This window comes from Phalacrocorax aristotelis, chromosome 2 (genome assembly GCF_949628215.1).
Source record: "Phalacrocorax aristotelis chromosome 2, bGulAri2.1, whole genome shotgun sequence".
In the NCBI taxonomy this organism is placed as follows: domain Eukaryota; kingdom Metazoa; phylum Chordata; class Aves; order Suliformes; family Phalacrocoracidae; genus Phalacrocorax; species Phalacrocorax aristotelis.
This window is the reverse complement of record NC_134277.1, coordinates 49,046,099-49,109,143: the sequence shown is the minus strand read 5'-3', so window position 1 is coordinate 49,109,143 and position 63,045 is coordinate 49,046,099. Positions and strand designations below refer to the sequence as shown.

Here is a 63,045-nt window from a genome sequence, read left to right as displayed (position 1 = left end):
TTAGTATGAACAAAACTCTGCTTAGCAGCTTAAACTAAGGCAGTCGTTTTTACCTCATTACAAATCATTATTTAGCTTCATAGTCCGTTGTATGTCACAAAACAACATCTATGCATTTTTGGTTTTGAGTTACTTTTTCCAGAACCCAGCAATTAAAGTATCGCTTTGAGAGGAGAAACACACCATTAATTTGCTTCTCTTAATTTAAAAAACCCTTCTAAATAAAAAGCATTTGCAATGATAAATTTGAAGCAGATGCTAAAGCAATTAGGCTTAGGAGCCTGCAGATCATACTCCTGAGACCAAGTGGAGAATCTCACTTAAGGCCAGGTTCTTCTGTGCGGAAAACTAGATTTATACACATGTACTTAATAAATGCCTGGCCATGACTAATCTCATATAGGGAAGAAGCTGTCTGTATGGGCTCTGTCTGTCATTTTCCACCCCTTAAAATAAAGATCAAAGGCAGGGATATTTTTAATGCAGTGGCAAGTGGCAAAGGTTCAGGATATCCTAATAACACCTTCAGGAAAAACGATGCCCAGGGCTCCTGAGAAAAAGGAGCACCCAAACCTGCCCCTGTTCCATCTGAGGAGGTACCCCCTGAAATGGGAACATCCCCTCACCTCTCCCAGGATTTAGCCAAACCGCTCCACTGGAGGACGCAGCCTTTCTGACCTCAGCAGGCACCAGTGGTGGCCTCAAGTCATGTTCAGAAATGAGCACCTATCACTCCAAAGGCCTTTGATAAATATTGGGGAAAAGGTCAGGTTGAGTGGTAAAAGCCCATGGAAGAGCTCCAACACCCCCTGCTACCAGGAGGCCTAAGGCCACTTCAAACTTCTGCATTTCTGGAAGAAAAAGTCACATACAACAGCAGATGCGATGCCCTGGCTGACTGATGGAGACACGTCAGGCCCAGCACGCCTCAGGAAGAAATAGGTTTCAGAGTCAATTGGTTTCATGAAGGGGCTGTGGCTGTGGAAGTACTGCAGTAAAAACAAATATTTAACCCTTGCTGGGAAAAACAGCAGGTAGGTTGAAGTTGTTGCAGGGTCCCTGATGCACCCTGAAGCACCCTGAAGCTCTTTTTGCACCTCTCACACACTTGCCCTCTATTCCTACGTTTGGGGGGAAAAAAAAATAAAAGGCCTCAGAACAAAAAGCCTCCAGAAGAAATTAAATACATCTAAGGAGGCCTGTAAATGCCTTTTGCTCACTAGGGCTCAGCTCGCCTGAAATCAGTCGCATTTAGCAAACTTTGTCCCTCTCACACTCCCTTTCATTCTTTCTCTCCCTTGATGGGAGGGGAGGCATGCAGCACTCTCCTCCACCACTCCAGCAGCCACCGTTCCCTCCAGCACAGATTTGCACGTGCCTGTGTAGGACAGACATTCTCCTTGGTGAGCAATACCAAAGTTCAGCTTTATGCTGACAATGACATCTAACAAAAGGAATACAGACATTACATGGAACATTTTGTTTCTTCTAAATAATACTTTCTGAAATCAAATCATTTCTGGTTAGAAAAAAATCTGAAGTTTTGCTGCAAAGATGACAGAACATCACCAGAACTTTTCCCCTCATTGTCTCCTGAGAAAAGTCCTTTCAGAAAGTGAGGCCACTTTCCTAGCCTTGTGTCTAAAAAGGTGCTGTGTGCTGATGGAGCATTGCTCTGTAGGAACATCTTTGACAGGATGCATCGTGGCACTCTTTCTACAGCTATGAGTGGCTTTAGCAGTTGTACCAGGATAAAAACACATATCTATATAAAAAACACACACAAATGTAGCAAGAAACAAAGCAGTTCCTTCAGTTTTTGAAGATTCATTTGCCACATAGTGTAAAGCCTGGCTTGTGTGCAGCAGTGTAGCAATTCTTTAATACAAGAGATAGATGCAGCTCAAATCACAAAAAACCCCCACCCTTTCATATTTTAGGAGTGTTACTAATTGAAGCAGTTTGCCATGTTTCATTTATGTTGCTGAAACAATGTGCCAGAAGTTTCTAATTCCCTGTAAAAGAAATGTCCCTTCCTCCAGGCTGGATCCATTTTCGACACCAGAATTCCTCAGTTTCAAAAAGAATTAGGTAACCCATGCTTATGTAATTACTGGGAAGCTATACATTAGCAAATAAATCAATCACTAAGGTGGATGCAGAGAGCCATTTATACTAAAGGAATGCCTTTTTATTTTTCTAGCTTCCGAGTTTTTGGGGAGACAGATCTGCTTCCATCTTTGTGTACACTGCAGCTCACACTTAAACGCTGGCTGGTGAAGATGTGCACATAGATAAGGGTTATTCAGCATTTTGCTTCCTCCCTACCCCCAACAACATTCACATACTTTAAATTTATTCTTTATCTCACTCACAGGTATCCCAGGTAGTTTCTTCAGAGTAACAAGATTTCCACCCCCTCCCCTCCCCGGTCAAGGAATTGAAGTCTCAACATTAATCTAGTGTCAACAACAACAAAAACAATTTTTTTTCATTTCTTACTCATGCTCTACAAATTTTGCTCTAATCCAAAGAGTAGTAATTTGGCTCTTGGGTTATCTGGAAAATGCACTAGGCTATTTACATATATGCTTAAAAATAAAGCAATTACTGAGGGTTTCGATAGATTAAGATTGTCCAAATCTCACAGACTGAAGTCCAAGCAGCAAGAAGTAGTATCTTCTCAGCTTTGCTGCTTTGGGCAACAAAACCCTCCACTTCTCTCTGCTCTTCAAAAGCAAATAACATTCTGGCAAGGAGTTTCTGAACTGCTGTCCTCCTACAGAACCCCACCTTTCAATTAATGGTTAACCAGACTTCGAAATTTTCATTTTCAGATAAAGACCACTGCACAGTAACTACTCCAGGATGGCACAATCTCAGTGAAGATCCAAATAAGTACTTCCATTTACATTCATATACAGTGGCAATCTTGGAGAGGGCCCAGGAACTAGACAATCTTTGCTCAGTTTCCTGGGCCTTCCAAGAATAGATTGACTAATTCAGCCTAGGATCTATTCCCAGCAATTACTGGGGCATCCTCAGTAGTGAGGATTTCAAACATCATTTTCTAAGAGTGTTCAACTTGCCTCAAAATAAATAAAAAAAATAAAGTGAGAATGCAGTCAGTATGTACAGATTCCATGCACTTCAATTTAGAACAAAAAAGGGCTTCACACATTTTTGTAAGGGTCTCTTCTGGGCCAAAGGACTAGCCATAAAGTGTACTTTTGTGCTATTATCCCTGAAAATAAATTGATTTGGAATTTAATTGTATGTGTCAGTTGGGTGTAAGTTAACCATCACAATCCTACCGAGAAGCCGTTGAACCATTTATTTTTAAATTGAAAGCTTCAAATTTTATAACCCTTCTCCCCAACAATCTAAATACATGCCTTTAAAAACAGCAATTAATAGCATATCACTGGCTATGTGAGAAGGACATGCACAGTCAGCTATATATTATCCCAGCAAACTAGGTTGTCTAAAACCCCATTTCTATTATCTACGCTGATGGCATAGCTACCAAGTCAGACATCAAAATACTAAAGGCAGTGTTTACACACACACACTAATTACCCCATATGGTAGTATCGTTATATTTTATTTTTTTAAAAAAATTATCACAACTTTCTCATAATGAAAAGCAAACTGGAATTTGTGCTTGAACTCTTACGCTAAATATACCACAGTAAGCACAGTGGAAGTCAACCTTAGACTGGAAACAACTGTAAACTAAGGTTTATATTGCCATACCAAAAGCTGAGTTAAAATAGAATAAAACCAGCAGTCAACAAGCATCACATTCTTCCTTCAAAGATCAGGAGGTTGTGAACAAAAGACTGACCTCCATTACATTTTCTTCAGTTGGTTAGAAAGAACATGAACTAAACAATTTCATCTAAGCAACTGCAGAAACAGAGCTAGAGGGATGAGAGAGCCTTGAATTTCTCTTACAGACTTCTCATTCCCTTTCAATAAAGGAGAAGTAGGAAACATAGACCAGATGAATGCACAACTGGACTACTGATAAAAATGTATTGTGGCAATTAAGTTACCTGAGAAAAACAGATACCAGTATTGCAGAAATCTTTTTAAGTTCTCAAATGACATTAAAATGACCCAGTACCTTTTGAAATATGTGATCCCAATGACTAGCCAGAGATCTAGGAATACACATTTCTATATTAAAAGTGATAAACAAGCAGAAAGATACCTGAAACAATTAAAAGGCACATGTTTTGCTATATGTTACAGAAAACTGAGTCAGATATGATATCGTACTGGATCTTATAGTGGTCCAAGCAGTATAAGGGTATACACTGTTAAATACACACACTTTACCGTATATAAATAGTCAATTTGCAATGCCAGCATAGTTAACACAGGAAAAATCCACATTCTTTTTTGATGTAAACAGTAAGGTTTCTAGTAAAGCCATTTTCATTTTAGGCATTATTATATGTTTAAGATTATTGCATGCAACACCATCTAAGTTTTATGGCACCTTTGTGTACTCTGGGGCAAGGAACAGTCATAAGACAAGACACTTGGAGAGAAATTCTCAAGTTGTTGGGTCTAGTGCTGCATGCAATATTGCAAACATCCTCCGTAATGCACACCTGGACAAGCCAGATGTGTGTATATTTATTCATATACCCGTAGTCCTCTGCATGAAGATCTGACCCTCAAGTTCTAAAAAGCACAGAAACTGAGGGGCACGCTAGCTACAGCAGTTAAAACTGAGACCTATTATTTACCTGATTTTGAGAGGTGGCTGTCAAAGGCAGCTAGATGACTGAAGTGTAAGTCCTGCTAGAAATCAAGAGCTGTTGCCATGAGCATTTCAACATGGTTGTCAACTTCAGATTGATTAAAAAAAGATTCAGGCTTTCCTTATGGATTCACTTTCATACTTTGCATTTCAAAGAAACCACCTGCTAGAAGTAATGTATTTTCTCTACTCCTTTCTTCTGATTCTTATTAAATAACCAAGCATCTCTAACAGGTTAAGTGAAATGCATCACTAAACAGCTGGATGACCACATTATTATTTCTTCACTGAATCCTTACTCTTACTTGAACCAAAAGTGCAAGGTATTATTAGTAAAATGTGAATGCTACAGGCACCTGAACGGAAGCACAAATTGGTTTAGATTTTTGAAACTGGTTTTGTAAAAAAGCAAAAGAAAATACAGTCTTTGGTGTAGGGTCACACAGTGCTATTCAAGTATTATAGCATCAGTTGGAAATTACAGAAAACTTCCAAACTAGAAGAGCCCAAGCTCAAGCATTCATGCTGATTTACACACTTGGAGCTCTTCCAGGTGGCATACATGGTCTTTAACTACACTTACATAGCCACCACATATAGCCACTTATATAGCTAAATACGATGAACTTTCAAGCAGCAAGTGGTAGAAAGGGCAGTATCCCCTCCCTTACTCAGACATTAGCAGATTGCTTAGACATCTGTGCAACCTGGAGCTGCCTTGAGACAGTGAGGTAGCCTACACCTTCAAGGAGTCACCAACAAATAATCAGGAACAAATGACTTGTGAGAGAGGAGGGCATTCTGGATAACACACTCTCCCCACTCTAAACTGGCAGTTAGGAATCTGTTTCCTTGATGTCTTCATTATAAAAGCAGGAGTGTACCTTTGCCGCCTGTTTCACAACCAGAAGCGCACGCAGTCCTGGAGTGTCTCGACTGGTTTTGCGTTTGTTAGATGTTCACTCTAAAATAGAAAGCTATCAACAGCTGAAGTTTAAAAAAAAAACCACACACAAACCAAAACAACATCAAAACACATTTAAAAATAACACACCTCTGCAATTTTTTTCCCTAGACCCTTGTCCTTACAGGTCACCTGTATCTCCACAGGAAACTGCTATACCTGGCGTAAAATCACTCCACTGAAACATCCTGTTCCTTATTTTCCAGCGAGGGTGTATCTCCATTATTCTTTTCATTTGTATCATTATTATCCTCCAACTGCTCTGATTTCTGATGAGCAAATGTGTAAGTGTCATGGTCCGTGTCTGTCAGAGGTGAAGGTTCCTCGGTGTTAGGAGAGTGTTTAATGTCTTTTCTGAAGGAGAATGGAGGTGGAGAAGGTGGCAAGCTACCAATGGGTCCATCGAAAGGCCTGTACACATCAACTTCTGGAGAAATTGAGCCATTGGATTCCTTCAGCAAGTGCCCATAGACCATAGCATCATCAATAACCGCATAGACATGAGACTCATTTTTCTTCCTCCCTTTTGTGAATAAGCCTTCTTTTCCAGGCATCTGGGTGTTCACATTAGCATTGTACACTCCCACCATGGGATTCTGGTTTTTCTTCTTCCTGTTACAGAGTTGACATTGTTAACAGGTCAGAAACAACATATGGCTGGTGCATTTGAACTCAGTAACAGCAGCTTCTGTTTACTCACCCCGGCTACCCAGGGTCAGGAAGCCTACCTGGATTGAAGGCTTTACTTGCAGTCTTATGAAAAATAACTCTTGCGTCTAGACATGCTTTTTTGGCAGAGCCGAAAATAACTTCACACTATTTTGTTACCTACTGCTGTTCTGCTGACCCTAAAGTTTGCAAGATTAACTCCAGTGGCCTCCCAAGTACAGGGGTCCCAGCCACGCAGTGTACCGAGTCTCCCAACATCCACAGACATTAATAGTACCTAGAGGCCATCAGATCCTCACAAAACAAGGGTAAGTGCTGCTGAAGACCAGTAAGATAGTGGGTCTCCATGAAAGCTGAATGAACTTTTCTTGATTGCACTTTCTGAAATAACTGTCCCTAAGGTAAGAAGACCAAAGGCTGAACTGAAGATTTTTAAGCCTGTATTTGTAAAGCCTTTCCTGGCTGGCAGAGAAGCGTGCTCACAACTGCTCTAGTCATCATATTGAACAAATCCATTCCAGCTCTACAGCTTCAGGACCCAATCACCCTGCCAGTGCTGAGCATACATGTATCAGAAACCCCAAGCTACCGAAGACTTCAGACTCTCTTTGCATGAGTAAGGCTATGCACGTTTGCTTTGCACAACCTAGCTCTCTTCCCAAGAGCTCATCTCATAGAAAAAATGCTCCCACTTGATGTGCAAACTCCAGAAGTTGCTGGAGGTTGTATAGATGAAAGGCAGTTCTTAGTATATCTGAGTTCACAGCCTGTCTGAACAAAGCCTTGTCTAGAGCCATGGGTACAGCAGCCAGATTCATTGCAATTTCTTTTCACAGGAATTGCTGATGAAGTTCAACCAATACCTTATTTCTAGTACAGCCAGAGGCCTGTGCCAAGTAAGGCCAAGGTAGGCAATGCACTGGTGGTGGAAGCAATGCTACTCAAGGACTGGTGCTCAACTCAAAGTCAATCAATTTAGAGTAAAGCAGCATGCTTGGAGGAACACTGCTTCAACTGCCAGCACGTTGCCTACCTCATGCTTCAGACCCTTGTTCAAGGGATCTGTATCAACACATGAAACAGAGGCCCCAGCAGCTCTCCCAAAATGCCTTCTTGAGCTGCGAAGTTATACATGCCAAATCATGAACTTACTTCTTCTTAACACAGCACACAGTGAGTCCAATAGCCACGAGAATTCCAGTTCCAGCCACCACAGCAATTATCACTCCTAGGTCTGCAAACAGGCAAGGTACAAGGACACTGAGTGACAGAGAGAAAACATTCAGCTTTCTCCTAAAAGCTAGCTAGGTTTGAACCTCCTCAAGGGTTTCTAAGCATAACAGCTGCTTGCAGAGGAGTTTCCAAGCCATGCTCACCACGGGGTAACACAAGCCATGTACAAGAGGTTGGAGGCCAAGCAACGACAAAATCCTGCTGCTAGCCAAAAATCCCAACCAACCCCCCCCCCCCCCCCCCCCCCGCCCCAGCAATTCAATACAGCTCATGGGCTGCTAAAAATTACCTGCAACATCTTATGTGCCTCTGGCTGAATAGACAGGGAAGAGAAGAAAGTGCAGAGAGACAGAGAGGGATTCAACAAAGGGAACAGTGACATTTCACCAAGTTCCCCTCAGTACAATCCTTTTCTCTGAAATATACAAATTGTGTTGACCTGGGGTTTTCTAAGAGTCATAAAATATCAAGAAAGTCCACGTGTGAGCAAAGAAAAATGCTGCGTGTTTTAAAATAAATATACATCACAAAAAAAGGGCAAAAAATCTTGAAATTAATTCGATACAGGTTTAGTTCTAGCCTGTGTAGCCAATAATTCTACAGACAGCAGTCTCCCACAGAAGTGCAAATGCAAAGCCAATTTACACAAGCAAAGCCAACCCTAAATACACCATTTTTTAATGATTTCTGTTTTGGGGAAATGAAAGACACTAAGAATAGAGGTTTTGTACTTAATAGTCAGTGCACTCTCCACTAAATGGTCAGACCTGCCCCAAGGATGGTTTCTTGCTCATGTGAACACTGAGCCTAATTGAACTGCTAACACAAAGTAAAGACTACTTGGATTAATACATTTACATAATCAAATCCCAAGTCGTTCACCAGGTCTGTGACCTTTGGAAGGAAAAACCATCATTTGATGATCTTATACCTTCTGGTCGTGATCCCCAATTTAAAAAGATAAATTAAATACAAAAAATAAAATCCAGTCTTACTCCTTGAGCCCTGCAATGCCCTGTCTTATTAAAAAAACCAAACAAACCCCACACACAAAAAATAAACCCCACCACATAAAAAACCCTCCTTCCTCCCCAGCCTCTAAAGTACCCAGCTGTAACTCTCAGAGGTTTTTGAGGGACAGATATTTCTGAAGGCAGGGATCTCACAAAACCCACACCCAAGGTGGACTAGTATCCATTACTGTTCCCCCAAGGGAAAGCAAGGAAACAAGTGGCAAGCAAACCTCCACAACCTCACACGACTTACCTATCTGCCTGTCAGCAAGAGCCACCCAGAACTGCAAGGTCAGCTCTGTCTTATCCACAGGTTTACAGTTGGAAATGTTTACCCAGAAGTTGTGATACATATTTCGGGGCTTGGGCAGAAGCTCATCCTCACGGCGCACAGTTTCCTCTGCCCCCGATGCCTCTTCCTTTATGTTGACATAGGCACGGCCTGTCTCGCAAGAGATGCCCATGCGGTCCTTGGAGAACCCTAGGCGGGCAACTTGCTTGCTGGGCATGATGACATGCCAGGATATGGAGACATAAGGAGTTAGACCGTATGGTGAGCTGGGAGTCTGCAAGTAAACCTTAGCTTTTGGATTTGGACTCACGGTGAAAGTGCACTCATCTGTAGTAAAGGAAAGGAATAAATGAAAACTTAGTTTTGATACTTCCCTTTTTTTAAGGCTTCCTCTTGCAGCATGTAAGATTATCTGGGTTTTCTTCTCCATAACAAAAAAAGCATCACTTATACCCGTGACCAGCAAATTTACAGAGTCACCTGCATCTCAGTACCAGCAATACAACCCACCTATCATCCCTTCCACATTAGTAATTAGCACAATTAGCACAGATATAGCTACAGAATTTCCCACAACCAACTATCCACCACCTGGAGTATAAAGTACCTTCCTTCTTCCAGGAATAAACCGCCTCACTGATTCAGATAAAGACTGATCAAAGCAATGGCTGTAAAGAAGTGAACTCTTATTTCTGTTTATTCATATGTGCTGTAACAAGCATATTGAGAGATCCAACACTGTACAGCAAAGCAGTACAAACCACTACCTTACCTTTAATATGTGGCACAAAAGACATTTTCAGATCCTGATGGTTAGACTCATTGAGGAATCCTTTACCAAATGTTTTTAAGGATATGGTGATATTATTCCGCATCTGAATCTTTTCAATGGATCCACCAGGACAGAATATACCGATATTCAACTCTGTCTCTGGGGAGGCACTAACAATACTATAACTGTAGCTTGTGTTGCACCTCTGCTCTGGGACATGTTGCTGAAGTTTCAAGGACGGAGATGTAATTTCTGTGTTGATCAGATCGGAAGCCAAGAGCCTCCAAATGAACTTATGCAGTTGAATTGGCAATTGGGTAATAGCCTTGGGCACTGAAAGGGAATAGATCTTCTTCTGACACCACCGAAAATCGACACAGCCTGCAATTGCAAAAACAAGTCTCAAGGGTTGTATTTTTCTTGCAGAAGAAATAGCTAGGAAAAGCAAGTTTTCCCGTGTACCAGAGTACAGATACCCAGAGTACTGTCAGCTTTGTGTTACAGACCCAGATATGCATTTACCTGAGAAAATATCCTCTCAGTAACTTTAACTTAAACATGTATAATTTGCAGTTAAAGAGCTTTCCTTAAAAGGGTGCAGGACACCTAAGAAACCAACAGATACAAACATATTCAAAATTCCTCACTCAAGATACTGTTTTGCTATATCACTAGCTGACTGGGCCACAGCTGCAGACTAGACAAGGTCTAGATATATGCTTTAAAACTCTTTCTCTACTGGTAGTTGAAAGTATTTGGGAAAATCCTACACCAAGTGGACATGCAAGTGGCACCAGATGCATGTGGCAAGGTGACCACCTTGGTCCCACATTTTCATGGGCAGATTTATGGTTCTCCTGTTCAGTTTCATTTTTTTACTGTTTTCAGCAAGAAGATTCTTAGGTGCCTTCTGTCCTTTCCTTCCTAGGAATAGCTACAGAGTTTCTATTTTTAAAGGCAGAATGATGTAGTGAACAACAAAGTCAAGTCCAGATTCATTGTACCCATCTCCCAAATGGCCAATGCCTGATTTCCTACCTCACTCTATTTAAAGCCCAAGCGAGAGAGGAGGTTTGGCTGACTGCTGAGGAAAAGCATGCAAAAACATTCCCTAGGAAACAACGTTAAGCCATTTTCGTCATACTTATGCTTTTTTCAGCTGTGATCCTCAGACGGGACAAGTCCTTGCACAGAAAGGAGATCTTGTAGACGGTGCCAGACACTAAAGTCAAGACACGATCACAGGTGCGACGATCCTTACAGATCAGGCACACAGGTTCAGACATAAGCAGGAGATGGCTGGGCCACCCTTCAAAGTGTATCGTTACAGTCATATTCCTTTCCTTGCTCAGGTCGACCAAATGGGTGACATCTGCAACAGAAAACACCCAGAGTAATTACTGGCAAGAAGCATAGTGTGAAGCAGAACTTCCTCCATCTCTTTCCACCCCATTAGATGAGCAGCTGTTATAGCTATTTTTATATTAGCTAAGAAAACATTATTTACTTCTTTCCATCAGTGTCATACTCAGGCGGTATCTGAGGCGGTATCATATCACTCTTCTAAGTTTGAGCCTTTCCATACACAAAACCCATTTCCCCATCACTTTCCAGCCATAACGCATATGCCAGTTTCTTTTGAACAGGTTAGGCTATAATGTAAGGAGCTGAGCCAACTGTTAGATTTGTTTTCCCTAAGAGGTTTCTTGTATTTCTTTTAAAGTCAGTTCTACCAATCACACAGAAGTTAATTGGAAAAAGGTTCTCTGTTCTCAGATTTTGTCCCAAGTCAGTAATTAAGCACATCTGGTTGTCTGGAGTCAGTTACAGATTAAGCTAATTTAAATACAAGTACCAATATGGTTCAAAAGGGAAAAAACTGCCAAGTACTGTACTTCAGCAGAAGTGTTGGCAATCATCACGAAGGTCACCGGAGCCTTCAAAGACACTTCCTAAAAGCCTCTTCTGTTTGGCAGTTAAAAACATACAGAGATGCCACGAATTATCGAAGTCTGTCACCATGCCAGTGGGAAGACTAAGGACCAAGCCTTGCTAGGCTGCTTGATTTCCTTCAATGGCATGACTGCATTACCACACTGCCCTTCCATTTAACTGCTCAAAATCATTCTTCCAGAAATATTTTCTGACTAGATATAAAAAGCAAACCTGAGAGCTGGCAGAGTTAACCCTGAAAAGTAAAGAGCACCTTCTTCTTCCTCAACACTAGCCACCACTTCTCTTGCAGCCCACCCCTTTCCCCGTACCCCACCGCACACAAACTGCTGCAGGAAGCCTTGTAGCAGCCTCCAAGCTCGCTGGACTTGAGGTGCCTGGGCACACACAGCAGCTATCATCCCTGGCAGCCTCTCTCTAACAGCAAGATTCAGCTCAAAGATTTGCTTAAGGAGGCACGTATTGAGGCCAAAACTGCTTAACATTTTCACTAGTGGGATGGAGTGCATCCTCACATGTTTGCAAAAGTGGGGCTGGAAAGCAGCTTTGCAGAAAGACCTGGGGGTCCTGGTGGACACCAAGTGGAATATGAGCCAGCAATGTGCTGCTGAGGCACAGGTGGCCAACAGCTTCCTAGGCTGTGCTAGAAAGCATCAACAGCAGGTTGAGCAAGGCAAGTCTCCCCTTCTGCTTAAGTACTGGTGAGACATTTGCAGTGCTGGATCAAGTTCTGGCCTTCCCAGTACGAAAGAGATATGGATATACTGGAGTAAGGCCAAAGAGCCACAAAGATGCTGAAGGGACTGGAGCATCTCTCAGGAGAAGAGACAGAAAGAGCTGGGACTGTTGAGCTGAAGAAGGTGGCTCAGGGGTGTGGGTGTGTGTAAATGGTATGGTGCCAGACTCTTCTCAATAGTGCCCAGTGACAGAGGCACAAGTTGAAATACAGGAAATTCTGCTTAAACATAAAAAAATTAATGCAAGGGTGGTGAAACACTGGAACAGGTTACCTAGAAAACCTGAAGTCTTTGGAGATGCTCAAACCCAGCTGGACATGGTCCTGGGCAATGTGTTCTGTCTCGCCCTGCTTGAGCAGAAGGTTAGAACTAGGCGATCTCCAGAGATCCCTGCCAACCTCAGCCATTCTGCAAGTCTGATATCCTAGATGACTTGCTACAGCAAGCTGGAACAACAGGGGTAAGCAGGGATGACAAACACCAGCTCCCATGTAAGCTACTGGCAGTTGCAAATACTCAGAACATCTGGAAGGCAGAGAGGAAAGGAAAGAGGAGGAAAAAATAGATTATGGCTGTAGCCTAGTTCACAAAGATTAACCATCACATGCAAAGATAGATATCAGATGCATCCTTTCACTCTTAAAGCACACGTTTCTGATGTCAGAGCAAGCAGCCTGATCTAGTATAAGGTATCCCCATCCATGGCAGCGGGGTTGGAACTAGATGATATCTAAGGTCCCTTCCAAGCCAAACCATTCTGTGATTCTATGATTCTATGGAGAACATAAAAAAAGAAAAACCACACTATTATTACTCTTAATTTTCTGGTTTAACTATGGATCTCAAAGGCATAAATAAAAGGTAAATAAAATAGCTTTTCCTGTGCAGGAAATCAGACACAAAAAGGCAAGAGGTCAGGCAGAAATCTCCAAGTCATTGCCACAACCAAGCACGGAATCTACGATTTCTACTGGAATGTTACTCATTCTTCAGATGTTCAGGTTCTTTTGTGGCAGCTAAACACACAGAGAGGGTTAGGTCAAGAAATTATTTTGATTGGAAAGAGCTATATTTTCCTCTTATTTAATGACAAGCACCACAGACAGCTATGGAATTCCCAAATGTTTTGGAAGCTTTGAGAATATGCAGATACCAATGCATTTTTAATAAGAGCCATGTTTAACTTGTACACTGCAGATGGCTTTTTTTGGTGGTTTTTTTAATGGGTTTTTTGTTGTTTTTTAATAAAAGTTTCAATACTGTCTTGAAGACTAAATTTGAATCTTTGGTGGAACTTATATAACTGCAAAATCACTCATGAAATCCTTTAAAATCCCTAGAGAAACCACTGTTGTCTCTTAAATCCAAGTGGTTTATTACTTGCTTTTCATTCAATAGATGACAGCTCGTTTTTTAGGTGATTATTGCCTTGTCTACTGGCCATAAACATATTAAAATTCCTCTTTGCTTTCCAAAGTAGAAGGAAGATAAAGCTCATTAACTCTATACAATGTTTTCACTCTGTCTGGCTTCCAAGCTGCAACATGCAATAAATGTAAGCAAACATGATTTGGTTAACAACAATTTTGGGAGGATTTGCTGTTCATGAATGGGGCCAGACTAGACAAAGAACTGAGGATTGCAGTGGCGAGAAGCTACAGACCCTCTCTGAATATGTGACTTGAAGGTAAAGGCCATTCAAACTTAATTCCCTCTAAAATGATTTAGAAAGCCTCTAAAAAGATCCTGCTGCAGTGTTAGTCTGGAGCGTGGACTTCCCTCCACCTGCTCCTCTTCACTGAGGGCACCTTCACCTTCACTATTAACCTCCACCATGAACTGAGATCAGAGCTAAGCCGCCAGAGGCCAAATCACTTATTTCACAGCTCATTACCTAGCCAGGCCTTTTATTTCTGCTTTTAGATAGATGCTGTGGTATTACACATCATCATGTTAAGCCTGTCTGAAGTTGGGGCAAGAAAACAGAAATAAAATATTTCTTAGCGTAGCAACAAGCAGCAAGAAACCTAAAGAACGTCCAAATGTGTAGGCAATATTATCATTGGAGTATGTTATTGACACTTTCACGTCTAGTTGACTTCTTCACACTAGAGGACATTCAGGCTTCCATAGGAAGCAAAATTAAACTCAGAGGAAGGAAGAAAGGAAGGAAAGAAATGCATATTGATGCTATTAGTGGTATGAAGACAATTCTACATCTCCAGTATCACCAGTTCATTTCACCAGATCCTGACCAGCTGTGACAGCAGGTTTCACCTGGCTAAGCAAAACTGCTTATGTAGAAAGCGGAAACCTGGGCTCACGTTTTAAGAATTATCTTTAAAATGTTGAATCTTACAGCTGAAAATAAAACCATCCGAATAAGCTTGAACTTGATTTCTGTACTGGAGAACAGGTAGCAACATGTGAGCCCAGACAATTCTGATCAAGCAGTTACAATCCTTGCCTGATAGCTGGATTGGCCCCCAGTGGGAACACAGTCACAAGGAAAAGTTAACTTTGGTTATACAACATGCAAGATCTGATACCACAGGTGTTAAAGGCATTTTTCAATTACATGATGCAGGTGCTGGAAAAGGAATCTCTGTTTACAAGCTAGAGTGTAAAATCTACAATGGAGCTTTATACTCTATCACAAACTGCAAATTTTAGCATCCCAGTCTGCCTTGCTGTGACGACGGCCGGTGGTACCCAAGGCCTTAGCATCGCTTGGCAACACACCTCCTTGAACCCAAGGAAGGTCCAAAGTTCAAGAAAAATCACAAGGAGCCCCAGTATTTCTCTTCCTTGTGGTACTAAGCCCAGGGGCCTGTAAGCAAAAGCAATGGAAGGGCCAGGCAGGTACTTACTCTCATCAACTTGCGGGTGTTGAACAATTACTTGGAAGAGCAAGTGGAGGATGCCTGGGTTCTGGGCATCCTGATCGCAGCCCTGAAGGGACAGGTTGAAACTGCCAGCAATATTGGCAGGCTGGCTGTCGCTCAGCTTGAACACCTCTGGGTTGCTGAGGGAACCGGGGAGGTAGTACTCTACCCTCTCCTCTTTCCTTTCACAGTTGGAGAGGCTGTAGTTGTGGAATAACACACTTGCTCTCATGTTGGAGGGAATCACAAACTTCCATGTCATAAGCTCATCTTCTGGAAAGCCCAGCGGATAATTTGGGGACATCAGGGTGATTGAAGACTCCTCATTCAAAATGGATTCAATAATGCATAACCCTAAAACATGGGGGGAAAAAAGAACACACAAAACAAGTTGTAATTAAAGACAATGCACTGGAATATGTTTCACCCCAGCAGCAGAGTATTTTTATTCTGGCAGTGATCATCCACTGCAGCTACACGTTAAGTTATTACAAAACCCTCAGAATAAAGCATATGTTTGAGTGGATGCTTTTGTCTTCAATTACAGAAAAGGTAAGATATATTAATGCTGAATTCTTAGTTTAGTGGATTTACCTTTCAAACACATGGACAGAGAGGCCTTTATCTTTTGGAAAGGAAAGATCTTAGTTCCTACTTCTGGTCCTAACTTTACAAGAGCAAACATGCAACATGACAAGTGCTTCTGCTTCATTGGGTTTTGGAAATCAAAAGATGTGAGCGTTTATACCAGGACAGAGTTCTTCGTCCAAAAATCTCCCAGACCTAAGAAAAACATGCCAGCAAAGAGCCTCAAATATGCATGATAAAAACACGAATGCCAACCATAGAGACTGTGTAAGACACTTCATGCTTGGATGACTCTTGGCAACATAAAGTTGGGTACACAGAAGTTAACAGTCCCGCTGTAGGACTCTAGTGACAATGTACAATTGCAAAGTTACAAAACTCTTGTTCCAGAAGCTCTAACCTGGACCAAGTCCCTTCTATAACTGATGGGAAAAACTGCACAGTTCAAGTAAAAAGGAAGAACATCTCCCAAAGAGAGTTTGTCATGAGATCACAAAGTAACCCACTGATTGCTATATAACATTCCAAGTATTTTAAGATTATTACACAATGTTTTATGTTACTGTGCAGGCTGAAACAGGTAGCTGTATTTAAAGAGCCTCATGTGCCTTCCAGGCACTGATTCTCCTTTCCCACCTTCCTCTTCCTCTCCTGAAGAGAGGCATTACTTTGAGAGTCCAACAAGTTAAGGGAAAGGCTGTGGTTGTTATCTGCCTTTGTAAAGCCTTTGAAACCATTCTTCTAGAGAAGCTGGCATCTCATGGCTTAGACAGGTGCACTCTTAGCTGGGTAAAAAACTGTCTGGATGGCTGAGCCCAGAGAGTTGTGGTGAACCGAATTAAATCCAGTTGGTGACTGGTCACAAGCGGTGTTCCCCAGGGCTCAGTTTTGGGGCCAGTCTTGTTTAATATCTTTATCAATGATCTGGATGAGGAGATTGAGTGTGCCCTCAGTAAGTTTGCAGACAACACCAAGTTGTGCAGGAGTGTCAATCTGCCCGAGGATAGGAAGGCTCTGCAGAGGGATCTGGACAGGCTAGATTAATGGGCCGAGGTCAACTGTATGAGACTTGACAAGGCCAAGTGCCAGGTCTTGCACTTGGGTCACAACAACTCCAGGCAATGCTACAGGCTTGAGGAAGAGTGGCTGGAAAGCTGCCTGGCAGAGAAGGACCTGGGCGTGCTGGTTGACAGCTGGGTGAACATGAGCCAGCAGTGTGCCCACGTGGCCAGGAAGGCCAACAGCATCTTGGATTGTAAGAGGAACACTGTGGCCAGCAGGAGTAGGGGAGTGATCGTGCCCCTGTACTCGGCACTGGTGAGGCCGCACCTCAAATGCTATGTTCAGTTTTGGGCCCTTTGGTACAAGTAAGACATTGAGGTGCTGGAGCGTGTCCAGAGAAGGGCAACAAAGCTGGTGAAGGGTCTGGAGAACAAGTCTTGTGAGTAGTGGCTGAGGGAACGGGGGTTGTTTAGCCTGGAGAAGAGAAGGCTGAGGGGGGACCTCATTGTTCTCTATAACGACCTGAAAGGAGGTTGTATTGAGGTGAGTGTTGGTCTCTTCTCCCAAGTTACTAGCAATAGAATGAGAGGAAATGGCTTCAAGTTGCATCAGGGGAGGTTTAGATTGGATATTAGGAAAAACTTCTTTACTGCAAGAGTGGCCAGGCACTAGAAGAGGCTGCCCAGAGAGGTGGTAGAGTCACCATCCCTAGAGGTGTTCAAAAAAGTGTGTAGATGTGGCACTTCAGGACATGGTTTAGGAGGCATGGTGGTGTTGGGTTGACGGTTGGACTTGATGATCCTAGAGGTCTCTTCCAACCTTAATGATTCTAAAGAAGCTTTATTTAAAAATAAACAAACCCAATAACACACTGCAACCAGTAAATAACTCTCTTGGCTCATTTTAATTACACTATCTAGTCTCACCTACCTGAAAAAAGTCAAAAACAGAGTAGGAAAGTTAAAGCAATTGAAAAAGAGTAACATGCACCAAAAGCAGCTTCACAGTTATTAAGCTAACCAATTATTAAGTTAACCAATCAAACTAAGATATTTTGACACTGGAAGAGCAACAGCTACCAAACTAAAAACTACACAACAGCAGCTTTTAGGAAAGACAATGTGGAAAGGAATTAGGGGTATCAGCACCAAAACTAGAAGGTTACCTAAGAAGAAATGTTCAAAGAATTGTGCTGCAATCTGCATGAGGCAATTACAGATGAGGAAACACTACTCCATACTTACGTTTTATGGAAGCCCTGTTAGTTATGTTGAAGCCTGCGGTGGTGAGAGGCGAGTCCCACGGAAGGTACAGAGACATGATGCCTCCTCCCAGTAGCTTGATGCGAGACACTGAGCCATTCCTACAGAAGGTGCCAATGTTGACTGTGGCCATATCAATACAGCTGTTGATGTTGTAGCTAATGGAATCTGGGCACATCTCTCCTGGTTTGATCTGTCTTAGCCATGGTGTAGAAAATTTCAGTTCAAGTCCAGCCTTTGTACTCGCCTTCACATCCCAGATGAAAGTCCTGTTAAGGCGAGGCAGCCCCGGTGGGTAAAGATGGACATCTCCAAAAGGACACGGACCCGACATACAGTCTAAATGCAGAGAGAGAACAGCTGTGATACACTATGGAAAGCACTCAAGTATACAAGGAATTTGACACTCTCTGCTTCATTGCTTTTTTAACAATTTTTAGGTTGCACTGTACTTTTGTATGTATTAAAAGACAGTCCTATAACATGGTCACGTACTATCTCTAAACAGAACTCCTAGCCCATACAGGAGACAGGATAAACCTGCTTTAGTCAGGCTGACTAATGGAGGGGATTCATTGTAGTATTCCCGCCTTGTTTGCTGAAGAATTTAGAAAGTATTTACTGAACAGGGTAGAAAGCTGAATAAGCAGAAGGGTGAAATTCAACATCAGGAGAGCTGGAAATCATGGATCTAGAGAGCAGATTACATCTCACTCTGAAGATTCCTGGCAAAACTTTAATCTTTATTTCCCACTCCTTGCTATGAACTGTATCTTCTGTTCCTTGGTATCCTGATGAATAACCTGGGGCCCAGATTTTGCAGAATTGATTAGTAACTACTGCCACTGCAGGATTCTGGGGAGAACATAGAAAACTTATCTGAAAAATCTAGATTGCTGGTATTTCAAGCAGGACACTAAAAATAAGCATACTGTAATCTATGTCTAGGCTCCAACTTAAAAGAAGAAATATCACAAGTGCATCTTACAAATATATAATGAAATATTGTGAACATCACTATTTGCATGAACCATATGAACAAAACTCTAAAACATGAAGAGAACTATCCTTGAACACCACCCCAAAAATAGCAAGGATGTTACCAAAGACTGAATGCCCAATGAAGTTTGGGATCTTGTTGAGAAGTAGCACGTGTTCATGCCGTTAAAGAGTACATTAACATACATACACCAGGGATAACATTCAAAGCAAATGAAGGTTTAGTTCCAACACTTCCAAACTTTCAGTTTCTTGACTTTAATAATGTTCATTAAATATAATGAAACACTTGTATGTCTTCAATTTTTCTGTTGCCCTAATAGATGCAGTCAAGCTGTTCAACGAATAATGCAGGTGATATATCATTACCAGTGCTCAGAGGCTTTCGAAAGGAAAAAAGTATCTTTGGTGGATTTACAAACTGTGGGAGAAGGGAAGGCAGCAAGGAACTGATGCAACAAACTATCATTTAACTGTTTCTGAAACAGCCAAGTTAACATTAATTCTGCCAGCCATAATACAAACTTCTTTAACTTCCATAGTTTCATATTTCTTCTTACCCAAGATTATAGGGGATACCTTAATACAGTAACAGGAAGAAGACATATGTGGTTTTACTGGAAGAAAGTTACTGTTGGGGGAGAAGTTAAAAAACGGTATCTTACCAATATTTTTCTGAATTTCCATGATGAAATACTTCTCTGGATTACTACAAGTGAAGCTAAAAGTAATGTTCTCCCCAGGCTTTATCTTGAGTTCAGACCTGATGACATTTTTAACACGAATTTCACAGCTTCGTGAAACACCGGGTCTCAGCGTAATCATAACCGTGATGTTGTCCACCGTACGAAGAGAGATCGTAAAGGAAGCTAAGAAAGAAAATCAAGTAAACGTGTTTTGATACTAGCATGTACGAGTTCTACCAAATGCAGGAGCAGTCCTTGCAGGAAATACTAGAGCCACAGAATAAACTGGTTGTTGAATAATAATCTCATATTTAATTGGTAGCAATTTATCAATAAATGGATGAAATTTGACTGTCTTCTAAAAACATACCTGCAATATAAGACACCAAGAGCACCAACTGGACAATCAGGAAGACTACAAGAGTTATTAGCATCAGTTTGATGCTTAGCAAAGATTGAGCCCAGCCCTAGCTGAAGTGAGTAAAGTTTGCATTGAAGTCAACTGTAACCCAGCACCAGGCAAAAATAACAGAATCATTAAGGCTGGAAAACTTCTAAGATCATCAAGTCTAACGATCAACCCAACACCACTATGCCTCCTAAATAATGTCCCAAAGTGCTGCGTCTACACGATTTTGAACACCTCCAGGGATGGTGACTCCACCACCCTCTGGGCAGCCTGTTCCAGTGCCTGGCCACTCTTGCAGTAAATAAATTTTTCCTAATATCCAATCTAAACCTCCCCTGATGCAACTTGAGGCAATTTCCTCTCATTCTATCAGAAACATGCCAATGCAATGTGGTGTTCCTGGACAGATTTTTGTAGCTACAATCCTGTTTTGGTTCTCTTCTTCAGAGAAGTGGAGTAATTCAAGCCTTCCCTACAGCTCCTCTCTCATGCCTGAGCCAACTTTTCTGAAAGCTACACCTATGCAGCCGTTCTTCAGCTTAGGTAATTTAAGAAAGAGGTCCTTTTCATAATCCTCCTCACAAGGGAAAGCCCACGCCACTTTTCCAGCAGAAATCTGAGGACAAGTCAGTTAGCAAGTTTTCTGCCACTTGTTTTCACTACCCTCCCTTCATTATTTCACCGTACAGAAGATATAATCAGTATCTACAGCACTTGTGCTTTTAGTGTTTATGGGAAAAAAAGCCCATGTATATATTTTTTAAAAATATCTAGAAATAAAGGTACCCCAAGTTCTGTTCAAAATGTCTGTTCCTTGACTGGGACATCACACAGGGCTGCACAACAAAGCTCTGCCCATATGCCAGGCTGGGAATCCTCTTGCTCATTAGCCCCAATAAAGAGAGATTTGCCCTAGCAAACTGGGCAGTGCAGCACCCCAGGAGAGCCCTTGCAGTCATTCCCACTGCCAGGCAGTGGGCCAGGAAGGCGTGAGAGAACAGCTGGCCAAGAAATGCACATCTGCAGGGCACCCCAGGCTCTATTCAACTGCTTACCATCTTTTGAGCACCTAAACATCCAACCTGGCCCATGACAGCTGCCATCACCATGGTGGTTGTGAAGAGGCTGGCTGAAGCCTAGAGACCCAGGGGGTCACCTGCCAAGGGTTGTGGGGAACAGGGCCAAGCACATCTTGGGAACCCTTGATCAGCAGAGCCCTCTCCTAGCAGATGGGCACACCAGACACCCTCAACCAACCTACCCATCCAACCCAAAACTTCAGCCGTTGCAGCTGCAGAGAAGTGTACAGCACACAAACCCCACCTGTCCTATTTTTAAACCTTCCTTTTAAAATCTTCTGGTTTTTACAGCATGGTTTTGCAGGGCCTGACTTCCACTGCAATGTTTTGCAAAAGCCCTGGGGATTGATCAGTCGGCACAGGCTGTTGTACTTCCCTGATGCTGGGAACATTGCAGCTCCAGGTTTGCAAAATCTCACTGCTAGGGGTAGAAGGGCAGCAGAGGGTAGTCAAAGAGATACCCCATCATACTTTTATCTTAGTTTGCTGGCCCTGAGCCTTTTTCCAGGCTTTCAAGGTTTTCTACAGTCTTGAAGTCAAAAGACTTAACAAGCCCTTGAAACTGCCTTACCTATTTGCCACCAGGATCAAAGGCTTTAAATGAAAACCTCAAACACCACGAGGCTTGCCAAATTTCTGCACATACTTGTAATGATGATTTTACCAATCCTCGATACCATTGGTAAGAACCTCATCACCTAGTAACTTTCCTACAGCTTTTAAGTGATGGAACAGCCCTCTGCCCTGAGCATCTATACTGAATTCCCTCCCCTCTTCCAATGGCTGGCACTACTTATCTGCACTTCGGCTTCAGAAATGCTTTTGCAGAGGTTTCCAATCTGGGTCTTCCTGGTGGGGGGGAAGATGACCATAGAGGCTAGGAATTGCCTTGTGCAATGACCTTTCACACACATGGGACAATTGCAGGGGCAACATCCGTGGGGTGGGGAAAGTCAAGAGTGAAACAAAGCCAGCAGCCAGAGCAGCTGCTCCTCATGCTTCAGGAAGAAGTAGTTTTCAGAAGAGAAAGTGGAACAACTACTTCCAGCCTAGCCCAGAGTTTCGTTTTGCATACCACTGGACACTTTTGTGTTTCATAAGGGTTTATTATTATTATTTAATCATGCTTAGTGCACAAAATATCCTTTGACCCTAGTGTTCATTTTTCTGATGTTTATGTCATCCAGGTATGAAGTATAATAGCATAAATACCAATAATTAATAGCTACAGACGAAAGAGACTTATTTCTTGCATATGGTAATTGTCACACTTGTCTACAGTTTATAAGAAATGACTGAAAAGTGTGTCCCTCACTTTCTTGTCAAACTGTTATCACTGTTCCTTTCCCCATCCCTAGGACAGCACAACTACACAGCCATCCTGGCAGGACAGAGAAACACACCAGGGCCACTAACAGCCAGCACTTCTGCACCAAATGCTTGGGCATGGCTCCAAGATGATTTTTAGTCATGAAGATTAAGTTTAAGCATAACCTTAAGCATGTGACTGGCTTTAAAACAAAGCCAGTACACACCCTGAGCTGAAACCAAGAAACAGACATTTTGAATGACATTTTGAAATAACAGAGTAAATGTTTCCTACGAAGGTCAAAAGAAAGCATCGTCTTCCCCAGCCCTTGAAAGACCTGAGTTCTGCTGACTGGGTTTTTTGCCCCCCAGTCCCTTTCCAGACTTTATGACCACATTGTAATTCATTTGATCTCCCTGCAAGAAAGACGACACTAGGCAACAGCAGGTGAGACAAGGCTCCTGCCTGGAGTGGTACATGCACACAGCAGCACAGCACACAGGAGAGACTGACCTTGCTCTCAACTGCAGGAAAAAGGCATGCAGATATGGACATAATAAAGCAATGTTGTCTCTAGTTTTCATCAAGCCTCATGAAACTCCACATATAATCATTTTGGTCAAAGAAATAAGAGCACAGTGCTGTAGTGACAACAGCGGCCAGCTGCTAGTGATGTCCTATCAAATCTCATTTTCGTAGGAAAAATGAAAAAAAGAATAATGCAGTAAGTATATCCAGAGATCTCAAAGTCCCTAAAAATTACTAAATGGCTAAAAGCCCCAAACTGTAGCCACACACACACAAAGCACAATAGAGAGACTACTTAAAATCACCTTTATTGCAGAGCCTTTTAGACATGAGTGAATCTCTCTGTGACTCACATGGATCTGTCACTGTCTATGATTCCCACTGCAGGCCTCTATTAGGATTACCAGAAACTGTACACATTTCTTGTAAAGGAATTTCTATGTCTCATTAATGCTGCACAGGGATGACACACAGGATATCCAAACCAAGAAGAAGCACTGCCAAGCTGGATCTAGTCTCTGCCTACACAACAATGAAATCGTTGGGCTGGACGATGTCAGAGGTGAAGCCTCCAGTCCTGAGCTAGTTCACAGGCTGACATAAACATCTGATGTCACCCTAAATTTTGTTCCTCTAGGCGATTTCAGTTTTGCAGCCTCTCTTGGCTACTTCAAATGCCCCAATCTCAATTTGCATCTTCCCTGCCATGACTGGATTTCGCTACTGCTCATCCTTGTTTAAGACTGCTCCTTCACGACAGTTATCTTGTCACAGCATCCCTTTATCACTCAGTAATGCTCCTCTCTGCACAAATGCACCTTGGCTAGCTTTTTCTCAACAGTATGATTTTTTCCAAACCTTTCATCAATTTTATTGCTCAGAGCTCTCTAACTTGAGTTAGAAACAAACTGCAGAGTGTAAAACAAGTTGGATTACTCCTCAGAGTTTAGACTAAATTTATCTACTGTGGTAGCACCTGATGCTAATCCCCTAGTATTTTTTAATATGTATATATAAATGTGAAAAGGATATTTTTCCTGTACAAGAGAGGGGTGGAATGTAGAAGACAGAGGGACAGAGAACAAACATATGTACAAGGGAAGGACTTGGCAGGACAGAAATTTTTATGGCTATGTCCAGTGCCTTGCTAAACAAAGCAGGAGCGAGAACAAAGTCCAACTAGCTTTGGCTAGAGGGCTGTGTTTTATTGCAGCAGTTTATCCATAAGGATCTATAGATTGTTTTATGACTTCACTGGATGGATTAAAACAATCAAAAAACCCCAGACAGACCAAGAAACCAAAGCCCACAAGAGTCCCCAACAAAAAAAAAAATCCCAGATATATATGTATCTCAAAATAACGTACAAAAACTGTTTGTTTGCTTATTCTGGGCAAATGGTGGGCTTGTTCCACTTAAGCCATTTTTAATAAAAACCAGTTGGATGGGGCTGACTCAGACACCATTCACAAGCCAGCCGCAGAAGACGAGTAGAAGCAATGCTCACTCCGGATATGAAGTACCTGGATCCAAAATCCTGTTCTGCCCGAGGGGGTTCTAAACCCACACAACCAACACACCTCTCCAGAGAACGGGCTCATCAACCACAATGCTTCATGCCACCGCCCTGGGACACAGATAGCACTGCAGTGCTGTTTGCCTCTACAGCTTAGTAGGCTCTCCTGGAAAGCTTGCTGCCTCTTCTGAGCCCGTGCAGGGATGCTGGCCCACAGGCACGCTTGTAGCCTGCTGAGATTGTTCCACAACACAATCTACTGCAAAGGTCATGGCAAGATGGTGGGAAGCAAGAAGTATGATTCAATAACACAGTGACCTCACCATAAGCTGAACGATTTCAGTTTCAAGCTGTATGAACTCCTGCTGCTGATCTAATGGACAACCTTGGTGCAGGAGACAGAAGCATTGGTAGGACACATTCAGAGAAATCCATCCGAAACACCCTTTGCCTAGCGAGAGGACCTCAAGGCTGTCTCCTGTGCGATTGGGACTGCAGGCTCCAGCTCCCACATACCAAGCAAATACCCAAAGGGCTCAGCTGAAAGAGATGCACTAATGCTACACGTGACCATCCATTTCCCCATCACCTCTAACACAATTTGTTGCACAGTTGACTCAAATTTGCCGACAACAGGTCAAAGAATATTTCAAAGAGTAAAAGTCTCACTGCTTTGCCGACTCTAACATTTTGTACCTGCCTTATGGAATCTTTCTTTGTCAAATTGAGTCCAACTCTCCAGTTTAACCACAGCAGTGCCCACACATCACCATCTCCTCCAGTTCCACCTGCAATGTCCATCCAGGTAATTGCCTTCACATTCTTTAAGCAAAGTTAATCAGGGACCCAGACACCATTTATACCCTTCTCACCTACTAAATGGTGCTGTGAGCAGCAAATGAAGATCACAAGCACAAATGACAGCCAATCCTGCTTGCTGCAAGCTGCTGAAATCCTGTTGGACTTTATAAAGCAAACAGGTTTCCTGTTTACATTTTAAATGTAAACTAACTACTGTCTACATTGCTCAATGATCTCCTTATATTTGGACTTGTCTTCCAATACAGTGAGACCACATTTGGAGTACTGTGTCCAGTTTGGGGCCCCCCAGTTTAAGAAGGAGGTAGAACTGCTTGAGCAAGTCAGTGGAGATCTACGAAGATGATCAGGGAACCGGAGCATCTCCCTTATGAGGAAAGGCTGAGAGACCTGGGTTTGTTCAGCCTGGAGAAGAGAAGACTGAGGGGGGATTTCATCAATACCGATAAATATCAAAAGGGTGGGTTGTCAGGACAGTGGGACTGGACTCTTTTCATTAGTGCCCAACGACAGGACAAGGGGCAATGGGCACAAGTTGGAACACAGGAAGTTCCAGCTAAACATGAGAAAAAACTTCTTTACTGTGAGGGTGACAGAGCAGTGGAACAGGCTGCCCAGAGAGGTTGTGGAGTCTCCTTCCCTGGAGACATTCAAAACCCACCTGGATGCGCTCCTGTGCCCCCTGCTCTAGGTGTGCCTGCTCAAGCAGGGGGGTTGGACAAGATGATCTCCAGAGGTCCCTTCCAACCCCTGCCATTTCGTGATACCATGCTTGCTTGGGATATGAGGTCCATATTTCATGAAAGGATTACTTTCAGGAAATTGCCCATAAAATTAAAGCTTAAAATCTGCAAAGCTTGTAAACACTTACAGATAGATGCTGTCAATGGCTATTATGCTAGGGTAACCACCCACATCTCAGGAGAGGGCACCTGGAGGAGAATATCCATTCCTCAGCCACCACAGTACAGGCTCCTAATCTTCACTGATGGTTTAAACTGATGGCCCGGATGGGGATACAAAGCAGGCGAGATGTCACACATGCAGTTCCCCTCCTCATGAGGGAGGAAGGGTGGACACTTTTGTAGTAGTGATGTTACAAGCAATCCCAGAACAATTCTCCAGAGAAGGTCTGTCAGTACCCCAGGCCAAGAAGGTTGTTTACTCAAAAGTCATGAACTCATTAACTTAATTTGTAATGCCTCAAAGGAATAAAGTACCTTCAGTTTATCAATAACTTAAAAAAAAACCCTAATTATAAATTTCAGTACTTCTACCACTTTATTTGGAACCTTTTTAGAAGGATAATTAAGGCACTTATATGTAAGCAACACTTAAAAGAAGCTTTTTTCACCAAAAGTAGGGGGGAAAAAAACACTTTGGGAGTTGGCAAGTGTAGCCGTAATTAGAGAAGGAAGAACATTGACTCTGGGCTGCCATCTTTATTTTATTATTATTTTACAGATACAAAGTTTTGTTGCACCTGTAGAAGTGAGACGCAGAGTTCGGTGAATGCCGTCTGCAAGCTGACCGCCAACTTGCTTACAACATACAAAATGCACGATACGTAAGCCTGTGCAACTTGACAAGAAAATGTTGCACTGGCATAAGGAACACCAAGACAACATGCAAGTCATTGCAGGAGCCTGTCCTGATCAAAGGGGTGTTTTCTTGCACAGTTTATCCCCACCTTCATGTAAGCCAGCAAGAGGACAGTATCTTGGAGCATGTCTGAGCAGCTCTTCGGTCTTGGCTCTGGTTAATGAAGGTAGAAAAGCGTGTTTCACAATCAGTGGTCCCTCCCATGCCAAATATCCTGCCAACAGTTCTTCGCCTCTCACTTCTGAGGAACTCCCGATCATCCCTGTTCACCCCCTCACAGTTCGCTGTCTCCATCCACTAATCTCCCAGCTCCACCCACAGACCCAGAAAAGCCAGGGCCAACTCTGAAATGCCAGTGTCATTGTACCTCTCAAAGTAAGCGTTTGCTCTGACAGCAAGTAGCCATGCTCACTTTCTTCCACAAGAAATCAAAAGGCACAACTGAAAGCAGGCTGTCCCACAGCACCCTTGACAATGGTTGTGAAAAGCTGTCCAATGGAACAGGCACAGGGGAGACTTTTACCCCCCACTATATGAAATAGGTAGAAAAAAAGAATAATCTATTTTCGCACAGTACTGGCTGCCCAGGCACTCAGAAGCACACAAGACCTTACTAAAATAGGTGAGATGCACATCTACCAGATGTTATGGCATGATTCTTCAGCTGGCTCTTCCTGAAGGTCTCCTAGGAGGTCCCATCAATACTATTGACATTGGGCAGGTTCTGCTACAGGCCGCAAACCCTCACCTCTGTCACCAGCTAATACAGAAACAGAAGATTTTGCTCTGACATAACAGCCAGCAGTCAAAGTGCAACACAACCCACGTCCTTTCCTTTATGCCCTGCTGGCGCAAGTATACACTGAGCAAGAGGAATCTGCATGGTCACACCTCCATCAGATTAGACAAGCCTTTGAGTTGAGGGATGGTGACCAGACTCCATCAGCTGAATCCTACTAAGAGACCACCAGAAGTCACCAGGTGCTCTAAGGAACTGGTTAATGGTTTGGCTCCAACCAATCAACCCACACAGCAGTGGGTGTGGTGCCTGCTCTAGAGCTGGTCCTGGCCAGTCATCAGTGTTTAGCCATCAGCAATTACAAAAAGCAAATTAAAATCAAATCAATACAGTGGAACTGGTGAAGAAGTAAAAAAAAAGAGTTAGCCACCTATGATCTAGACTCATTTATAAACACATTGTATCCCTGTTACCCATAGCTGTAGCAGTCAACACAGGTATGGCCAAAAGCATCTTGACTTTGTTCTCAGCGAAGGATGTCTCCTCATGATATTTCTAGTATGAAATAGTTCTGGAATGAACTAAGTGCAAAGTTATTCAGCCTCTACCTAAGACTGAGGTTTTGGCAGATGTGGATTCCAAAGCTTTTTGTTTAATTTAACCTATATACATGTGTAAGTATCAATTAAGCTCGGCACTAAGGTCTATACCAATAAACCAAGTCCCAGCAATATTTATTTGTGAAAGCACTGCTGCTACGTATTTAACAAAGCCAGAACTACTTTTTTCCAGTAGCTTTCCTCCTTTCTTTTCTATCCAAAATTATTTATAGATTATATTAATTCATTTAAGTAATTAACAAGCCTGAACACAACTGACCCAAAGGATACTTGATATCAGGTAGGGTTCTTCCCTTATTTCATAAACCAAGCCCTGATTTCTGTGTAGAAGCTCCTATTACAGTGTAGCGAGACAATGCATACAAGTCAGTAAAATTGAGAGAAGGACAATCTTCTAGCTAATGAGTAATTTCCTCCATGCTGCAGGTTCACAGTTGTCCTCTGGACATGAGCTTCAGCAGCCTCCAACCCTTCCATCCCCTCCTTCTCCCCTGGCCAGTCCTTTGAGCCCATGCCAAAAAAAATAATTCTTTCCAGCCTACTCCCCTTTATTTTTTTGGCTGATGAACCACCGCAGCTCATCTAATGACAACCCCAGGCACAAAAGACTCACCAGCCACCTAAAGAGCCAGCCTCAGGAGCTGGCCCACCACATTACATTTCTTTTCTCCTGGGCCACTTCTTAGACAAATGACTGCTATTTGTTGGTGTTTTCAGTTTTGTGTATGAGTAACCCCATGACCAAGAGTATGGCCGTTGGAGAAACTTCATTCACACGTGACTTCAGAGACCATGACCTAACTGAGGATCTCTGCTGGGGGCACTCGAACTGGTGGTTGTTAGTGCTTCTGTGGACAAGAACTTCTCTTCAGTATATTAACACTCAAATTTTCAAGCTCCCAGCACCTCGGTTCCCCACACGGGCCTTCACATTACCTCTGCATTCTTTCAGATTTTAAAAAGACAAACAAATGAAAAAAAAATTCACAAACACCTGTTAAAAACAAACATCTCTATCCCCCAAAAATCTGGAACTGAGAAAAAATTTTAACTCTATGTCCTGGTGGAAAATTTAAGGTAGTAGCACCAGAACTGGGACACAAATAAATTCACTCCACGTGTTATTTTCTAGAGAGTAAAAACTAAGCATTCCAGACTGATAATGGCATGAGGCAAGCAGAGAAAAAAAAAATGTACAACCGAATACTCATACACATTAGTTGTAGACTTAAAAGGAGAGGTCTCACTCTAGTGAGTGAATCAGAATGGAAATAATCCAGCTTCTCCTGACTTTAAGAAGAACACAAACAGGCCAGTTATTTATATTCTGTCAGAACACCAGAAAGACCCTGCTAACAGCTTGGGGGGGGGGTTGTTTTAGGGTTTTTTTGGATTCTTTTTTGCTTTAGTTTTTGTGCAGTTTTTTGGGTTGGTTGTTTTATTATTATTATTATTTTATTTAAACTACATAGGGGTGTAAGGGAAAAACTTAACCTGAACTATCTTGGATTTTCAGGACAAACCTTTGCACAAGAAAATGTTCTAACTATAGTTTTGGCTGCACAACAACAAGAGCAACTCTCACTGGGATGAAGGACACACCAGGCACATGACATCTACCAACAAAGCTGGGAAGGCACCATTCCCCTCTCTGGCCCTGATCACACCATCACAACCTTCAGCCTGCCAACCCACACCACTAATGCAGCTGACACCGAGTCACTTCTTTTTTGGAGGGGTCTGCACAGAGGAGGAAGGCACAGAGTTAGAGATTGACAGGGTGACAGAGGACTTGGCACATAGGAGTGGTGGTGCTTGTACAGGAGAGGGACAATCAGGCAGAAGCATGCAGCTGGTAAGGGAGGGACTAACGGAGGTAGAAGGGGGACCACCAAGAGTGGCAGGAAACCCTTGGGTCTACCGGGTGTTTTGAGCCACTTCACTGTTACTTTGTTTTACAAAGCAATTTCATGGCTTGCCTGAGGGCAAGGTCATTGGCTGGTGAGGACTCTCTCCCCAGTTCCTCTAGATGAAGCTAAGAAAGCCCCAGACCATACAGACATCCTGTCTGTAGATAAGGTTTGCACAATAAGGGTGGACTAGACATTCTTCAAGAGACTCACTATTTCCTGCACCTTCTCCCCTGATTTGGTTTTGCCACCTTCCTGACAAGAGCTATTATAGTGACATGCAAAGCAGACTTGCTTGGCTCCCCACAGAGACAGCCTGCACCCACAGCCACCACAGAGCCGATATGCTGCTCACTACTACACCCAAACAAACTAACAGTGCGGGCTCAACCTTGCCTAAAGCCGGTATAAACTTTTTTTTTTAATGCCAACTCAAATGCATAATTTGTTTGGATGTTTTAAACATGAGAGAGGGGGAGATGCTGGAGCAGGTTATGACAATAGCAAAAGTTAAAGACTTTGGCTCAAAAAGAGCTGTACCATGCCTCAAAAGCAAGCCCATGAAGTTTAATATGAGGCATCGAGATGATTGGGGGGGGGGGGGGGGGGTGTTGTGTGTGCAGGGGATAAAAAGAACAAAGGATTTTGATAACACAGTTTGACCAGAGGGTGAGTAATGACATGTGAACGTACAGTTACTAGGTTGCTGCATCTCTGAGTGAAGGTCTAGACCTATCTATGAAAAAAAGATGCAACAGAATATTTTCATTTGCTACTTCAGCAATACAAGATCTTTGGAAAGTCTAGCTCCTCCCCTTCTAGCACTGGCCTAAGGTTTTAAAAGTTTGTTTTCTTTGAAAACAACACATAGGTAACCACAGTATAATATTCTCTTTCCTCTAAAGAAGCTTAGAGAGGCAAATAACTGTCATTCAATTGACTGGGAGGCAATACATTAAATGCAAATATTTTACTTAAAAGACTACATAGACTGAAACTTAAACCTTGGTGCTGTCCAATTTCACAGTAAATGTTTAGACCACATTGTTTATAACAACAACGGTTGTGAGCCACACTTCGGCATAACCAGCACAGTTAAAGGTAACAGAAACGTTAGAGGCACAAATTTCACATCAGACTCTTTAGGTTACTCACAAGCACCACAAGTAACTCAGCAGTTCTTTTTTATAGAAGGACTTATACTTCAAGAGCCTTTAACAAGACTAATATATATATATATAAACCAGACTGTTCAGATTTGAGGACAGACATTTTTTGCAATCAAGCAGCTTTTGAAAATGAGGAAAACCCCAAATGCTATCTTTGTGTTCACAACCGGAATCTTGGGGTCACAGACAGATTTTAAGAAAATTTTTCATGGGTTACATACACGGGATTACATCAAGCATCCACAAATTTCAAGAGGCGCAGAGTTCGTAGCGAGCAGCAGTCTCCTATTAAACTACCCAACCCAACTGGACACACAAGCCATTCTGTTTCCCTGCACGTACAGTTCATCCTTTCCTCTATATAAATAAAGCCATTCTCTCCGCTTAAAACCTTACGGTCCAACACAGAGCATAATCCTGAGAGCTTCACAGGTAATTCAGCTGCCTCTCTGGCATCCAGGGAAAAGGACTTTACGAAGTTAGTCACATCCTCTCTAGCAAGCGAGGACGTAGAGATCAAATCATGTACCTTGTTAGCATTTATTTCATCCAGGAAGACAGAGGAACGTTCAAACGACAGGTGCTGGCACTGGACGCCCCTATTTCCACACCATTTTTAAGCCGCGTCCGAGCCCCCCGGCCCAGCGCACCTTCGCAGGCCGCTCCCCGGGACGGGGCAGAGCCGGGGTGAACTTTCACTCCGGGAAGGAGACCGGTGACTCGCACATGCAAACCCCGGGGCTCACCGCCGCCTGCCCACGCAGGAGGAAGGCGACCCGCACACGCTCCTCCCGAGGGGGCCAGCACCGCCGTAAAGCACTGTATGAACATTACAGATGCCCTTCCACCTTATCCCCCCACCCCGCTTTTAATAACTAAGGAGTAGCGCACACGGGGGTAACAGGGTCACCGGCCCTCGCCGCCGGTGCAGCCGAGCAAAGCAAGGCAGGGCTCAGCCGCCGCATACCGTGGGGGGTCCGCGTGTCCCCCCGCCCCCGCCCGGGCAGCCCCACCCGGCGAGCCGGGGTGAGGGGGAGCCGCCCCGGCGCTGTCCCCGCGTCCCCCCGTCCCCGTCCTTACCTCCCGGCTGGAGGCGCTGCCCCGAGGCGAGGAGGAGCACGGCCAGGAGCGCGGCCAGCGCCCGGCCCGCCGCCATCTCCCGTCCCGGTGCCGTCCCGTCCCCGCACGGGCCGTGCGCGGGTCCCCGCCGCCGCCGCTTCCTGCTCCACCTCGCACCTGGCGGGGCGGGGCGCGGCAGGTGAAGGCCCTCCTCTTCCTCCCGGGATGAGGGGATGGGAGGGGATGGGAGGGGATGGGAGGGGATGGGAGGGGCTCGGGGCGGCCCCGGGAGCTGCCACCGCCCCGGCGCGGCGGGTCGGGTCGGGTCGGGTCGGGTCGCGGTCAGGTCGCGGTCATTGGGAGAGATGCTGCCGCTGCTGCAGAGCGTTATTTCTTCTGTTACACCTTATTCTTAACGCTTCCCCTGCCCGCTTCCGACATAATTCACTCCTACCACAAAAGTTTTCGGTGTGCAAAGTAAGCTTGCTTCCTGAAAATTCGGTACCAATTTTCTGTCAGCGAGGTCCCCTCACACGCCTGCTGAGTGCCCAGTCTGTTCCTGATGGCAGGTAAAGCGCACCTGGCCTGCCGAAGCACCTCTGAACAGATGCGCTCTCTCATCTAGCCATGCATGGGTGGTGGGGAGGGCTTACTGCAGCCTTTCAATACTTAAAGGGGGCTTATAAGAAAGATGGGGACAAGCTTTTTAGCAGGGCTTGTTGCATGGGACAAGGGGTAATGGTTTTAAACTAAAAGAGGATAGATTCAGACTAGATTTAGGGAAGAAGTTTTTTACAATGAGGGTGGTGAAACACTGGAACATGTTGCTCAGAGAGGTGACAGATGCCCCATCCCTGAAAACATTCAAGGTCAGGTGGGACCTCAGGCAACCTGGTCGAGTTGAAGGTGTCCCTGCTCACTGCAGGAGGGTTGGATTAGATGGCCTCTAAAGGTCCCTTCCAACGCAAACCATTCTGTGATTCTATGATTCTGCGTCTGGAAGTGCCACATTTCACACAGAAGCAGGTTCTTACCAGTGAACAGCGTTTTGTATTCTGCTTGTTAAATGTTTGGGGACTTTGCAGTGAAAAACTTTGAGCAGAAACCATTGTGACATAGTCAGGAGTAGATGTTTGCCCAGTGAGTAAATACCTTACTAATATCAGACAGCTCATCTTCTAGCAATTCCATGCCATTGATTTCTCTGCATGCCTTTATTTCTTTGGCAATATCATTGCAAAAACCAGTACGTTTATACTAGCCCACATCAGCACCTCTCTATTACAGAAATGTGCACAGGAATATTCATGTTCGAAGAATGATGTCAGAAGTTCAAGATCTTTTACAGATTTAAGACCAAGCTTTAGAGAAGACTTAAGACCCTTTGCCCTTGCTGATTTCAGCCAGCAACGAGGATACTCAGCTCTCCTGGGAGATCTTTACACCTCTTTTACAAATCAAATTATTGTTCAGGTGTCTTCTCCATAGTATGGCTTTTTACTCATCTTAATGAAGGGTATGGAATTAAAAGAAAATGTGCATGGCAAACATAAAGTCAGTATTTATAAATGGACACTGTTAATAAGAAAGTAATTCACTGCTTATATGACTGCAAAGAAATGAACAGATAGGAGATTTACAGCCATATGAGGAGGAACAGAATGATTTCTTAGGGGCTCAAATCAGTTCCAATGCTGCTTCATTCGCATAAGGAAATAAAAGAAGGGCTAGGGTTTTTTTTTTTTCCTCCTACTGGAGAAACAGGAAGGCTCTTGGCCAGCTCACAGGTTATAATTTATGTTAGTTGTGTCTTATCAAATTTCATATCTTCATAAAGTTCAGTATTTTCACACTGAAGGTAATTCTTATGTCAGCTTTGCATTGCCTTACAGCTATTTTTTGCTTTTTTCCAGATCAAAACATGGATAAAGTGTGGTAGACTTCCTAAAATAGATGTGGGTTTATGTTCATTACAGTTCTTAACACTATTCTGTCGTTTGTAATTCTGATGTAGGAACACAGAACCAGAAATCACCCGTGGTCTGGCTGCTCTTATATTCTCAGTCACCCCTCTGCTCACCAGCATTTCCAAACAAGCCCTGTAAACATTAGGTAGCCAGTCTAACACCACCTCTGTGAGACAGATAAGTTCAGTTCCCTCTGATTTGGAGAGGGACCATGGGACAGACAGTCCTTATGACTCCCCCAGTGTGACAGGAGAGAGCGTGCTTCTCCTCAGGGCTGAGAGGGCTGTGTAGTGATGGACTGGCTATTTATGAGAGTCACTTCCTAGGGGATTTGGACATCTACTGTTGCATAAACAGTGTAGACAGCTGGACTAAGAGGCTTAAAATATTTGGCATAGGAAAACATGCAGAAATGACCAACTCAGAAAACACTAACGGTCAGTACACATAACTCTACAGGAAAATACCCACCAACACAAAGTGAACGCATTTTCCATTAAGTTCATTAAAGCTTGCACAGCTCATGCACGCTTCCCTACAGTGGTAGCAATCCTGGTTGCTGCAGTATGAGCTACAGTGAAGGAGTAAACTTCCATTAACACCTTTTTTCTAGACATGCCAAGATGTTATAGCGGAGTGCTGGGGGGTTGGCAGGGTTAAAGCTAAAGAGTTGTTCCATGTGTCTACCCCAAAACACCCTGACTCTCAGAATACAGTGCAAATGGAGGTATACCGCTCTCTGTGATCAGGCTCCAGCATCCAGGAGGTAAGAAAGCATGCTCTGAACGTGAGTGCTGTTAAATATGTACCCTGATAAAATCGGACTGTTCTCCTCTGTCTGCAAAGAGTGAGGACCAGAGGTAAAGAATTGTCAGTCTAGTGGCAAGAGTCAATATTCTAAGCATAAAAGTCGCTTTGCTATGACTTTAATTGCTTTGACTTTGTTTTTAAAATGAAGAAAGAAGGAAAACAGGGGGAAGGGTAAGAGACCCTCCTCCTTTCACACATCTTTTTAACCAAAATTTCCTTTGAAATAGCTATTGACTTTCATTTCAGTGTATTTTCTTGAAGAGCTGAATACTCTTGTGATACTGTCTATTTGTCCACCTGTCTATTTTGGCTGATGAAGCTGATAAACTGTCCTGGTTTCAGCTGGGATAGAGTTAGTTTTCTTCCTAGTAGCTGGTATGGTACTGTGTTTTGGATTTAGTATGAGAGTAATGTGACAGCACACTGATGTTTTAGTTGTTGCTAAGCAGTGTTTATAGTAAGGCAAGGGCTTTCCATCTTCCCATGCCCTCTCAACAAGGAGATGCATAAGAAGCTGGGAGGGGGCATAGACAAGACAGCTGACCTAAACTGGCCAAGGGAATATTCCATGCTATATGATGTCATGCTTAGTATATAAACTGGGGGGAGTTGGCAGGGAGGGGGCGACTGTTCCTCAGGGACTGGTTGGCTGTTGGTTGGCAGGTGGTGAGTGGTTGCATCACTTGTTTTTCCTGGGTTTTGTTCCTTTCTCTCTCTCTCTCGTTGTTTTCCTTTTCAATACAAATTATTATTATTATCATTATAATTATAATATTTTATTGCAATTATTAAACTGTCCTTAGCTCAACCCACGAGTTTTCTTACCTTTGCTGTTCAGATTCTCTCTCCCATCCCACAGGCGGGAAGGTTGAGTAAGCGGCTGTGCGGTGCTTGGCTGCCAGCTGAGGTTAAACCATGACACGAACAGTTCCCTCAGTATTTTTATTGAAGATAAAAAATTTTTTTAATTGTCCCATTTATTTTTTTTTTTTTGTGCTTAAGACATTTCTCATTTTCCTGTCTTTTTGCTTATGCTTATATATTGACAGTGATGGGAAAGATTCTAATTTGGTCCTAATGTGAAAGCCTCTGTAAGCAGACCTACTACCCTCCAGGCAGCTCTTGCCTCCATCTCAGGCTGGAGGCGAGCAAGAGCAAGATGTATCATTTCACATTCCTCCTCCCTGCTCTACAGTCATTTTCCCAGAAAAGAACAAGCATCAGCCGGGTCAGATGTGGGGGCCAGCCTTACTGGATCAGCTTAATGTGGTATGCAAGTCTATAGATTGAAGCTCCCAGGGCCTGAGAAATAATTGTGTCTGCAATCAGAGTGTGCCCACACGCAATGAAAACTCCATCAAAACCGGCTAATTTGGCTTTCACCTCTCATTAGCTTAATGCACAGTGCCCTGGTCCAGCTGGAAATGGTGTAGAAAATCAGAGGGTTTAATCCTCGTTAACATTATTTGTTGTTTTTATAGCATTCTTCCCCTGCGAGACTTGAAGTGCTTTGGGCCAACCGTTTCACAAAAGCCATGTATCATTTTTGTTTGGTGAACTTTACTGACAAGCTGACCACAGCAACGTCAATACACTTCTGAGAAAGAGCTAGGATTAATCATCTTGGAAGTGTGAATTTAGCAAGAGAAGCCAGGGTTAAAAATGAGATTAAAAAAAAATATCCTAAAGCATCCATGTTCTGGTTAGTAAAAACCATTCCTCTCCTTTGTCTACGGGAATCATATCCTTTGTCTGGAAATGCCCTATTAATTACACAGAGCAAGTTACAAGAAAACACAGAAAAGCTATAAATGGAAGCACAGGAATTCTAAACCATACTATTTTTGAGGAGCAAATCTCCCACTTCAGCTTCCTTATCCCTACAGTGTGTGTAACGTTGCTAAATGAACACATCAAAGACTGAGCCAGTGTTGTTCCTACCAATAGCTGTCAATGAAAGATCCCTCTCGTACTTTTTTTCACCTGAAATGAAATCATTAAAGTAATAACCATACAGGCACATGGGCACAGACCCCCACAGTCAGCCTGGGGAAAAATCTGCTGAGAAAATATTCTGATAACCTCACACCAGGAGAGACACCCATAAATGTGCTCTTGTCCTAATGAGAGAAAGTTCTCTAGAGTAATTTTTAGGTTGATCATTTCTACCATGCCCTGACTCTCAACAGAAAACAAGCTCAGTGAATCCTGAAACGATGGGGTCTGTATTTAGTGCAGATGTCCATGAGGCAGGTGGTAGAAGAGCAGATGCAGCCTCCAAGAGAGCACTCAAGATGCAGTTCATCATGCTTAAAACGCAGCTGCCGTATGAGATAACATTTGCTTGTGCTGTGTAAACCAAAGCACCTTTCAGCCAGCTGCATGACACTCATCCAGCCACCCGAAGAGGACTGGACGAGTACCCTGCACTGGTGAGAGGGCACTCAGCAGGCATTCTAGTTGAATTTCAAATTATTTCATCTCCTCTGTTATCTGCTGCTTTATGACTATATACCGTGCTGATGCCTGAAGACCATACCTAACATGGACAGCTTCACCCTAGGCGCCGTGCCAACACTGAGAGTGAGCCTTGCTCCCCAGAGCTTGCAAATACATAAGCAAAGGGTGGTGGTAGCCTGTAACAGAGAAGAGGCTGTGTTAGAGGGAGCAGAACCCTGGGGCTGTTGGTGTCTGAACGCACTGGACAGGAGTGAGTGCAGCTCTGCTCTGCTGGGATCTGATGTACCAGGGTAATTCCTGTGCACTGGCTCTTCAGTGCTCCGGTGACAATAGCAATGATGCACAGCATCTCCTTCCTTGTGCTGGAAGCTCAGCTCAGTGTGGTAGGAGAATGGTACAAAGAACGGTACAAAGTACAGGATCTCTTGCAAGAGCACAGGAAATACCTCATCTTTCAACTTTAGCAAATTCCAGGCATATTTTTTTCACTATCTGAAACTTATTACTGGAATATATTGAATGTGCTACCTCCTGACTGAGGTAGGCACGGAAATAGCTAATAGCATGTTTATTTTTTAAGCTGGTTTTACCCTACTGTGTTTTATGAAAGTGATCTCTTTCGCTTGTACAGTAGTGGCATCATCCTAGCAGACTAAGACAGAGCAGGTTAATATTAAGGAAAGACCAAAGAACTTTCTATATTCCCTTGTCTCTGTTCAGGAGAACCAAAGTCACTGTTACCTCTCCTTCAATCCTAGCAGGAATATCCAGCTATAGTAATATCCATCATGGTACATGGGATGCGACACCTCTCTGCTGTTTGTGGCAGCTGCCTGGAGAAGAAGGAGTTGGAGTCTCATGACTGCCTCAACAAATATGGAAGGAGACGGGATTTTTATTGCCTGCCAGGCACACAGCGCCACGCGGTCTTCTGGGTATTTGTGAAAATGTGAGCCATATGAGCACATTTCCATTCCTTTGATAACTTCTTAAAGCAATTCTTCTACTAAAGTGATTCCACAGGGTAAGCCTGCCCCTGACCAGGTCTGGTGAGTCACTTCTCGGGGGAAGCAAGTGACTCAGGAGGAGCAAGGGAAGGGAGCGAACGTAAATGCCAAGGTGCATTAAAGTCAGGGCCCTTCTGACAAATGTAGGTATGTACTTAGGTAATTTTTTAATCAGCTTGATCAATGTCTTACTGACACTGGCTCTAGTCCACTCAACCCTCTGGACACAGGATTAAGCCCATCTCTGCAGGATAGAATAGAATTTCCCACAATAAAAGACAACTATTTTTATGTACTTAAATTACATTGCTTTCAAGTTAGGCACTTGCTTAAGGCTGTTCTCGAAATAAAATTGAAGTGTATCTGTGCTACAGCTGTAAAGCACCTGCTCGCTGTATTTGGAATTTACTCTATTAGAGTGTTTAATAAGGATATGTACGATGCTAAATAAGAAATACAGCTCTGCATGTCATAATATATACATTTTCGATCATCAAAAATGGAGGAAAGAATTAGGCCCAGCTATAGTAATGATCCATAGAATATTTTGGAGTCAACAAATCAGTCTTCCATAGACTGAAGTCACAGAGCATATAATTTTGGTCAAAAGCTTAATTATTTCCAAGTTATTCATGGCGGTTAGATCAATTGTGAGAAGCATAGGGACTGCTTACAGCACTTGAATACGGATTCAGATTAGTTTTTGAATATGAGTGAGTTCAGCAATGCTTGAATGCAGGGCTTTGAGCCAAGGCTTGTTACCTGAAAATACACCCGCAAAGCACCCAAATAGCTTAAAGAAGTTTTCCCTCACCAGAACATTTGAAATTCTCTTGTTGATATCTCTGATTTGACTTGGCAGCTACATTGTGCAGCGGGTGCAGCAACATTTGTTACAGCTTGTTCAATGATTTTATGCTGCAAAAGAAACAGCTCCCGAGCTGGCAGGAGTTACCCTTCAGTCAATTAGTTTGCATGAGGCTTTTTTCTCATCATAGCAGTGAGGCAATTCGGAATTGTTACCTGGTTATTAGACACACAGGGTTACCTTAAAGATTGGAAGTTACATGTGCAAGGTCTTATTCTGCAGTCTTTTGCCCTTTGCCTAAGACGAGCGGGGCTGGATGGAGTGGCAAAGCGGAGAGGGTATGTAAAAGGCTGCACCCTGAGCAAAGGAGGAGGTGGGTCACAAACGGCGCAGTAACTCTGCCCCTGGCCAAACTGCTCATTCAAATAAGGGTTACTCATTTACATAAAGAAGGCGAGTGGGATTTACCCCTGAGCACGCTTTGATAAACAGAGACCTCGCAATTTTCCTGTGAAACTGGTTGTGTAGAATGTAGTGCTGTTACGGGAGCATGGGAGAGAAATTGCTGCCTCTGGTACATTTCATTTCTTTTTGGTATAAAGTTATTGTTTTCTTCTTGCTCATATTTTAAAAGGGAGTTTACCCAGGAAAAGAAATAGAATCAGGACTTCATGAGGGGCTGCCTGTCCCGCTTCTGCTTTGTCCTATGCAAAATGCAGGGGAAGAAAACACCCCAGCAACCCAGAGTGGATATCTGGCTGGTTTGTATCCATCTACCCCACCATTTGTGGTCAGGGGTTGTTCAGCATAAAATGTATTGCCTTACCACATGAGACATTGTGGCCTGAAAGGAGTAACCTGCTTGCGAAGGAAGCGAGTGCTCATCATACGCCACACAAACAGGCAAAGGAGCCAGCAGGGAGAGTCTTGAGGCTTGGGCATTTCTGAGCCTCTGGGAAGAAACCCAATTTTTTGTCAGGGAGAAGTCATATTCCATCATCTTTATCTGTCTCTAAGTGAAATCATAACAAACCAGCTTAACAGCAGGAACATTCCTCAATGCTTAAGACTGGTTATTTATTGCATACTGTATGCATCTGCTTGTCAGTTTATATAGACATCTCTGGTACAGATGTTCAAGCTCTGATCACAAAAGATAAATAATACATGTGGTAAACAACCTGTAGAATAGGATGCTGCTACAAAATACCACGTATGCTATATGTATACTTAGCAGAGACAGCATGAGTCGCATAAAGGCCACCACGGGGAGACTAGTGCTTCCCCATGGCTCTCAGGCTGACATGTATGTAATGGGTTCTTAATATATGGGAGCTATCGGTGATGTGCCTGCACTATTAGCTGTTCTGGTAAAAACAGTAAATATGGAAAGAGCTTGAGACATTGACGTTTCCTTCCTGAGTTGTGCATGTGGCCTAACATTCCCATGCCTTCATAAAAGTCTACGCCTTCATTAGGAAAGAGAATCAGGTGCCGACTGCATAATATTCTGCCTTTAAACAGGTCGTGCTAGATACTGAAATGATCCAGTTCACACAGATACCAATTTTGCCTGGCACTGACAGTCCTTCCATCACAGATTTATAAAGATCCCAAGCAGGGTGGTTGCATCCCAGAATTTTCTATTGTCACTCACACCCGGTCCCATTCTGGCAAAATACTTGCCATCACAGGTGGACAAGGAAAAAAAGGACTAGGTCAGCGATTAAAGACAACTGTGGACTTTAATGAGATTTTGTGGTGATGTTCTAGGTGCAATCGCAGCAGGTTGTCTAGGAAACTGAAGCTGAAGTTCTTATTCCACATGTAAAACTGCTCAGACTTTCCTGGAAATGTTTAATGAGGAAGAAGTGAGCATATGCTGAAGCTATTTTAAGTTATACAGAATGTATCAAAAAAAGTGAGATTCTACCCAACAGGATAATGTGAAGTGTTAAAGCTTTTTTGTTTTAACTGAAAAGTCTGTGGTTATATCCAGTTGTCACCAAAGCCTGGGAGAGTTGGACGTGATGCTCCGATGATGTTGCATCTACACTTTGATTGTTCAAGCGGCTCCCAATGCTGCTGTAATGATTTCGGCAGGCTACAGGGCGCTAAGCTAAGAAGCTGTCATCTAGATTTGAATTCAGCTTTCCAGGAGTCTGTGGTGTGTAGATCCAGCATCCTAACTCAGGTTTGTAGGAACAAAGTATGATATTAAAAAGCCTGCTAGGGAATGGGAGCACAGCAGTCAGTCCTTATGCTTGGCAGAAATGAGACATCTGCCCATCATTTCCCACCTGCCCTCGCTATGCACCTCACTAGCCTGGCTTTGCCAAGCTTCCCAGTGGGGTGAGTTAACTAGGCAGAGAACTTACTGGGCTGTACCGGGTTTTGTGCTACCCTCTTTAGATCCTGCTGGTTGAGAGCTGTGTTGTGTCATACAGACATAGTTTTAGTCTTTCTGTGCCTCAGTTACCTAATGCTTAAGAAGGAAAAACAGCAACACCTTTTTCATCAGTGCTAGAAAGATCAAATGCATTCAAAAGTGGGGGTGGTGGGGTGTTGTCTGATGCTGTGGCAATGGAGATTGAATAAGTGTGAGAAATTTTACTTTCAGCTGAAGTTATGGACTTCAGTAGGTCTCTTGTTTTCAAAAGCAGCTGGAGAAGAAGCTGCTTCGCCCTTTGGGGGGAGGACTTGGGTTTGTAAGAGCTGAAACCTCACACAGAAGACTGCCAGCCTGAGTGTGGAAAGGGCATGGATCAGCAGAAGCTTTCTGTAGAATCTGTTAATACCGAGAATGTACAGTCCTGGGATGGGGTCTGGCTCCATTTTCATCTTGTTGTGCTTTAGCCCCAGCTGGCAACTCAGCACCACCCAGCTGCTTGCTTACTCCTCCCTGGTGGGATGGGGGAGAGAATCGGAAGAGTAGAAGTGAGAAAACCTGTTGATTGAGATAAAGACAGTTTAATAGGTAAAGCAAAAGCTGCACGGGCAGCAAAGCAGAACAAGGAATTCATTCACTCCTTCCCATCGGCAGGCAGGTGTTCAGCCATCTCCAGGAAAGCAGGGCTCCATCACGCCTAAGGGTTACTTGGGAAGAAAAACACCATCACTCCAAACATTCCCCCGTCGCCCCCTTCCTCCTTCTTCCCCCAGTTTTATATACTGAGCATGACATCATATGGTGTGGGATATCCCTTGGGTCAGTTGGGGTCGGGTGTCCCAGCTGTGCCCCCTCCCAGCTCCTTGTGCACCCGGCAGAGCACAGGGAGCTGAAAAAGTCCTTGACTAGTGTGAGCACTACTTAGCAACAACTAAAACATCAGTGTGTTATTAACATTATTCTCATACTAAATCCAAAACACAGCACCACACCAGCTACTAAGAAGAAAATTAACTTTATCCCAGCCAAAATGAGAACATGTGTCCACAGATCATCCACTGGTCTTTTGGGTACTAACTTTGTAATACATGCTGCTGTACTTCTGCCGCAGAGACGATGCATTCACAAATCCCCAGCCTTGTACATTAAAGACCAAAACTCAGGTGAAAGGCACAGTAGTGGTCATTACTAGAAGATCACCATTTCTCAAATTATAATTGCCACGCATTGCTGATGGTGATTATACAAATGCCATGGGATCTGCAAATCAGAATGCATTTACCTTGCACAGATGCCGGCTTTTCCAATAGCAAATAATGTTTCCAGTAAAGAGAACGTCTCTCCTAGGATTTTAGAGCTGGACTTCAGAAAAAAATCTACTTTGTACTAAAAAGGCTTATCAAATCCCTAGGAGAAACACAGTCTAGGTGAAAAATTGCTTTACAAATATCCAATTTATTGGACAAGGAGAAGGTGCTAGTGACAGAAGGCAATGCAAGATCCTGCCTGTAAAGGCTCAACATCTTCTTTCCTGATCACTGCCTGTGCACTCAAGCTCAGCAGAGGGCACCGAGCCCTCTCAAATGAGGCCTTACTGACTGAGCCTGCTACCGTCTTCCTAACAAAGCTGTACATAAAACAGGAGGAGTGAGAACGTATTTCTAGGACAGTGCACCTGTACCACAAATTAATTGTAAAAATCAGTTGGCTCTCACTCCACATTTAGGAAAACGTTAATTCACATCTTCCATCTCAGAGAAATACTTTGACAAAAGTAGGTGCAGAATGTCTCCATTTAATTCTGTAACAGGACACAGCATAAGCCCTTGGTGTATGCTTTAAATTACATTATTTTCCTTGCTTGATTTCATTTGACTTTTCCTTTGTGCTGTCAAATATTCCTGCTGTTCTGCACAGGTAGAGTCATCCAAACACAAATGTCACCAAGAAATCATGCATGAACCTATCCCCTGCTGGAACCTCAAACCCTCTGTCAGCTTTTTACATCTGGGAATTTCACATTCATGGAAGAAAGTAGGGGCAGATCCTGGCACGGTATTTATACCTATCCCCTGCTTAGGTGCTTAAACTTTATCAGCTTCAACTTTTGCACATTTGTTTCTCCAACACATTCAAAATCGAGGTGACAGCTGGTGTCCTGCAGAGCTAACATGGCTAACATGCACCAGATTCTGTAGTAAGAGCAGTAGAAGGAGGTGTTGCACCCTTGAGTCCCCAGAGAGAACAATGGAGTTCAGGAGAGGCCTTTGGTGCAGGTTTGGGGGGGCAAACAAGGAGGTGAGACACCTTTGCTGTCCCCTCCTTTCCAATAGTATGCAGAAAAATGTAAAAAAACTTCCTGGCTTTAGAGCTGGGATGCAAACTCAGCTACAAACCCTAGTGAGTGTTCCTAAAGCTTAGCCACTTGGGAGCATTTGGTACACAGATGCTAATTGTCTCCTGAAATATTCTTGAATATCTTTGTGCTGTCAGATGGCGGTTTTTTTGTGAGCTACGCAAGATGTCACAGCTTACAGTATCCTTTTATGTCAGTGGTACCTCCTGATCATGCAGTGATTCCTTATACACTGTCCCTGGGAAATCAGTCAGGCCAGGAGGTTTCCTAGAAGGGAAGAGAGACTGTTGAGGTGAATCAGACTGCTTTGCCAAATGCCACATTCACTGTGTGGAGGTTGAGTGCCCCTCAGGGTATTTCAGCAGAATGGTAACTTACGTAAAGTGGTGGCTAGTTCATTTTGGACAGAGACTATGCTAAATGGAAGGCCAGTTTCTTATTTCTTACTAGACAACAGCTGCAAGTAGAAAAAATTATGAGTGCCCAACAGTTCACTGGGACATATGTTTCTTTGCAGAAGTCAAAAGTCTTATACAGGCAGTTTAAACTAATGCTGGATCTGCCAAAGGCACACTTCTTGCACGGAGGAATAGTGCTTCTTCAACGAAAGTCCCTGCTGAATGTCTGAAGATATAACTGTACAGCAAGGAAATCATCATCATCATCGTCATCATCATCATCCAAGGAAGCAGGTCTGTACCAGAGGAGGTATCCGTAATGTCTTATGTGGCATTTAATGGGATATATAATATTCACCCATTATAGATTGGGAACAGCACCTCTGGTTAAGATTGTCTGGTCCTTCCCTCTCTAAAATAGTTTTTAATTGTTTCCAAGCTTATCATACTCTTCACGCTGAAATTTTTCATGCCAACTATCTACCTCAACCTGAATTCTTTGAGTACATTCTAACCAAATTGATTTAACTGATTCAATAAACTCACCATTTTATTACCTGTCAAAAAATATGGTGAGGTTTTTTTCTGAAAAGCTCTGCTGTTCACGTGCTTTGGAGCAAGAACTAGAAATAGTGTGGGGGTGGTGTGTCTGTCTGGGGTTTTCAAGATTTCCAGCAGTCTGAAAGCTCCTTGGCTTCTGTAGTTGATGCCACATAGTGAAATTAATGTCCTTACTGGTTTTGCTGCTGATACCAGAAGGCCATTAGAAGGCTGCCAGTTACTTTGTAGAGCTGCTTTGTGTCCCCAGGACAGTGACTGCACGGATGCCGGCCGGGCACTCACATTTGCTCTTTGGTTGCCGGCAGGCTGATGCGGTTCGTTCAAATCACTGTTTTGTCCTCAGCAGCAGGACATCAGGCTTGAGGATGTAGTTTCACAGCCAGCTCACTAATCCAGCTGAAGACTGACCCTTCAAAAACAGAAGAAAAAAATCAGTTTTCAGGTGTCCCAGTTTGCTGAGCCAACAAGCTTATGGCAACAAGCTCTAGAGGTGACGTGAGAAAGGGAACAAGGGAGGAGACTGGGCAGTGCCGTCGTAAGTCAAGGTAAGATGTTTCTGAGAGCCTCTCAGGCTAAAGCAGCAGAACAAACACTTTTGACAAAAGTTTGTCTTACCTGAAAATTTCATCCAGCCAGATCCCAAAGCAAATAGCAAAGAAAGTCCCAGGAGGAGATCTGCAGCTCTATCTTCAGAATAGTGCCTAGCAAGGAAGGCATGCAGCTTTGCCTGTGCCGGTGGGGAGAAAGCAGGAGGATGATCTGCTGGCACTTACATTCCTGCTGCCCTCTGCATTCAACACCTACTCCAGGAAAGGGGTCTCAGAGTCTCGGGGACCACCGCTGTGTATCAGCAGCTATCGAAAGCTGCAGGTCACACACTGGGAAGTAGAAGAATTTTAATTTATTTTTACTGCACTCTCTTGGATTCCCAAAGCACACAATGTTTCTAATTGCACATCCCTGAGGATCAAAATGGCTCACCAAGCTGCTGCAAGTCTTATTTGCAGCCACGTGCACATCCACCTTCTTTACACAGACAGTATATTTGCTACCTATCATCTAAACTTTCCATGGATCAAAGCTTGCTTTATTTTGTGTAACTCTTCTTCCAGCCAACATTTTCATCAGTCAAGTTCTCAGAAAACATGTCTGTTAGGAAGGCTCACTAGTTCTGTGTAGAAGGGTAGAAAGAAGACAGAGAGAAGAAAAAACAATGAACAACAAGATCTCCCCAATGCACTTTGAAATGCCTGCAGACTTTTCAGTTTGTTCCCCAGTTTTGTTTACTTTGCCATAGTAAGGAGAATAAGCAAAATTTGTTTGTCATCATTCTTCTCTTCCTGAGACAGAATATTACCAATACTTACTGCAGCCGAGCAAATAATTAAAAATGAATAATTTATACAATTAATGCAGTCTTTCCTCCCTTTTATATAATAAGTGCCAGAGGATCACAAATTTCTTTTAAATTTATTCCTTAGTTAAGTTTATTTGATACATCTTAATGATCCTACTGTTCTGTAGATTGAATGTTAATTTTAAGTAGTTATTCACATTCATTAATATGCACATTGTTTTCTAGTGGCTGGTCAAATAAATCAAGTGATGTCATTTTTATTCCTTGGCTGAATAAATCTGCAGTCACTTCCAGTACAGACATTCATAAACACGCATTCAATGCTTATTTTTTTGAATAGTCAGGCATGCAAACTTTGAAAATTCTCTTCCGAGTTTATTTGAACTTGAAAACTATGATTTCCCCCATATCTGCAAGAAAATGAACACAAAAGGCGTGACAGCACATCTAGAGTGAATGTATTTAAAATTCAAATGGATATTGGCTTGTGGTTTATTTATTTGTACATCTTTTTCCAGTCCTTCAAGTGCAGCTGATGCATGGAGGTCTCCAAATTCTAGCATCTTCCTTTCTGTAACACATTCCCAGCAGACAAACAGCATCCTTTTGTCCTGCTGATAGGCATTTAAGAGCTTCTTTAGCCAGTCCACGGCAGTAATGAGAAATAAAAATTACTTTCCTTGTACTGTGTGGCCAGACCAAAATGACCTGCTTTAATGCAAGCTTTTCTTTTGACTTCAGTGGCAGATTGATCTGGTCCTGGCTCCTTTTAGCAGATGGTTTCTTTGCTCAGAAAATCAGCATTTCTTTAGCAGTAGCATGCAGCCTTTATCAGAGGGAGAAGGGTATCCACTTTCCCAAGGCCTCTGCTGTCTTCAAGAGACAGTATAGCTCTTTTGTATTGTACCAGTCCTCAAGAAAATCCCTTCTCATTTCGGCACAAAGTTCCTGGGAATGTCATAGCAGCAACACTGCCTCAAAACCTAAGGGATAGGGTTTCCTAAAAGCTGAAGCAAAATTACTGCCATTAACCTTTGTCCTTTGTGAGCATTTCAAGTGTGATTTTAAATCAGTTGAATGCTTAATGTTACTTTAAAAAAGGTATAAACCCAATATAATACAATAATACAACAAATATCACATAATATAACCCCAAAATTATACCACCAAAAAATTATTTTGGTATGAAATCTACAGGTCCTGTGGATGGGGAGAGCCCTCCCTCCAAATGCCAAAAAATCCTTGCCTGAGGAGTATCTCCTCAAAAGCATGCCCAGAGCAGTGCTGCGTATCACCCTGTTGTGAATGCTGGGTGTTACTGATGTTGTAGGAGGCTTTGCTACCCTGAAAGAGCTAGGACAGCTATAAAATTATTTTAATTTCTTTGATTTACAGGTATAGGCTTGAGGACAGCTGGAACAGGTTCCAGCAGAGGAGCAGTACACCAGGAGGTGCTACATTGGCAGGCAGACACGTAAAGAGCAATGATTTTAGCCCCAATTTGTGGGTTGCCATGGTTAGTGCAATCTATTGCCCAAAACAACCAGCTCAGTGGCATGCAGGCACTTTGTGTTTGAGCCAGGATTTTAAGCAAGGGCTGCGGGGTGCTAGGCTCTCACCCTGACTTCAGCTTTTCCTTCCCTACCAGTGCAGAGCTCTCTTCTGGCTTCATCCCCATCTTTCATTCTCTGCAGATTTTTGCTTTGCCACAGATATTACTCACCTGCCCAGTCCTTGTTTTCCCTTCTATTTCTAACACACTCAAATATCCACTTGATAAAGCAGTTCCGCTCTGATTCCACCTCCTCCAACTGTTATTCACTACGCACTGCCTTTCCAAGGGTATCCAATTTAACCGAGGTGCCTCCTGGGATTAATCATGGGAGATAAGCAGGATAGCCTTGAGAGACTCTTCATCATCTTCTCTGCAAGTCTGACTGTCCTGCTGTTATTTGTCCATTTTTTGCATTTTGGCTCGTTATTATTTTTGCATTTGTTGTTGTGAGTGCCAAAGCTCTGCCGAGAAAGGCTTAATGCATGTTTAAGTAGATAAATTAAAGGAGGTTTCTGTGATCATATTCAGGTATTGATTGTTTTAACAGTCTACTTGGCAGCCAAGACAGTCTAGGAGTGACTTCCGTGGTAACCTAGGGAGGATGAGCCCAAGTCAGAGTCTCCAACGAGCTGGAGACAAAGCTAGGCTCAGTCCCCCTCCACTCATAACCAAGCCATGCCTGCTCCCAGGCTGAATGGGTCTGTTTTACCATGCACAAGGACAACAGCCATAGCAACATGTTTGTGAAGAAGTTAGAGGATAAAGTGTGTTGATACAAATTATTCTCTAAGTATCAAGATCTGTCAGATGAATAATAAAAATCATAAACATTATAAAAGTCAGGATTATAGGGGAATCATTTGATGAGCTCAGGAATAATTCACTTGAAATACTAGAGATACTTCTGTATAAAATGAGTAAACATCCTTGAGAAGAAAGCAAGCAACTTTCTTTTAACAATTACATGAAAATATCACAGTAAATATTCTGCTTTGTACAAATGGGTACCATTGATTTATACATGGACATCCGTCTCTCACTCTTTGAAAATATACATTTGGGATTGGTTTAGATAAAACTCTTCTGTTTAGTTAAAAAGAAATCAAAAAGGCTACTGGACCCAGAGGTAATCTTTCCCCTGATGTTTTTTAAACAAGAAGGATTTTCACTAGTAAGGAATCCCTGTGCAAAGAGCTTAGTTTGCATTTTCTCATCTAGGGGAGGGAAGCATTGCATTCACATGGGGATCTGCATGCACCAGAGCACCAGCAAGCATGACTGTTCATACTATCAACCAGACCACTATGGTCTGGTGCCTGTGCCGTGGGGATAATTACAGGGTTAGCAGGTCTCAAGATAATGATCCTGAAGGAAGCTTTTAGCAGAGTAGATTTCCCGTTATTGTAACACATCTATTCCACTGTTATAATTGTTCCGGATAGATCCAGTGCTTTCCATTATGCATTGCTCAGATTGCTTTGATAAACAATGCATTTGCTCATGTTGACTGTAAAGTGAGAAGGAAACTCACACCCTAATCCAATTTAAAATACAGCCAGGAGGTGGATGTTGATTACAGTGTGAATATAGCCATTGTCACATCAGCATAAACCCAGTCACCGGATTAGAGAACAGGCAGTTTGGTATCTGCAGTGCTGGGGAATAGGAGTGGTACCCACTCCCAGTAGCCCTGGGACTCTCAGGGCTATTGATTTTCCTTAATCTCCCTTTCTTCCCCATTAGAAACATGCTCCTCCATGTGTTTATGCATTCTGCATATTTCAACCGCCTAGAGGTAGGATGGGAAAACCAAATTTGGGTTAAAATGCAAGCACAGAGCAGGAGTCACAGTTTGTGAAAAAAGGCTGTGACTTTACCAGTTAGCCTTGCTGTGAAAAAGCTCAGTGAACTGAAGGATGGAAGAAAAGCAGGAGCGGTGGAAGAGAAATAGGGACTTGAGGGGGAAGAGGAGGAAAGGAGAAAATCAAAAGACAATGGAAGGTATTATTGGGGAGCAGCATGAACATTCATGGGAAGTGATAACCCTAACTCCCCAGAGAACCAGGATTCATGTTCACAGATCAAACCTGTTAGAAATAAACTGGCTTTAGTCTTTGTTCAGTTGCTTTCATTAAGACAAAGAAGCAGGTGGTCTCAGTTCATTTCAGGTCTCATCACAGTTTCCACATAAAAAAGACACCTACACCAGTAGCCTTTTTGTTACCAGCGTAGGCACAGATGTCAGGAACTGCAAGATCAGAGAGCCTTCCTCTTGCTACAGGCTCTTGTCTGGCCCCCATTCCTGTAGTGCCTGAATGGAGCAATAATCCCATCTGGCAGATGGAAAACGGAAGCAAAGCAATGCTCGAGTTTGACCAGGCAGCCCATGTGAGAGTGGGGATTGAATCCCCCCAGCCCAAGTCCAGCCTTCCTTTCAGCCACCCCTTCTTTGCGAGGTATACAGGCACTATAGCCTCTGAGCTTTCTTCTGAAGAAAACAGAGCTGGTCCTTCCCATAGAGCAGCAAGGCACCAGGAAAAGACTCCTGTTTGCTGTCTTTCTACTGGACTTCTACTGGTGGGGGGTCGGGGAGGAGTTGATTTTAGGTAGCTGGATTACAGCAAACATTAAGAACTTCAGAATAAGTGAGATGCCTTTGGTTTCCTTAAGAACTAAGTTTTAAAAACATTGTAGATTAGATCCCACAAGACCTACTGGTTTGACTGCAGGCCAGACTCAACTTTCAGATGGTATAAATGGAGAATAACCCAACTGCTGTCCATAATATAGCTGCAAACTCCACAGGCAGCAGAAATCAAAATCTGTTCCTCTGCTTTTGCCTCAAAGTAAAGTCAAGAGGAACGTGCTTCCAAGGAACATGTAATTCCCCCTGAAACCCCATGGCAAGCTACTCCAGGTTTGAGCTAGACATGTCCGAAAAATATGTTTCTGTAAAAGGCTTGGACTAACAAACTAGGGATAAGATTATATGCTTTTTTTTTTTTTGCAGGGAAATGTTAGCTTGCCTTGGTAGCGCTCTGAGCCAGGCAGAAATAATACAGCCAGGTTAGGGCAGTGTTGGACCTGCACTAGCTACAGCCCCTTGTAGGATGGTGCTTCTGCATTGTACTCAGCTCCACAGAGATTGTGGCTCTCCACCCTCTACCTCAGCTGAGTCTCAGAGTATGGACTGAGCTCAGTCTTGTGAGACTGCAAAAGCCCACGGAGATACATTCCTGGACAAAAGCACAGGAAAGAAAAGCAGAAGAAGCTGGGAAACTTTTCCTGCACACCAGAGATTAAGACACATACAGCAATCTCCACCTTCTCCCTTTCAGGTTATTACCAAGCTCTGCTCCACTAAGAGACCAAATCATAGAATCATTAAGGTTGTAAAAGACCTCAAAGATCACCAAGTCCAACCGTCAACCCAACACTACCATGACTCCTAAACCATGCCATGAAGTGCCACATCTACACGTTTTTTTTAATACCTCCAGGGATGGTGACTCCACCACCTCTCTGGGCAGCCTCTTCCAATGCCTGACCACTCTTTCAGTAAAGAGATTTTTCCTAATATCCAGCCTAAATCTCCCCTGATGCAGCTTGAGGCCATTTCAGACCAAAGAGGCAGAGTTCCAGTTAACACCTGAATTGTCAAACTTCCACATACTACTCTGCAAGCCATTTGGGTAAAGTAGCCAGCCTGACCTACAAGTTGTCTGTGCAAAGCTGAAAGCTACGACACTTGTACCACATCCCTCAGAGAGCCAAGGAGTCCCAGCAGTGGCTTATCCTGGCATGTATCCTTGCAGCTTGCAGGACAGAGCAGGGTTGTCATGCCATTAGAACCAGCGGCAACCTCTTGATGTTTGCAGCAACTGTCCTGCACACAGACAGCAATGCACCCCTACACGGGACCATTCTGCTGCTAGGGCCTGGGAGCGGAGCTGCGCTTGGGTAGCCAGTGAAATGCAAGGGATCCTGGCCTGTGAGCCAGCCGCCCTGGTCTAAGGTTGTATCAGAATAGCCAGCCTGCACTGATAGCTCACTTTTGGGCTGCTCAGAGCCACCATTGCTGCACAATAGCATTCTCCAGTTCCTAAATCCCAGCAGTTATTAAAGCTTCCCTACCTGGCGGTTGTTGCTAGGCAAGAGGCACCCTGGAAGTGCTCCATCACTGAGGTCAATTAAATGCTATCCTCAAGCAAGCTGCTTTGAGCTGAAGCCTGTGTGAAAACAAAGAGACAAGATCCTTGTTCTCTTCATTAAAAAACGATTTGAGTTGTTGATAGAGACAAGCCTTAGTCACAGCTTTTAATTTCCTCAAAGTGGAAAGGAGGTTTGGACAGTAAGTTTTAGGACTAAGCAAGGACAATGATTTTTTAAAGAGAAAGAAAATGCATCCAACATAATGTACATAATCTGAAATAGCAATGCAGACAGGTCTGCCCACCCCCTCCTCCTTTGCATCAATTTTTCATCTGAAATGACTGTCAGTGTTGAATGACACCACAGTTCATGCCCATATAAATGGTAGGGCCCCTAGCTGTACCAATGGAATCAGCCACATTGTTCAGATTTGGGATTTACTGCAAGAGAAGGAGAAAGATAGGAGTGTTGCTAAGGTCTGAAAAAGAGAATGAAGCACAGAAAGCAAAAAAAAGGGAAGGAAAAGATCATGGGTAGGCTTAAAGGTAAGGATGTTTTCTCACTGATAATAAATGTGCCAAGAAGGCTGAATTCATTTTAAAAGGTCATTGGAAATAAGTCAGATAAAAAATGTTTTGATAATTGAAATCAAAAGTTTTGTGCATATTATTTCATCCTGTTTTTTCATCAGCTCAGCCAACCAGCTTCTGGGCAAGGGGTGTCGCTGCTTGTAAAGGAGCCTATCTCTGGGCCAGGACACCCTGGACCCCTGCTGCATGCAGCTCTGCACAGCTCCACCAGGCAGGCACAGCCAGGGAATGAGCCTTGGACTGCCCAAAACAGTGCAATAACTGGGGGAACTGCTGGCCCTGGGATTGGGGCGATATGCAGGGCCCAGCTGAAAAAGCTAGAAGTGGGATTGTGGTTGAGGTTTCAAAGCCCCTGGATTTCCTTTCAGCCCTGCAAGTAGAATTTTCTTTTTAAAAATTAACATGTAATGCTAAATTAAAAAAAAAAAATTTTTTAAATAAATTCCAATTCCAGAATGCTAATGTAACAGACTTTTCATGCCTCTTTCAATGCTACTGGCACCTAAATTAATTTTTGTAGCAAATAATTTTTTTGTCAGTGAGAGACATTTTAGGAGCTGCTATGCTTATTCAAGTTTCTTGTTGAGTTTATTGAATAGTTTGGGCAGAAACAAAGAGTTAGAAAATGTCAGATCATTTGACTTTGAAGTTTTGGTGTTTCATTTTGCTGTAGCATTGTAAAGCTAAAGAAAGCAAAGGAAAGCACTCAGTTTCAATTTCTTCACTAAATGAGCAGTGGTGTGGGAAAACTCACATCTTACTGCTCAATGAATTAGAAACTGGAACCCATCTGCCCTTCACCCACTGAGCCTGTCACCACCAGGTTATGGAGTTGCTGGCTTAGTGTAATTTTAAGTTTTGAGTGTGGTTTTAAAGAAATGTATTTTGGAACTACAGCATTCACCTCAGAGATGAGGAAATCCAACTTTGCCTTCCCACATCTAGGGTGCATCCCCCAAATGCTAGGCTTCTGTGGGAAGGGGGAAGAAATAGCATGGCCGTGTCAATCTTCAGCATCCAGAACAAAAAGTGTGATGCTGTGCCTAGCTAGAAAAAAATTTGGAAACGTTTAAAGAAACAGGAGTGCCACCTTTTCTCTTGCTCCCTCCCAGCTGTATTCCACCTCCTCCTGCTCAGGCCGCAGCAGAAGCTACCGCAGGCCTTGTTGAAATACTCTATAAACCTTTTCATTTAACCTGAAACACAGTTTCACAGCTTCTTCTTTTGGTGTGAAAAACAATGTTTGCTTTTGGGTTAGTCCATCTCTTTATTGTATTATAATCCAGTGCATTATTTGACTCCCCCCTCAAACAGCCTTCCACCAGGAAAATATGAAACCCTTATCCTTTCTTTGATTTCTGTGCAGGCATCCTGCTGGCAGTAGTAGGCAATTTGCTACTTATCATAGGATGGTGGCATCTTGAATACATATCTCAGCTGGTGAACCATTTCTCTTTTGAAATCTACATTCTGCACCCTCTGGATATAGTTGACACCCCAACCTAACACACTGGAGTAACAGGGGCTGCCTTCAATCATATCTCCATTTCCCAAACTGCAAAATATTTTGATCTGTGGGTCTTGTTCTGACCCAAAAAAGCACAGACATTTTTTCCCAGTCCTCTTCCTCTCTGAAAGACCTTTCCCAGCTTGCTGCGGCTGAGTCATGTAGAGGAGAAGGCACTCAAGAATTCTTTCAGCCAGGCCCAGAGCCTGGAAAACCACTGCAGCATGGCCACAGGGTACTTTTTACTGACTTTCTTTCTCAGCAGCAGTTCTCAAGGGCCTTTCCTCAGTGCTGTGGAAGACCCTACAGGTGACATGCAATAGGAGACCTTCAGGCTGCTAGAAAGCCTCATGTAGAAGCCAGTGCAATTTTAGAGCCAGAGCCAAGAAAGAGATGGTTTGCTCCCATTTCTAGGGCTGCAATCCTGCCCTAGCAGAAGTGACAAACGTTGCCCATGAGAGGAGACTGTAGTACACGAAAAGCGTTGGCTAAGAAAACAAATGTTAATTATGTAAGCTAAAAAAAAACCCAGTGCACAGAGAAAATCACAGGCAACTGCTGAATTTTCCCGTACTGCATCTCACTCCTTTTTACTGCTAGACCTTCCTGTGAGAAGAGCTAAGCTACTCACATATGTCAAGATTTGCCAGAGTTTTCATCTTTTCTGCTACGCCGGAGGGGCCAGTGGCAAAGGAGGCTGACAGTGGTTTTATCCATCTTTCACATGAAGTGGAACAATAGTGTTCTGGCAAAGATGCTAAATGGGGGAGTCAAGTCATCACAGCACATAATTTCTCACTCAGCTTCCTTATGCTTCCCTGTTTTTCCCCTCTGGACAAGCTACTTAACTGCATTCATCTTTAGTTGCCTTATTTTTGTGTTAGAGACAGAAATATCTGTGCCACGTTTCCATGCCTACTCATATTTACAGAGTTTGTTCTGAAATCCTGAGCTGAAAATCAAAGGAAAGGGTTGCTAATAACACGACAGCAAAGCAGTCCACCTCCTGCATCCCTTGTTTTGCCCTGAGTCTTATCTCCCAGGAGAACGGTTACTCAGAAAGGGAGGTCAATAAAACCCTAAAGACAAGCTAACTGAAAAGTTCGTATTTCTTATAGTCTTTAATGATGTTCAATGACATGAAACTGTTACCATGGAAACTAGTTTAACAAAGGTGTTATATGTACTATTTCCAAGGTTCAGACAAGGCTCCTGCCTCTACCAGTGAAGTTTTTTAGAGGAGGGGATGACTTTTCAATGTCTTCATGGGTCAAAAAACAGCCATCTAAAAATCTGCAGGCCAGTAATTAGATGTTTGCCTGACTTCACTCAGATAGGACATCCATTGTTCCCAGATCTTTCTGTTTTAAGTAATGAGTATAAATTTAAGGTATTAGTTGAATATTAGTTGAAGACTCCTCAGGAAACACTATAATTTAATATAGCATGAAACTGGACCTACCAAATAAATTCTTTTCTATTGCTTTGCTGCAGGCTATTTTAGAGGAGAAAAGATGTGATTTGGACATTCAAGACAGAGTTCATCACTTTTGTCAGATGCTGAGAAAACAGAACATCCTGCACCTTTAGGGGTTTAATGATGAACATACTCTTATTGTCAAAAGACATATTTCCATGGACCGTGCTTCTGAATTCCATCTGGAGTTTATAGCAGGCGATTTATTCTTCATAGCATATAACCCCTATTATGTTCTATTCCTATGCTATTCTTCCTAGAATTATATTTAATTAAATAGCATGATAGGAGAGAAAGGAGGCCTTTGGCAGTCAAGACGGAGAGATTTGCTTGGGTGCTCCAACACCAGCAGTGGCTACAAGGTAGGAACAGCAGCAAGACGGCCTGTTGTACCAAGGTGAGCGCAGCCCTGCAGGAAGACTACAGAGGCAGAAGTCTGCTAAATGCGAGTTGTGTAAGTATGTTATGCCCAAGGATGGACTGCCTCGGGAAGGCCAGCCTGCTGAAGAGAGCCCTGATGACACAAATTTGAAAGTCTAGAAAATTAGACCTGCAAGGAGAAATGGAAGGATGCTTGGGTGTTTAGCCAAAGAAGAGAACACGGAGGTGTGATGTAGGAAGGTTCTTCAAATACGTCAAGGGTAGCTATAAACAGGAAGGGACTAATTGTTTGGGAGAGGCAGGATGCGAGAAGGACAAGGAATAATGTGTTTAAATTACACGTGGCAAAATTTAGGTTTGTCTTTAGGGGTGGGATTCATCTAAGCAAATGTAAACATCTACTGTGTAAATACCCCATCTAGGCTTCATACATAACAGCGGAAAGAAATAGCCACTTACAGAGCACAGATCATCTCATCCTAAAATAGACATCTAAAATAGTGCTTTCACAACACCTCGTGCTTTCGTCCAAAGCAATGCAAACCTGCTTCTTGCACCCAGCACTTCCAAACTGGTTCTTGCTCTAAAAGCCCTAAATATTAAAGTTTGTGAATCTGCCATGTATGCAGGACTAGGTGCCAGGGGCTGCTAACCCCACTTATCCTAGTTTGCTAAGATAAAGAGCAGACCCTGGAGCAGGCTGAACTGCTACATCCAATTAGCACTGTGACCGCAAGCCTGTATTTAGCAGTTGTAGTACATCACTGTGAGTGCTAATGGCCATGTTAGAAAGACTGCACATTTATGCAGAACATAAATGTTCCTGTTTCCTGCTGTCATGTGCTGGGAATTCGCTCTGGGTCATGCTTCCTATGCATATTTTCAGGAGGACAAGGGGAAGAAGGGAAGAGGGAGCGGCACTGTGGTGAAACATAGGTTTTCTCTTGCAGTCCAAGCTGACGGCGTGACACAGATGTCTGTGCAGCATCATGGTTTTGAAGATGTGGAGAATTAGAGTGCGATGACCAGGTTTTATATAATCGAAGCAAAATTATAGCTTAGGTTGTTAGAGGGTAATAAATTAAATGACTGCAGCACTCAGAATAATACCTTCTCTTCACTGTATTGAGTTCTGTGCCACAGGCACTCTTCTTCCTTTTTATGTAATCCTTTATTCCACTATTACCCATGCAAAAGGCCAGCAGCAAAATTTTTTTCCTTGCAGTGAGCTGACATAAACACACACACACACACAGACAAACGTATCAGCTCCTCATTTCTTTTCCTTTGATAGTGCCTGTAACAAAAATGCAGGGATGCTTGTAAGGGCTAATGGCAAACGGTAATAAGGGTGCATATTGGTACATTATTATTGTTTTTAAAGAAAAAAGCAAATAGCAACAGCTGTATCATGAAGAAAGAAAAAATCTCTCCAGACAGAGCAAATGGAAATGACTGCGCTGTGCCTATCTCTGTTCTAAACCACATAACTCAAAAGGGCTTAAGGTCAGTTTTAATGATCTCTTGATGATGTGTAATGAAGGATACTTTTACTGCCCTGAAACTCCAATCCCACAGCACATTTTACTTACCGAAACACTCCGAACATTGAGCCGTGGATAAGCAACCCTGCCTTTGAGACTCTGGCAAGCTACTGTATATTTTATCAGATACAATAAATAAATACCAACCAAATGAACAAAGAAGGCAGGGTCAGAACACAGGAATCAGGTCACCACACTGGTACGTGTAAAACACGGTAAACATATGTTAGACCACCTCACAGGCATTAAATCAATACATGAGAAGATGAGGTGTTATCAGGAGGCAAGCAGCTACAGATATCTTCTAGTTTAATTGTATTTCTGCACCTCTGTAATCTATTAGAGGTGAGTAAATACACCAGCGTGAAGGCTTAATGACTTACTCTAGTGCTTCTGTACCACTTTCCATCTTCAGAATGCCACCCATCTGAGACATGTAGGTAAATATTAACCCTGCTCTACAGCTGACTTATTTATAAGCTATCAGCAGGCAGGTTACGCTGGTGGGCTGCAGAGACTAATTTATAGCTCAGCCATGGGGAGTCACTTGGTTTGTCTGCACCTCACAGTAATTTCGTACTGTCACTAGTCCTTCTTCAGCCTGTGGATGGAGATCTCCTGGTCAGCCAGCTCCTATGGTGGAAGGATAATGGATAGCTGGCTGCAGGAGTCCTGCCAGCCTCCTCTCTGAATTTCATGGCCAGCCCCAGGCTGCTTAGGTCCAGCCTGCGGAGCCAGTTTGCCCCCCGGCTTCTTAGCAAATTTTAGGGACAGCCAGGGGCACTTTATTTTAGCTTTGGAAGAGCTTTCTCTTACTTGCCAGAGAAAAAAGGTCTTGACCTCATATTCTGAAGTGTAAATCCAGAGAAACGATGCTGAAACTACTGGGTTTGCACCATTAGGGCCAGAGTGGTTACAATAGAATCAATTCCTTATTATTTATTGATCATGGAGAGGATCTGATTCTTGCTGTGTTACAAAAAGCCAACCACAGAAGAAAGGACATTTTATTAAGGAAATAAACGTTTGGTGTGGATTGTTCTAGAGGCTATGAGACTGCATAACAAATGATTTATGGCCACTTTTTAAATCTTCCCTGGTAGGCTAATATCACTGTATCACACAAGATCTATCATTTCCTAACTCAATACAACCAGTTAAAAAGCAGGTCTTTAAAGACAAATAGATGATACTTTCTGGACACTGGCTTATTGGCATAACTTTTCTTGCTCTCTTGGAAACAGGATGCCACTGGTGATCACGATAGGTATGCGAGGTGTGTGGGGTGGATGGCACACAGCACAGCCACATGCGGGGCGCTGCCATGGGCAGCCCAGCTGTGTGGAGTGGGAAGCAGTTGGCAGAGCATGGCAGGACACAGCTCTGCTCCCAGTGGGGAAAGAGCCAGCACTGTGCTTTGGTCTACAGGCTAAAACACACACACACTGAGGTAATAAAACTGATTTGGGTAAGTCTATTTGGCCTGTATGAACTGAGATGTTAATGGCACTTTATGGCACTGTCCGTTAATGGGGTGGCTGGTGAACGCACATTTTCATTCCCTTTCTGCTATTTAACTTGCCAGTGAGTCAGTTCTGCTCATCACACAGGCCAGTATTTGATAGCCTCATTAGACAGTTTACATCATAAATCACACTGCTATTACAGCAAATCTCCAACTCCGTAGAACAAACATAGATGTGCCTTGTGAATATCTGTAAGTCTGTGAGTCTCTATTTTCCTTGACAGTACAGGTTATATTCGGTCCCATTCTTCTCCAATGTACTTTACCCTAAGAGAAATCACTCATTTTAGTTGTAGTGGCTACCTAAACTTTTTGTTTGCTCCTTTTAACTTTGTGAATTACTTACATCCAAAATGAATCACTATGATGAGTCATGATGAGGTTGAGAAAAGCTATTTGCACTAAAGGAACAAGCCCTTCCATCTTCCAAGTCTCCCATCTGAAAAACTTACTTGAGTCCCAAGAGTCAGGTCAGGGGCATGGTATGGCCAGGGACCCAGTAGTGAAGGATGCAGTCAGAGATTAAGCAAGATCAGGTGAAGTGGTCAGGAACAGAGAAGCAGGTCGAAGCTAAGGGTCTCAGAGGCAGGAGCAGCACGCAGAGCCATATAGCAGGAAACTGAACCAACGGCCAGAAGCAAGAATCTGGAGCATAATGACAGCCTGGAGTCAGGTCAAACAAACTCAGAGCATCCCAGTAGTCCCCCAAGGACCAACTGTAGCTCAACTGCCCAGGACCCTTAGTTTGGGCTCAGAAGCCCCCCAACATTTTGGCCTGTCAAAAGTCTTTGGAGCAACAGGCAGTGAACCAGAGACTTCTAGCAAAGCAGTGCAGCAATAGCACCACGCTTCTTATGTTGCCCACTGTGGTAGGCTGGAAGGGTGCAATAGAGCTGAAAACTCAGTGGGGTTCCTGTAAGCCAGCATGATGATGCCACGTGCTGGGTATGCTGCTGGCCCATGGCCTTCGGTGTTGACTTGTGCCTGCAGCACATCAGAATGGGCTTGCTGAAGTTTGTACTAAGAAATACTCATGCAAAGCCTGGAGTAAAGTCGTACACTGCCTACACACTCTCACAGTCATGGTCAATTCTGTGTGAATCGTATTACCATTCAGATACCTTGTAGTTCATGCCAGAGGCCCAGTTTTCATTAATACTGCCTCCAATTATTATTCAAACATGGGCTTTTACTATCCACCTCATACATTTTTACATTAACTTTTTGCTTTTCTTAATATGCATAAGGTAATCTGATTACCACTTTGACCTTTAAGACAAGGCATAGCCTGTTTTTTAAATGCCATTTTCCGTATAATGTACACATAAGCATAACCTTATTAGACACAATTTCTGGTTATTAATGACACGGAGCATAAATACCCGTGCACAGAGACTATAACCAAACACACTGCTGAATTCAAATACCAGTCATGTTAGCACTAATCACTCAGACCTTTAGGCACAAGCAAAGCTCACGTAAGAGTGCTACAGCCACAACCAAGTTGAAGTATTGGCCAGGAATGGATTCCTCTGTGAGAACAACAGTGGTAGTTCCTTTATCTTGCCTTCATCTTCCAACAGGAGCTTGGAGAAAAGAAAACTCAGGATATGCAATGAAATACAGGACAGGAATAGACTCTTATTCAAAACCATTATGCACAGAGTATTCTGATATGTGGGTCAGTGAAAAGAGGAAAGCATCAAAGTTGTGGGGTCTAGAAGCCAAACTGCCAATGGAGAAAAATAACTTAGGAAGGAAGTGCAAAACCTTGCAAATGCAAGAAGCCCGGAGTACTGGAACAGGCAATGTCAACATAAATGCCCTCAGCCATGACATTTGGATCCCATTTGTGCAGCACCTCAAGGTGCAAACAACTGCAGAAAATCTTACTCGATGGAAACAGTTTTCTAAAAATCTGGCTGCCACTAGTAGCTAACAAACTGAAGACTTTGTTTTAGTGATTAATATTTGTTAAACACCTGAGGCACTCCCTGGGCAGCTACCTTCAAGACTGGAGAACAGCAAAAGTCAAAAAAGCATGGCTGAACACACTGAAGCTGGAGTCAGTCAGAGTAGCTCCAAGTGCCTCTTTAGACCAGCCTAAATACATGGCAATTTTGCTTTTTCTGAAGCAGCACTCACACCGATCGCCATACCAGCAGGAGGTGGTAATTCTCACCAAGCAGACACAAGAGGAAAGCAGCTTCTCAGATTTGCTCCAGCTATTTACTCCATGGACATGCTCCCACCATTCACAGATACGTGCCCACGGCTGTAGGGTTCTGCCTCCCAAGGGGCATAGACGTTACCTTGCAGCGGTGATAGCGACTGCTGCCCTCGGCTTTTGGCCTGCCCTCCCTCAGGGGTTTCACCCTCCTGCCCACCAAGGAGAAGGCTCAGTTGTTTCAGCGTTGTGTGGTTAACTGGCACATACTGCAGTGCCGTGGGGTGAGTCAAGATGTGGTACTTATGCAAAGCTGCACTGCTGTGCGGTACTTTCCATCAGAAGAGCTCTTCAAGTGATCTGTTCTTTCAGCATATATATATTTTCTATACTTTCTCTGAATTAATCAAACCCCTGCATTCCAGGCCTCTGAACTAACTCAAAATCCTACAGTAATGTAGACATTTACACCCTGCAATATATTTATTAAATTAATCAAATTCTAACTACTGCCAAAGCTTAAATTAAAAACAGAGAAGCTGATACATCCTCCTTTCCTTATGCTTTATCCAGACAGACTGCTCAGTGCTTTGAACTGATGAATAAAGATCAATTTCTTAAAATCACTGCAGCGAACATCGATTTCATTCTTTTCTGAAGTCGTGCTCCACACTTTACAGCAAGCAGTGCAAGGAACCTCCAGCACCCTCCATTCCTGCACTATCTCCAAGCCTAGAAGGATTAGTATTGCCTGTAGCAAGTTTTTGCTGAATTGCTCACATACTACATTGCTCCCTAAATAACCACAACTCTAAGCATGCTGAGCAAAAACAGACAGTACAGCATCTGTCAGAAATAAAGGCCAGAAAGTCATGATGGTCAAGGAAGAAGAACATTTTGGACCTTTTAAACCCTAATATTCAAGACAGGCTTACAGGTAGATGAAGTACGCTTGTATCATTGAGGAACTCAGAGTAGTAGTTTGAAAATATTTTACGTGCATTGCCATGAGTAATTGGTTTTACCATGAATGTGGGATTGGAAGATATTATGAAGTAGCTAAGCCTAACTATTATTTGCCAAGTAACAGCAGACAACACATGCTTGAGAACTTGCTATGAATGATTTCTGTTGCTACAGCCAACCTGTAGTCCTCAACACTGAGGATTTTGATACTTTAAATATGTTACAGAATTGCATTAACTCTTTGATATTTTCCAGCTTACAAGCTCTCTGAATATGATTGTTAGAAGGATTTAACTGGGCTTTTAAGCAGTTTTTTTGACAGAAATATCATTAACATTATTCACCGTCATAGTCTTTCTCACTATCTTTTTATATGTAACAGAAGAAAGACGGCAAAAGAGACAATTTGGTAGCTGTGAAGATACTAAAGATAGCGCAGGTATCAGCTGAATCACACATAATTTGATGAAATTAATTGGG

General features: G+C 43.1%; 1 protein-coding gene and 1 long non-coding RNA gene across 4 annotated transcripts; one reads left to right on the top strand and one right to left on the bottom strand.

Moving 5' to 3' along the window:
• Nucleotides 1-3,585: 3,585 nt before the first annotated feature.
• On the bottom strand, nt 3,586-32,770 carry CDCP1 (CUB domain containing protein 1). Of its 3 annotated transcripts, none has more exons than XM_075083436.1 (9): nt 32,610-32,770; nt 19,809-20,012; nt 18,127-18,483; nt 15,278-15,646; nt 10,862-11,089; nt 9,718-10,098; nt 8,907-9,272; nt 7,560-7,641; nt 3,586-6,350 (listed from the first exon to the last, which is right to left on the bottom strand). In XM_075083436.1, exons 1-9 carry the CDS (start codon nt 32,683-32,685, stop codon nt 5,909-5,911), a joined length of 2,505 nt encoding a protein of 834 aa, XP_074939537.1. In that variant the 5' UTR covers nt 32,686-32,770; the 3' UTR covers nt 3,586-5,908. The 3 variants fall into 3 exon arrangements, with proteins under 3 accessions (XP_074939537.1, XP_074939539.1, XP_074939538.1); XM_075083438.1 differs by lacking the exon at nt 32,610-32,770 and adding an exon at nt 25,367-25,553; XM_075083437.1 differs by lacking the exon at nt 32,610-32,770 and adding an exon at nt 25,371-25,553.
• On the top strand, nt 32,618-46,091 carry LOC142052816 (uncharacterized). Its single transcript, XR_012659005.1, has 4 exons — nt 32,618-32,787; nt 44,903-45,077; nt 45,688-45,889; nt 45,981-46,091. It is a non-coding gene; the product is annotated as an uncharacterized LOC142052816 (long non-coding RNA).
• Nucleotides 46,092-63,045: the final 16,954 nt, after the last annotated feature.

What these genes read in the sequence shown, in the direction of transcription:
- CDCP1 (XM_075083436.1), bottom strand. Translation starts at nt 32,685, where the DNA reads ATGGCGGCGGGCCGGGCGCTGGCCGCGCTCCTGGCCGTGCTCCTCCTC. An exon ending in TTTTGTGCCACATATTAAAG is followed by an intron (nt 9,273 to 9,717) that starts GTAAGGTAGTGG and finishes CCTTTACTACAG; the next exon opens with ATGAGTGCACTTTCACCGTG. An exon ending in GTGTGCTGTGTTAAGAAGAA is followed by an intron (nt 6,351 to 7,559) that starts GTAAGTTCATGA and finishes ACTCTGTAACAG; the next exon opens with GAAGAAGAAAAACCAGAATC.